Source organism: Salmo trutta, chromosome 21 (assembly GCF_901001165.1).
Source record: "Salmo trutta chromosome 21, fSalTru1.1, whole genome shotgun sequence".
Classification (NCBI taxonomy): Eukaryota; Metazoa; Chordata; class Actinopteri; order Salmoniformes; family Salmonidae; genus Salmo; species Salmo trutta.
In genome coordinates this window covers 35396095-35465979 of record NC_042977.1, presented here as the reverse complement: position 1 = coordinate 35465979, position 69885 = coordinate 35396095, and the positions used below count along the sequence as shown (strand labels likewise).

General features: G+C 43.4%; 6 protein-coding genes, 1 long non-coding RNA gene and 1 pseudogene across 8 annotated transcripts in view; 4 read left to right on the top strand and 4 right to left on the bottom strand.

The window, feature by feature from the left end:
- si:ch211-284o19.8 (protein lifeguard 1) overlaps window positions 1–5486 on the top strand; it is a 5646-nt gene extending 160 nt beyond the window's left edge. Inside the window, exons 1-7 of one of the 2 annotated variants that reach the window (XM_029705424.1) lie at window positions 1–18; window positions 2287–2549; window positions 2807–2874; window positions 3182–3382; window positions 4007–4135; window positions 4287–4430; window positions 4575–5486. The exon at window positions 1–18 is cut by the window's left edge and continues 160 nt beyond it. In XM_029705424.1, the coding sequence (XP_029561284.1) occupies window positions 2303–2549; window positions 2807–2874; window positions 3182–3382; window positions 4007–4135; window positions 4287–4430; window positions 4575–4724 (939 nt within the window). In that variant the 5' untranslated portion in view covers window positions 1–18; window positions 2287–2302 and the 3' untranslated portion in view covers window positions 4725–5486. Of the gene's footprint in view, window positions 19–2286; window positions 2550–2791; window positions 2875–3181; window positions 3383–4006; window positions 4136–4286; window positions 4431–4574 lie in introns of both variants that reach the window. The other variant, XM_029705423.1, reaches the window with a different exon arrangement.
- Window positions 5487–16653: 11167 nt separating this feature from the next.
- On the bottom strand, window positions 16654–22683 carry parp2 (poly (ADP-ribose) polymerase 2). Its single transcript, XM_029705420.1, has 17 exons — window positions 22440–22683; window positions 21899–22108; window positions 21652–21819; window positions 21334–21404; window positions 20647–20697; window positions 20466–20562; window positions 20307–20382; window positions 20020–20122; window positions 19524–19671; window positions 19297–19435; window positions 19142–19205; window positions 18855–18989; window positions 18575–18702; window positions 18336–18435; window positions 18140–18238; window positions 17703–17827; window positions 16654–17488 (listed from the first exon to the last, which is right to left on the bottom strand). The coding sequence occupies exons 1-17, from the start codon at window positions 22513–22515 to the stop codon at window positions 17329–17331; spliced, it is 1950 nt and encodes a 649-aa protein (XP_029561280.1). The 5' UTR covers window positions 22516–22683; the 3' UTR covers window positions 16654–17328.
- A 44-nt stretch (window positions 22684–22727) lies between these two features.
- On the top strand, window positions 22728–25962 carry mettl17 (methyltransferase like 17). Its single transcript, XM_029705421.1, has 14 exons — window positions 22728–22902; window positions 23102–23243; window positions 23381–23530; window positions 23712–23799; window positions 23891–23972; window positions 24089–24162; window positions 24249–24343; window positions 24433–24503; window positions 24591–24698; window positions 24799–24867; window positions 24964–25014; window positions 25107–25199; window positions 25339–25529; window positions 25614–25962. The coding sequence occupies exons 1-14, from the start codon at window positions 22834–22836 to the stop codon at window positions 25699–25701; spliced, it is 1371 nt and encodes a 456-aa protein (XP_029561281.1). The 5' UTR covers window positions 22728–22833; the 3' UTR covers window positions 25702–25962.
- Window positions 25963–26266: 304 nt separating this feature from the next.
- Window positions 26267–31485, bottom strand: sdr39u1 (short chain dehydrogenase/reductase family 39U, member 1). The gene is made up of 6 exons (XM_029705422.1): window positions 31113–31485; window positions 30258–30364; window positions 29889–29971; window positions 27232–27353; window positions 26961–27113; window positions 26267–26812 (listed from the first exon to the last, which is right to left on the bottom strand). Exons 1-6 carry the CDS (start codon window positions 31126–31128, stop codon window positions 26385–26387), a joined length of 909 nt encoding a protein of 302 aa, XP_029561282.1. The 5' UTR covers window positions 31129–31485; the 3' UTR covers window positions 26267–26384.
- A 707-nt stretch (window positions 31486–32192) lies between these two features.
- Window positions 32193–33434, top strand: LOC115157296 (uncharacterized). Its single transcript, XR_003868411.1, has 2 exons — window positions 32193–33032; window positions 33218–33434. It is a non-coding gene; the product is annotated as an uncharacterized LOC115157296 (long non-coding RNA).
- An 11422-nt stretch (window positions 33435–44856) lies between these two features.
- On the bottom strand, window positions 44857–50584 carry ltb4r2b (leukotriene B4 receptor 2b). The gene is made up of 5 exons (XM_029705418.1): window positions 50344–50584; window positions 46225–46847; window positions 45718–45918; window positions 45556–45599; window positions 44857–45427 (listed from the first exon to the last, which is right to left on the bottom strand). Exons 2-5 carry the CDS (start codon window positions 46828–46830, stop codon window positions 45172–45174), a joined length of 1107 nt encoding a protein of 368 aa, XP_029561278.1. The 5' UTR covers window positions 46831–46847; window positions 50344–50584; the 3' UTR covers window positions 44857–45171.
- A 4214-nt stretch (window positions 50585–54798) lies between these two features.
- nfatc4 (nuclear factor of activated T cells 4) lies at window positions 54799–62645 on the top strand. The gene is made up of 13 exons (XM_029705414.1): window positions 54799–55554; window positions 57446–57609; window positions 58576–59085; window positions 59177–59352; window positions 59472–59634; window positions 59746–59846; window positions 59955–60056; window positions 60239–60426; window positions 60736–60876; window positions 61060–61115; window positions 61203–61329; window positions 61486–62184; window positions 62343–62645. Exons 1-13 carry the CDS (start codon window positions 55374–55376, stop codon window positions 62411–62413), a joined length of 2679 nt encoding a protein of 892 aa, XP_029561274.1. The 5' UTR covers window positions 54799–55373; the 3' UTR covers window positions 62414–62645.
- An 89-nt stretch (window positions 62646–62734) lies between these two features.
- Window positions 62735–64288, bottom strand: LOC115156443 (tripartite motif-containing protein 16-like; annotated as a pseudogene).
- Window positions 64289–69885: the final 5597 nt, after the last annotated feature.

Below are 69885 nucleotides of genomic sequence, written 5' to 3'. Positions count from 1 at the left end.
AACCCAGGGGTAAAGGAGGTAAGTAATCTCCTGTTTTGTCTACTAAATTGAATTGGAACCAAATATGTGATTAGTTAAAAGACCAATTACTGGGGGGGGGGGGGTCAGATTTGGGCTGCCTTTGTAAACACAGCCAATTCATTGACTGAACCAGATGACAGAATTTTGGGGATGTGAAAGATCTCAGGATATTGTGAATGACATAGTATGTGCCAGTTTGGACAAAAAAATTAAATAAGATACAGTACCAGTCAAAAGTTTGGACACACCTACTCATTCCAGGGTTTTTATTTTTACTATTTTCTACATTTTAGAATAATAGTGAAGACATCAAAACTATGAAATACACATATGGAATCATGTTGAAACCCAAAAAAAGTTAAACAAATCAAAATGTATTTTAGATTTGAGATTCTTCAAAGAAGCAACCCTTTGCCTTGACAGCTTTGCACATTCTTGGCATTCTCTCAACCAGGTTCATGAGGTAGTCGCCTGGAATGCATTTTAATTAACAGGTGAGCCTTGTTAATTTGTGGAATTTCTTTCCTTAATGCATTTGAGCCAATCAGTTGTGTTGTGACAAGGTAGGGGTGGTATACATAAGATAGCCCTATTTGGTAAAATACCATATTATGGCAAGAACAGCTCAAATAAGCAAAAATAAATGAAAGTCCATCATTACTTTAAGACATGACGGTCAGTCAATGCGGACAATTTGAAGAACTTTGAAAGTTTCTTCAAGTGCAGTCGCAAATACCAAGCTCTATGATGAAACTGGCTCTCATGAGGACCGCCACAGGAAAGGAAGGCCCAGAGTTACCTCTTCTGCAGAGGATAAGTTCATTAGAGTTACCAGCCTCAGAAATTGGGAATTAACTGCACCTCAGATTGCACCTCACAGAGTTCAAGTAACAAACACATCTCAACATCAACTGTTCAGAAGAGACTGAATCAGGCCTTCATGGTCAAATTGCCGAAGAAACCACTACTAAAGGACACCAGTAATAAGAAGAGACTTGCTTGGGCCAAGAAACACGAGCAATGGACATTAGACCGGTGGAAGAGTCCAAATGTGAGATTTTTGGTTCCAACCGCCGTGTCTTTGTCAGACGCAGAGTAGGTAAACGGATGATCTCCGCATGTGTGGTTCCCACCATGAAGCATGGAGGAGATGGTGTGGGGGTGCTTTGCTGGTGACATTAACAGTGATTTATTTTGAATTCAAGGTATACTTAACTAGCATGGTTATCACAGCATTCTACAGTGATACACCATCCCATCTGGTTTGCGTTTAGTGGGACTATCATTTGTTTTTCAACAGGACAATGACCCAACACACCTCCAGACTGTGTAAGGGCTATTTGACCAAGATGGAGAGTGATGGAGTGCTGCATCAGATGACCTGGCCTCCATAAACTCCTGACCGCAACCAAATTGAGATGAGTTGGACCACAGAGTGAAGGGAAAGCAGCCAACAAGTGCTCAGCGTATGTGGGAACTCCTTCAAGACTGCTGGAAAAGCATTCCTCATGAAGCTGGTTGAGAGAATGCCAAGAGTGTGCAAAGCTGTCATCAAGGCAAAGGGTGGCTACTTTGAAGAGTCTAAAATATATTTTGATTTGTTTAACACTTTTTTTGGTTACTACATGATTCCATATGTGTTATTTCATAGTTTTGATGTCTTCACTATTATTCTACAATGTAGAAAATAGTAAAAATTAAGAAAAACCTTTGAATGAGTAGGTGTGTCCAAACTTTGACTGGTGCTGTATATCTGATGATGAATTGGACAACACAAACATTTTATTTAATTTTGTATAACTGATACAGTAAAAGTGATTGCTTTTTGGGCTTAGCTTTCCGGTTGTCATTTAGATGTGTTCACCGCTGAACTCTGTCACAGTGGTTTGACCTTCTTCTTATTCCTGTTACTAAGAACTGCATTCCCACACATAGACAAAACCACGTGTGTCAGTGTGTACACTAATACAAAAAATAATCTGGTAATAACATGCACAGTATGTTGGATTGGTCGTAAATGCAAGGATGTTATTGTTGCATGATTTTTCCGATACGTGGCTGTTATATTTCTTCTACTATATATGGTTTACTCTACCCAGGTTTCTCCTTATGTGGAAACCCCCCCAATGAGGCAATATCCCTGCAACACATTTTTACTTTCAAAATTAAGTTTTGCACGTCTATTTTCTTACTGACCTTTTGATATCAACATCCTCTATATTCTCCTTTCAACATCAGTCTCTTCTAACCACTCCTCCTTTTCAGACGACACTCTGCCAGAATGACAGATGCTCAGAACTACCCCATGCCCACAGAGTTTAAGGAGGTCCTGAACTCTAACCTGCCACCCCCTTACCCCCATGGGGAAACTCAAGTGGACTCCATGCCACCATACATGCCACCCCCCTACTCTGCAGCTCCAGCCATGTATCCTCCATCCCCCTACCCCCCAGTCCTGTACCCACCACAGGCAGGGGTAGACATGGGAACCCTCCCACCTGGAGAGTGTAACCCTTTGGGAGAGCCAGGTATGTATCTGTCCTGCTATAGCAAGGAAAAAGGGGAATCGATCATGCGGATGGATTATTCATGTCTTTCCTCATATTACTGCCAATTACTATAACATTGAACATTTCTGATTGAATAATTAATGTCCACTAAATTCACTTGTGTTACATAACCACTGAAAAGTCTGCAAAGTCTGGTCACTACAGTATTCCAGTGTTGTGTCCAATAATAACATGGGACTGTTGTTCTGTCACTCACAAAGGATCTTCTTCACCAGAGGCAGACGCCGCCCTATTGGTGTCATCTTTTGATGACAAGACCATAAGGAAGGCGTTTATCAGAAAGGTCTGTACTGATATGTCTCAGAGATTTGGGGCTTTATTCAATCCATATCGCCGAAGTTCAGAGCTATAGTGTGCTTGAAATGTAAAGGTAATTTCCAATTTAGTCTACATTTGCAGCGTTTAACACGAATGCAGTCTGCTACCGTGGGAACATTGTCTTTAAATGTAAATCGGGCTACAATGTGGAACTTCAGCGCTACGGATTGAATAGAGCCCTTAGTCTTTGACCCCCAAGTTTCATGGTGACCTCCCCAGTATACCTGGCAAGCAAAGTGGCTAATGGTAACCCTGTCTTTCTACCTGTGCAGGTGTTCAGTGTCGTGACCCTGCAGTTGCTGGTGACCTTCAGCATCGTGTGTGTGTTCACGTTCTCCAGTGTGGTGAGGGTGGCGGTGCAGAGCAACATCTGGATCTACCTCAGCTCATACATTCTGTTTGCTGTGGTGGCCATCTCCCTTAGCTACTCCAATTCCTTCAGCAGAAGCCATCCCTGGAACCTGGTGGGACTGGTAGGTCTCTCTCTCTCTCTCTCTCTCTCTCTCTCTCTCTCTCTCTCTCTCTCTCTCTCACACACACACTCACTCACTCACTCACTCACTCACTCACTCACTCACTCACTCACTCACACTCACACACACACACACACACACACACACACACACACACACACACACACACACACACACACACACACACACACACACACACACACACACACACACACACACACACACACACAAAACCCCTTTCACAGCTAGGTAGAGCAGCGACTGACATACTGGCTAGTGCAGTCAATGAGTTAATACTGAAGTGTGGGTTAGATTGAATTGAGCTCAAGGTTCATCTGTTGACTGATATACTGTATATAAACTATGTAATTGTTCTTTAGATGTTCACAAACATTATTGAAGAGGGAACCTACCTGTGATGGTTATAAATGCTTCTTCCTGTATTCACAGTTCCCTGTTAGTTAATGCCAAAGCCATTCTCCTAGAACCTAGTTGCATAACTAATGAGAACAACTGTCTTTGATCTTGCCTTAATTCCATCACCACTTAAACAGATAGACAAAGATACAGTGTGATTTGTGTTTGGGTGAGTGTTATTCTAACTGTGTAATGTACTACCTTTAGTCAGTGGTCACTCTCACCCTATCCTACTTGGTCGGCACTGTGGCCTCATTTCATGACACCACTGCTGTAGTCATTGCCATGGGAGCAACAGTGGCAATCTCCTTCACCATCATCATCTTCTCAGCCCAGGTCAGACTCAGTCTTTTCAAATAACAAAAAACATGATATTATGCTTAATTGGACTACTACTGTAGTACCTACCACGTGTGTTTAATGTGGTCAGGCTGATTAGTGACCAAGCCTATCTAGCCTTACTCACTCCCCTCTCTTTGGTCTGCAGACTCGAGTGGACTTCACAATTTGTAATGGCATCCTGCTGGTGCTGGCAGTGGACCTTCTCATGTTCAGTTTCTTCTGCTCTTTCTTCTACTCCAATGTGCTGCAGATAGTCTACGGATCTCTGGGAGCCCTGCTCTTCTCACTGGTACAGAACTCACTCAATGTTACTTCCCCTTTTAGGCCATTTCTGTTTATCCAGCCTTATAGCCAGAATGAATACCTCCATCCCTTGCACCCTAAACCCTTTCTTTCCTCCATTACCTTTTCCCTTTCTGTGTCTTTCCCTCAGTTCTTGGCGATTGACTGCCAGCTGGTGATGGGCAGGCAGAAGTACGCTCTGGATCCAGAAGAGTATGTGTTTGCTGCCCTGATCCTGTACCTGGACATCATTAACATCTTCCTCTATCTGCTCATCATAATGGGAGGCTCCAGCAAATAGTCAACACCTGGCAGAAACCTACTATGACACACATATGTAGCTGACATGGCTTATTGAATGACTGTCAGTAAACAGGTTTCCATCCAATATTTTTATGCGAGTAAAATACATGTCGGATAAAACATTTTATGACAGGCCTGATGGAAACAGCAAATTTGTTGGTAAACTTTCCAAATGTTGACAAAACTAAATACGCTAGACAAGGTGGGGTCTTTTTGTGTCGGTAAAATTAATAATGCGCGAAATGGCAGTGGAAACTCTTTTAAGCACAAATATTGATATAATAACCATCATATCGATGTAAATATGAAGTCACGCGAAGACATGTTGTGTTATTCTCCCACTACGACTTGGGAAACCATGCAGGTTATTAGGCTACAGGTGAAATAAGTTATGATGAACTTCACAGCGTGGTGAAAGTGCAAGGTGATGAGCTTGATGCTCCTTTCCAATAAATACAACGGTTCTTATTCTGGTGACATCATGACCGATGCTTAGCTGCCATTTGACAAATAAAATAATCTTGCTCTTTTGTCCATATTAATAACATCATGTAGGCTACACACGCATTGTATATACAGTGCATTCGGAAAGTATTCCGACCCCTTCACTTTTTCAACATTGTTATGTTACAGCCTTGTTCTAAAATTGATACATTTAATGTTTTCCCTCATCAATCTACACACAATACCCCATAATGACAAAGGCAAAACTGTATTTTGTTTGTGCAAATCTATAAAAATAAAAAAAACAGATACCTTATTTACGTAAGTATTCAGATCCTTTGCTATGAGACTTGAAATTGAGCTCAGGTGCATCCTGTGTCCATTGATCATCCTTGAGATGTTTCCACAACTTGGGAGTCCACCTGTGGTAAATTCAATTGATTGGACATGATTTGGAAAGGCACACACCTGTCGATATAAGGTCCCACAGTTGAAAGTGCATGTCAGAGCAAAAACCAAGCCATGAGGTGGAAGGAATTGTTGGTAGAGCTCCGAGACAGGATTGTGTCGAGGCACAGATCTGGGGAAGAGTACCCAAAAGTGTCTGCAGCATTGAAGGTCCCCAAGAACATAGTGGCCTCCATCATTCTTAAATGGAAGAAGTTTGGAACCAAACTGGGCAATTCGGGGAGAAGGGCCTTGGTCAGGGAGGTGACCAAGAACCTGATGGTCACTCTGACAGAGCTCTAGAGTTCCTCTGTGGAGATGGGAGAACCTTCCAAAAGGACAACCATCTGTGCAGCACTCCACCAATCAGGCCTTTATGGTAGAGTGGCCAGACGGAAACCACTCCTCAGTAAAAGGCACATGACAGCCTGCTTGGAGTTTGCCAAAAGGCACCTAAAGATTCTCTGGTCTGATGAAACCAAGATTGAACTCTTTGGCCTGAATGCCAAGCTTCATGTCTGGAGGAAACCTGGCACCATCCCTGCAATGAAGCATGGTGGTGGCAGCATCATGCTTTGGGGATGCTTTTCAGTGGTAGGGACTGGGAGACTAGTCAGGATCGAAGGAAAGATGAACGGCGCAAAGTACTTAGAGATCCTTGATGAAAACCTGCTCCAGAACACACAGGACCTCAGACTGGGGCGACAGTTCACCTTCCAACAGGACAACGACACCAAGCACACAGCCAAGACAACGCAGGAGTGGCTTCGGGACAAGTCTCTGAATGTCCTTGAGTGGCCCAGACTTGAACCCGATCAAACGTCTCTGGAGAGACCTGAAAATAGCTGTGCAGCGACGCTCCTCACCCAACCAGACAGAGCTTGAGAGGATCTGCAGAAAAGAATGTGAGTCACTCCCCAAATATAGGTGTCTCAAGCTTGTAGCGTCATACCCAGGAAGACTCAAGGCTATAATCACTGTCAAAGGTTCTTCAACAAAGTACTGAGTAAAGGGTATGAATACTTATGTAAATGTGATATCAGTTTTTTTATTTTTAATACGTTTGCAAACGTTTCTAAAAACCTGTTTTTGCTTTGTCATTATGGGGTATTGTATGTAGATTCAGATTTTTATTTTATTTAATCCATTTTAGAATAAGGCTGTAACATAACAAAATGTGGAAAAAATCAAGGGGTCTGAATACTTTCCAAAGGCACTGTATATACCTTGTTTGTATTTATTTGTATTTATTAGGGATCCCCATATTCCTGGAGTCCAAACACACCAAAGCACCCACATTTCATATAAAACAAAAGATAAAACAGTGAACTATGTTTGTACTGAATGAGCTAAAGATAAAACAGTGCATCATACAACATCCCTACACCACCACATATCCACAATACAACATTTTTCAATACCACCATACAACAATATCACAATGTGTGCATATGCATGTGTCTGTACCTTTGTGTGTGTCTCTTCACAGTCCGCGTTGTTCCATATGGTGTATGTTTATCTGCTTTTTAAATCTGATTCTATTGCTTGCATCAGTTACCTGATGTGGAATAGAGTTCCATGTAGTCATGGCTCTATGTAGTACTGTGCGCCTCCCATAGTCTGTTCTGGACTTGGGGACTGTGAAGAGACCTCTGGTGGCATGTCTTGTGGGGTATGCATGGGTGTCTGAGCTGTGTGCTAGTATTTTAAACAGACAGCTCGGTACGTTCAGCTTGTCAACACCTCTTAGAAAAACAAGTAATGATGAAGTCAATCTCCACTTTGAGCCATGAGAGATTGACATGCATGTCATTAATGTTAGCTCTCCATGTACTTTTAAGAGCCAGCCGTGCTGCCCTGTTTTGAGCCAACTTACAAATTGCCCCTTGTCCCTCTTTGGCACCTGACCACACTACTGAACAGTAGTCCAGGTGCGACAAAATTAGGGCCTGTAGGACCTGCCTTGTTGATAGTGTTGTTAAGAAGGAAGAGCAGCACTTTATTATGGACAGACTTCTCCCCATCTTAACTACTGTTGTATCAATATGTTTTGACCATGACAGTTTACAATCCAGGGTTACTCCAATATTATTAGCCTACCTCCTCTTTCTCTCTCTATTGTTGCTTCATTCCTTCCGTGCTTTCAACAGTTAAATTAAATCTGTTTCATTGTCCTTATTTTTATAATTCTAATGACATCCTTGAATAACATAGGATTGAATTAGATGCAGAAGGCTTTCACTTCTCCTTACGAAGATTGAATGGTTATGGGTCTGAATAAATAACTGCTATAGCATACCGCCATCGCGTGTTCGCGCTTCTTTCAAACTACCAATGAGTTCTATTGGCTGCTGTATTTAACATTCAGCAAAACATAACTTGGGTCCAGCAAGCTATTCTAGTCTAGATTTTCCTGCATGGGACTCTAAGAGCTAAGTAGATTTTTTTAAGGAGAGGCCAGCGGAGCACAGGTGCTTGCGTATTGAGCAAGAGACAGAGGCTATAAGTTAGAAGCTTATTATACATAACCCATCATTAATTAGCTAAATAAAAGGCTAATACTGCATTGAATGTATTGCCTGAAAGAGGTAGGCTAGGACATCGATATATAGGACTATATATAAATCTAGAACAAGATTATCATATTTGGATGGAATTTGAATGGAGTTGATCGAGAAAGACTGTGAGAGTGCTCACGCGTGCACTGATTTAAAGCAATGATATTCGAGTGATAGGCTGTTTTAAAACTCTGCAGCTTCAATAAAATAAACTCTTTACAATTAAAAAACAAGGTGACCCCCAAAAGCCAGATGGAGATGGGTAAATTAGACACGCATTCGGTCTTTATATTACCGTAGCATAGGCTATGCTGCAGCAAATGTAGGCCTACCTGTCACAAGAACAAAAATTACCATGAGATGATTCTGTAGGTCTACATGCATTGTGAACTGCGCTCCATACTGAGATGGGCTGTCTGTCCTCACCCTGAGCATTGATTCATCATGCAGAGGCTGTAGAGAAACCATATTTAGACATCACATATAATTTAACAGTTCCATTTCATGCCATGGTGTTCATATAAATTATTCATTATAATTTACCGGTTTCTCGCAGTTATTTATCCCGGGAAAAGGGAGTGGTTTTGGGTGGTAAATCGCAGTAACTGGGTTCCCGCCATTCAAACCTATCGCCAATCAGTAAATGGAACGTCTGAGTTCCATTGTCTCCGTTACCGCAGTGCTTTCAGAAAGTGTTCATACCGCTTGACCTATTTCACATTTTGTTGTGTTGCAGCCTGAATTTAAAATGGATGACATAATTTTTTTCTCTGCCATTTACACACAATATGCTATAATGACTAAGTGAAAACACGTTAAACATTTTTGCAAATTTATTGAAAATGAAATACAGAAATATCCCATTTACATATATATATTTTTGTACCTTTATTTAACTAGGCAAGTTTAAGAACGAATTCTTATTTACAATGACGGCCTACACCGGCCAAACCCGGACGATGCTGGGTCAATTGTGCGCCTCCCTATGGGACTCCCAACCACGGCCGGTTGTGATACAGCCTGGATTCAAACCAGGGTGTCTGTAGTAACGCCTCAAGATGCAGTGCCTTAGACCGCTGCGCCACTCAGGAGCCCAAATAATTATTCACACCCAAGTCAATCGTTTTTAGAAGTCTTTCTGGGTAAGTCTCTAAGAGCTTTTCATACCTGGATTGTGGAACATTTGCCGATTATTATTTTCAAAATTCTTCAAGGTCTTTCAAATTTGTTGTTGATCATTGCTAGACAACCATATTCAGGTCTTGCCATAGATTTTCAAGTAGATTTAAGTCAAAAGTGTAACTCGGCCACTCAGGAACATTCACTGTCTTCTTGGTAAGTAACTTTTGTTTTAGGTTATTGTCCTGATGAAAGGTGAATTCATCTCCCAGTTTCTGGTGGAAAGCAGACTGAACTAGGTTTTCCTCTAGGATTTTGCCTGCACTAAGCTCCATTGTTTATTTTAGCCATAAAAATTCCCCAGCCCTTAACGATTACAATACCCATAACATGATCCTGCCACTACTATGCTTGAAAATAGTACTTTAGTACTTTAGTTGTAAACGGGATGCATGTTGTGGAATATTTTTATCCTGTACCGGCTTCCTTCTTGTCACTCTGTCAATTAGGTTAATACTGTGAAGTAACTACAATGTTGTTGATCCATCCTCAGTTTTTGCCTATCACAGCCATTAAACTGTAAATGTTTTGTAGTCACCATTGGCCTCATCGTGAAATCCCTGAGCGGTTTCCTTCCTCTCTGGCAACGGAGTTAGGAAGGACACCTGTATCTTTGTAGTGACTGGGTGTATTGATACACCATCCAAAGTGTAATTAATAACTTCATTATGCTCAAAGGGATATTCAGTGTCTGCTTTTTTATTTACCATCTACCAATAGGTACCCTTCTCTGCGAGGCATTGGAAAACCTCCCTGGTCTTTGTGGTTGAATCTGTGTCTGAAATTCACTGCTCGACTGCGGGACCTGACAGATAAAATTATGTTTGAGATGAGGTAGTCATTCAAAAATCATGTTAACCTCTTAAATGTAATGGCAAAATGTAGATTTCTGCCTAAATAGACATACCCAAAAGTAACTCCTATTCATGTGTAATTACATGATTCTGACACCAATAATTTTGTAAAGACATGGGAGATGAGGAAATTATCAGAAGATAGGAGTTACATAGCTCAGAATACACAAGATCAAGCACACACACAAAATACGTTTTTTTTTATTTTGAAAGTCATCTTTCATTGACAAGCTATAAGTGAATTATTGATGCCCAGAGCTGGAAACACAGATGGCTTCCACAACATGTCAACAATATTAGGGGGGGGAAAATGGGATTGATAGACCTAACAACTAGAAATGGGCAGATGTTTTAGTAAGTTGTGTCAGGTGTGGTCACAGGACATTTCCAACTGTCCCTAAACCTCTCCAAAGTGGCATGTCTGTAAATTAGATAATTCCAGTGCTATTACATATTTGCAATCCCTAAATGCTATTTTTTTCAGTATAAAAACCATTTCTACCATATCAACTTCACTCAAACATTGTGGTGGTGTTATGGGGTATCCAGGGTACATTCACATGTCCTTTCAACCTCTCCAGAATGTGGCAATTGCACTGTTTTTGCACACTGGGTATGCAGAAAAGTAATAGTTCACTATAAAAACAAAATGTCTACAACACCAACCTCTCAAACATTGTGGTGGTGTCGGGGGACATACAGGGGATATCCAAGTGTTTTTTTCAACCTCTCCAAAGTGCCTGAACATTTAGCCTAGGCATTTCCAATGTATTGGTCCCACATACAAATTAACTGTTTACAAAAACAATATAAAAGCAACAGATACACATAAAATATATACATAACAAATATCTAAAAATGTCTTATCAAACACAAACTTGGTTACACACGTGTCCTTTGCAAAAATAGAAATAAGATGAACTATTTACAAATGGCATTCGTGTTCATTTTACATCCCAGGTGTAGATGATTAGATTTCACTTTCACCGTAGCTTGTGCATGTCATGATAGTCTTTGAAGCAGTCCCTGTCTGCCAGGAAACAAAAAGCAAACTGGCATTTCAGACAGAAGATCTGGCATTTCATCCTTTTTTCCCCCGTGTTATGTGCAATGCTTGCAGTTCTTCCTTTTGGCATGTGTGTTGGATAGTGGCGCTCATCTTGAGTGGGGGGTCTTGTGATGGTTGTGAGGTTGCTTTGGGCCCCCAATTCAGCCATTTCCAACACCAGCCACTCTAGGAAGGCCAACTGGGAAGGGTTTGACCTTTTGCTTTGGCCATCTGCTTGTGGAGAATGAAAGCATTTACTGTAGCAATGTCCACAAAGTGGTAAAAAAAAAAGTATTATACCACTTCCTGGTCTTGATACAGTTGAAGTCAAAAGTTTACATACACCTTAGCCAAATACATTTAAACTCAGTTTTTCACAATCCCTGACATTTAATCCTAGTAAATATTCCCTGTTTTAGGTCAGTTAGGATCACCACTTTATTTTAAGAATGTGAAATGTCAGAATAATAGTAGAGTGATTTATTTCAGATTTTATATTTTTTCATCACATTCCCAGTGGGTCAGAAGTTTACATACACTCAATTAGTATTTGGTAGCATTGCCTTTAAATTGTTTAACTTGGGTCAAATGTTACGGGTAGCCTTCCACAAGCTTCCTACAATAAGTTGGGTAAATTTTGGCCCATTCCTCCTAACAGAGCTGGTGTAACTGAGTCAGGTTTGTAGGCCTCCTTGCTCGCAAACACCTTTTCAGTTCTGCCCACAAAATGTCTTATTATAACTTGGCTCTGTCATATCCTCACATGGTCTCTCCTATCATTGCTATGCAGACGACACACAATTAATCTTCTCCTTTCCCCCTTCTAATAACCAGGCGGCGAATCGCATCTCTGCATGTCTGGCAGACATATCAGTGTGGATGACGGATCACCACCTCAAGCTGAACCTCGGCAAGACGGAGCTGCTCTTCCTCCCGGGGAAGGACTGCCCGTTCCATGATCTCGCCATCACGGTTGACAACTCCCTTGTGTCCTCCTCCCAGAGTGCTAAGAACCTTGGCGTGATCCTGGACAACACCCTGTCGTTCTCCACTAACATCAAGGCGGTGACCCGATCCTGTAGGTTCATGCTCTACAACATTCGCAGAGTACGACCCTGCCTCACACAGGAAGCGACGCAGGTCCTAATCCAGGCACTTGTCATCTCCCGTCTGGATTACTGCAACTCGCTGTTGGCTGGGCTCCCTGCCTGTGCCATTAAACCCCTACAACTCATCCAGAACGCCGCAGCCCGTCTGGTGTTCAACCTTCCCAAGTTCTCTCATGTCACCCCGCTCCTCCGCTCTCTCCACTGGCTTCCAGTTGAAGCTCGCATCCGCTACAAGACCATGGTGCTTGCCTACGGAGCTGTGAGGGGAACGGCACCTCCATACCTTCAGGCTCTGATCAGGCCCTACACCCAAACAAGGGCACTGCGTTCTTCCACCTCTGGCCTGCTGGCCCCCCTACCTCTGAGGAAGCACGGTTCCCGCTCAGCCCAGTCCAAACTGTTCGCTGCTCTGGCACCCCAATGGTGGAACAAGCTCCCTCACGACGCCAGGACAGCGGAGTCAATCACCACCTTCCGGAGACACCTGAAACCCCACCTCTTTAAGGAATACCTGGGATAGGATAAAGTAATCCTTCTAACCCCCCCCCCCCCTAAAAGATTTAGATGCACTATTGTAAAGTGGTTGTTCCACTGGATATCATAAGGTGAATGCACCAATTTGTAAGTCGCTCTGGATAAGAGCGTCTGCTAAATGACTTAAATGTAAATGTAATGTCTATAGGATTGAGGGCAGGGCTTTGTGATGGCCACTCCAATACCTTGACTTTGCTGTCCTTAAGCCATTTTGCCACAACTTTGAAAGTATGCTTGGGGTCATTGTCCATTTGTGACCATGCTTTAACTTCCTGACTGATGTCTTCGGCTTGCAAGCCTCCCCCTTTTCCCTCCAAACATAACGATGGTCATTATGGCCAAACAGTTATATTTTTGTTTCATCAGACCAGAGGACATGTCTCCAAAAAGTACGATCTTTGGCCCCATGTGCCGTTGCAAACGTAGTCTGGCTTTTTTATGGTGGTTTTGGAGCAATTGCATCTTCTTTGCTGAGTGGCCTTACAAGTTATGTCGATATAGGACTTGTTTTACTGTGGATATAGATACTTTTGTACCCGTTTCCTCCAGCATCCTCACAAGGTCCTTTGCTGCTGTTCTGGGATTGATTTGCACTTTTCGCACCAAAGTACGTTCATCTCTAGGAGACAAAATGCATCTCCTTCCTGAGCGGTATGACGGCTGCGTGGTCCCATGGTGTTTATACTCGCATACTATTGTTTGTACAGATGAACGTGGTACCTTAAGGCGTTTGGAAATTTCTCCCAAGGATGAACCAGACTTGTGGAGGTCTACAATTATTTTCTGAGGTCTTGGCTGATTTCTTTAGATTTTCCCATGATGTCAAGCAAAGAGACACTGAGTTTGAAGGTAGGCCTTGAAATACATCCACAAGTACACCTCCAATTGACTCAAATTATGTCAATTAGCCTGTCAGAAGCTTCTAAAGCCATGACATCATTTTCTGGAATTTTCCAAGGTGCTTAAAGGCATAGTCAACTTAGTGTATGTAAACTTCTGACCCACTGGAATTGTGATACAGTGAATTATAAGTGAAATAATCTGTCTGTAAACAATTGTTGGAAAAATGACTTGTGTCATGCACAAAGTAGATGTCCTAACCAACTTGCCAAAACTATAGTTTGTTAACAAGAAATTTGTGGAGTGGTTGAAAAATGAGTTTTAATGACTCCAACCTAAGTGTATGTAAACTTCTGACTTCAACTGTAGGTCAACACCCCCCATGCTGGCATTGTAGTCCTTCACAGAATCAGGAATGGGGACATTCTTCCTTTTTCACCCTCCTTGAGACATGATCGCTATTGAATGCCTTATGCTGTGTGGTGAGCATGGTTACTTCCCTAGTGTCCTTCCGTTTCACAAAAAGCAGCTTGTTAGTCCTTATACAACGTATGGTCCCCCTCTACGCTGTCTTTGTCATGTTGTTTACCTTGGTCCTGGGGAAACCGATTATGTTAGGACGAATGGTGCCACAAGCCCCTATTTTCATTTCAAGAGGTCTATGAAAAGTGGATGTAGAACCATCAGACGGGGTGATTGACATAGCAGTGGGGGGTGAAGACCTTGACCGGGGGGCGCTTGCTGGGGAGGGGTGGATCCCAAACGTCATCATCCAAATCCTCTGCGGTGAATAAAATAAAGGGATATATTGTTGTAAAACACACAGAATTACAGTTGACTAAACAGTACTGTAAAGTAAAAACACCAAGCCTTAACTTCATCTGTACAGTGACTCATACAGGTGTGAAACACACACAATGCAAACAGTAACACTTTGGAGACAAAGGCAGAGGTGAGAACCACAAATAAACAATGGCCATGAGAGTTTAGTGGCCTCCCCAAAGTTTCAAGGATGAAATTTAGGAATTATATAACATTGAAATTACTTGTTACATAGGCCTAGATAAACTAAATCCAAAGTTTTAAAAAAGCAGACAACTTATAAAAAACTAAATGCATAGTAATATTAGTTATATAAAAGTCATGAAAATAATTTACTTACAGATCTAAAAGTGGATCCATTCCTTCTAGAAAGCTATCGTCGTTGGCCGATTCGAAATCTCGTTGTCCAAATCGCTCCCCGATCTGAGTCCGACCAGTATTTTATTCAAAGCTTCTATGTCGGTATGCTTATTCGTAGCTGCCTCCTTTTTAGCTTCCTGTTTAATATTCTTAGTTTTTACCCCCCCCCCCCCCCCAGATAACACTGGCATTATGCTAGATTTGTTCCTACCAACCTAAGGTTTAATTTAATACCACCCATGTATCTTTAGCACAAACCAAATTGAAGCTTACCTTGTAAGATGACAAGCATTTCACTACACTCGCATTAACATCTGCTAACCATGTGTATGTGACCAATAAAATATGATTTGATGTTTACTGTTAGGTGAAAAAATAGTGTAAAATAAATATTTTGACTCTTGGGGCTGGTGGTCAATAACGGTAGGTCATAGCCAGACAAATAAAACATCCTCATGATCTGTTGAGTCCCGCTTTCGGTGTGTATCAACATATTCCGTGTTTATTTCCTTTATGCTTCATAACGCTAACCGGAATCTATGTAGCAGTCATCTTGATTTGGCGTCACCTCGGCCTCCCATTATATATTCGTATGCCCATATATGGTAGTAAGTCACACCAAAGATTTTAAGGCACAGATCAATAGCCAAGATACTCAGCTTTCCACAGACACCCTGCGTTTGCAGATAGGGGCTACTGTTCTCATACCAGACTGAATTGAATTTTAAAAAATTTAATAGGGTCCCCAAATACGGGGACTTTACATTTGTGGTTAAACACTATTATTGCACACAGAGTGCAACTTATTATATGACTTAAGCAAATTTTTACTCCTTAACTTATTTAGGCTTCCCATAACAAAGGGGCTGAATACTTATTGACTCAAGACATTTCAGCTTTCATTTAAAACATTTTTATAAAAAGTTTGAAAAACATTATTCCACTTCGACATTATGGTATTGCGTGTAGGCCAGTGACAAAAAAAGAAGTCAATTTAATCCATTTTAAATTCAGGCGGTAACACAACAAAATGTGGAAAAAGTAAAGGGGTGTGAATCATTTCTAAAGGCACTACATGTGAGCTGTTGGCCAGATCGCACATATTCTACATACATTTTTTGTGACAAAACCATCAGTAGAGTTGAAAATGCGATGGAAACCCATTTAACCAGTATTTTTGTAAAAAAAAATATTCGGTACATGGGAATTTAAAAGCAAAATATATTTTTACATGCACTACGTCATCACACACATCCTTTTATCCGCAACAAGTCAATTAGAATGTAACATCTCTGGTGGGAAAATGTGCATATTGTTTTTATGCATATTTTAGTATATTCACATGAAAATCTGTCACCAATTGGAAACCTAGCTATTGACTGACATAAGAGAAACACTGCCCCTCTGTATATAGCCATGTTATTGTTATTTTATTGTGTTACTTTAGTTTATTTAGTAAGTATTTTCTTAACTCTATTTCTTGAACTGCATTGTTGGTTAAGGGCTTGAAAGTAAGCATTTCATATTTTGAAATGGCACCCTGTGTATCGTACCATTTTAACTCTCAACAGTAAATTGAGACCACGACTGAGTTACCCCCCCATATAAAAAAACAAAGCCTAAGGCCTATGACTTGTTCATCTGGCCCTGGATAAGTGATCAGTATGGTTGGTGCCGATAACTTTCGGTTTATCGTCCCAGCTCTACTCCAAACACACATACAAAACCCCTGTTCACAATGAAAACAGTCTTTATTTCGTTTTACATGGAAACCCCTGGACATACATATTTGATGAGTGATATTTCTCTCGCTCTTACAGACTTACTTTTCATGTTTTTGTTATCAATAAAATCAGTTGTGTTTAACATGTGGTGATACAGTTATAGCAATAGCTTATATATATAAAACAACCTTCAATTCATGCATTTTATTATTTTGTTTTACATTAGAAAGACACACTCAGGGTGACATTTGACAACATAAAACAAAATCTGTGCTGATGTCTAAACAAGCTGTATCACTTCAAAACACTCACCACATCATCCACTGTACTTCAAAAAATGTGTGGAATGCAACAGATGTAGAAATTTAACCCATTTTAATTGTTGCTGCCCTCTTATGGACATCATACAATGCGAGGCTTTGAAATAAAGCTATTGGGAGTAATACAGCCTCAACACCACAGACATTAAGGGCGGCAGATAGCCTCGACGTTGAAGCGTTGGGTCAGTAATCGAAAGAATAACAAAAAAATCTGTTGCTGTGCCCTTAAGAAAGGCATTTCCATTACACACTTGTGTGTAACAGGACAAATAAGCACCCCCCCCAAATTATTATTATGCGACAGTTTAGTTAATGTGTTAATGTCTCTTTTTGCTACACACGTCTTTACAGTATATCCCTGTCTCACCACAGCGAGGAATAGTTAAACTGAACTCTTAGTAAATACCTCATGTGGGTCTGGGCAGGGTTATAGACAATGAACTCGTTGTAGAGGAGGGAGTAGCCGCCACCTGCTCCCACCCCAGTCTTCATTCCAGGCCCCATGGGGACTGTCACTCCATCCCTGAGAGAATCACAGAACAGAGAAAGAGAGAGAGCGAGGAGACAATAGTGAACAATGGAAGATTCAAGCGAGTCATATACAACATGTATGACGGAAATCTTGATTCAGGTTCAAGTAAAACTACTAGAAATGTCTCCGTTTTTTATAACTCATCTGTGTTAGAGTAAACCAATAAACCAAACATTTACAGTGAGTGAAAGGGAGAGAAACTCACAATGTGACAGCGTTCCTGGGGTCTGGGCTTGTCTGTCCAAGGCCCTTGGTGCTGTGTTTCCCTGCAGGTAGTTTGGCAGCCTCGTAGTCAGCTGCTAACAGCTCGTTACTGTCACCCAGGGCAACCTGTTACCAAGACAATGAATAAACAGACGACTTGTTACCAAGTAACGCACATCGAATTGCATCACACAGACATATTTATATATATTTTTTTACATGTATGTAAATTGTAATTTTTTTTCATTATGTGTTGGATCCCAGTAAGACTAGCTGTCGCCATCAGCTAATGGGGATCCTAATAAATCAAATGAAAAATAGCAGGTGTATGGAAACAAACACTTCATATGGATTAGATCATTTCCAGAAGGGTTATTCTCAAGTTGGAAACAATGCATTTGTGTAGAGAAAAAAAATATATAACTACAAATCTCACACCTCGCTCAGCAGTAGGAGTCCAGTTTTGTTGCGTTGATTGGCAAAGCAGTAGTTGGCACTTTTCGATGACATGTCAGCAAAGTAAATACCTTTCCCAAACTAGGAGAAAGAAACAGTTGTCATCTTCCTGTTATGCAGCAGGTGAACATGTGCCATTTCATTTCAGTCATATTCTCTCTCACACACACAATCTCACCATGTATCCAGTGACAGGAGCCTCTGGAGGGGCCACTCTGAGGCCCTGGCTGAGGATTCCAACCCAGTTAGACAGACGAGAGCCATGCCACAGCAGCATCCTGAGGGAGACACACACAATAACAATGCAGAACACACCCTGAAGGAGAACCATTCACCACGGGTACCATCTTTATTTTAAAAGCCCTTTTAAAGTGGCACCGGACAGCCTGTGTAAGCAGACAATAAAACATGAGGTACCTGTTGTGTAGTTGTGAGAGGAAGCCATTCTTCTCCCCCTCCCTGTCCACAGAGAAGATGTCTAGAACAGTCATGTTGAAGTCAGAGTGAGTGGGAGCATGGGTTGTCTGAAGATATCTCTCAATCACCTTCAGAGAGAGAACAACAATTGAGCAGTGGAAGGAAGAGACTCCCTACCTGATCAATTTATGCAGGCTTTTGTTCCAACCCAGCTGTAACAGACCTCTAAACTACACACGAACATACTTTGAGTAAACTCAACCAAAGCACAGGTGCTCACCTGATACTCTTGGCTACAAGAGGACAGTGGCTGTAGCTGGCACTGGAGGGCGTTGTACTGTCTGTCCAAAGGATGCTCATCACCGTAGGCACTGGACTGGACCATCTTCACTGCTATCTGGATGTCACTCAGTGCCTGGAGATAGACAACACACTGTCAAACAGACGGCAAACGACGTGATTCCATACCAAACCAACATCCAGCAATTTCAATTTGTAAGAAAATGTTATTGAATGGTAGGATCTGCAGGGAACAGAAAATACAGTACTCAAATAAGTCATGCTCACTTCTAATAAGGCAATTTTTTCCTTCAGCTCCTCTTCTGAGCGGATTATTGGGGGAGTTCGCAACCTGGGAAAAATATAATAAAATTGTTATTTACCATGAATGGACACATGCCAGTGGATAGAGCAGCTTGAAATACAGGACATTCATTACTGACCCAAAGTCATGGGGGATGCGTGTGTAGAACTGGTTGCATGCCTCCTGTAGCTCACGGCTGCTTCCCTTTCTCTTCACACACTCCTCAATCTTCTTCAGGGCTGAGTAACCTGCACGGATCTGCTCTGTTGTAAGCTTGCCTACAGAGGAAAAACAACCGCAATGAAAAGTTACAAAAACAATGTCACATTTACTTTGTCAGTTATTTGGACTGTTACACATACTCACCGAGAGGAGCTTTTCGGGTGTCAAACTTCATCTCCAGCACACATTCCTCCATGGCCTTGATGTCACAGATCAGTTCAAGAAGGGACTGGACCTTCACATCCAGCTTGGAGGGCTTTCTCTGGGACAGTGCTGCAAGCGGGGGCTCTTCCTGGAAAAGGAGGAACACTGGTTAGGCACAGATTCACCTGCCTGAAGCTGGAGAACAGTGGACCATTAAGGTCAGAGGGGTGGGAGAGAAGATATGGAATGGAGAATTAATGAATGCAGAACAGGGGGATATGTAGATGATTTCACACTTGTGTGTATAAGATAGTTGTTCAGAAATTGTTAGATTACTTGTTAGATATTACTGCACGGTCGGAACTAGAAGCACAAGCATTTCGCTACACTTGCATTAACATCTGCTAACCATGTGTATGTGACCAATAACATTCGATTTGATTGAGAGATAAAACACTGACGATATGAGGAAAGTCTGAGATTATTTATTCCTTGCCTTTCCATTGGTACTGTAGTCCATAAACACCATGTCATATTTTCCTGCCACCTTCTCAAAGTTTGCCCGGTGTGCCCACTCGTTCTTGGTCTTATCCAGAAACCTACATCAAAACACAAATTAATACATTATCCTCTTAGCAATATTCAGTTAGTTCAAAAGTGTATATTTTTCCCCCACTCATTCAAACACCCAATATCACTCAACTCCCATCATACACACACACACCCCCCACCCACCCACTCACTCACTCACTCACTCACTCACTCACTCACTCACTCACTCACTTATTCTTGAAGAGATCTTTGGCTTGAAGAAGATCTCCACCACAGGAAACTAGATTGTTCTGTCCAACCTTACCAACTAAAGAGAGATGGCACCATGTGTTAGAAAACACTACTTCCCAATATCACAAATCATTTGGGAAAACAAAGACATGAACCCACCTCGTCCCCATCTAAACCACACACTGTAGGCCTTGACACCGTCATCCTGAAGTAGCTGGATCAGGAAAAATTTGTTGTTGTTGAACTGAAGATTTGTCTGTGAAACAACAAACAAAACATCTCCCTTACAAAATAATTTAGCAAATACACTTATGTAGTTACTATGTCGTTATGTTTTTACCTGGTTTAACATTACATCATATACGTCATTTCCTTCACTGTAGACATGGGCCTGTGAGAAAAAGAGAGGGTTTAGAAATGGTGAGAAGGGAATAGTATGGAATACACAACAGAGACTAGGGACTGGTTTCAATTATGGACTGTTTTGGCATAGAGGAACTACGTCACTGCCTACATCACTACTTTATCCGCTTGAATAAAATACGAAATAGTAGCTAGCCCGATGGAGATCAATGGAGATTATTTTTAATGAGTGCATTTCGCAAGTGGCTAGTTTGCAACAACTACCTTCACTAAAACACTGCAATGGTTTTGCCTGCAAACTTTGGTTTTGAATCACGCCATTCTGACATGTCTGCCTCGTTACTTGTTGGGATAGTCGTCTGTCTGAGGAGGACCCACCCGGAACATATTTTCTTCCCTTATTGAAAGTTACAAATGGTGTCCCATCATTGAAACCAGACCCTAGTCCATTTTTCTAGATTTTGGGCATACTGCATACATGGTAGATTGTGTCAGAGGCATGTGACTAAAACACTTTCAAACAGAAACTCCACATTGAGAACTGTGACCAAAGCTTGTCTTAAAAAAGCTCACAGACGTCTAGGTGACAAAACCACGACGAGGGGTGAGCATCATAAGATTATGTTTCAGTTGCCAGTCTAAAAACAAAAACAGTGTACTGTACCTTGCCGGCTTTGGCTTTGCATTCTGAATCAACTGGAGCCTTTCCTTTCATGACCACAGTCTTCACAATCTCTGCACAACATAAACAGCACCGTTAATACACAACGGTGTCTGACATTAACCACAGTTATTAAGAGAACATGAACACATTACAAAGCGCCATCAGTATACAGTAATTGACACAACCCCTTACATTACTGTATCACACATGAACAAAAATAGATTCCATGTCCATGTCTTAAAATCATGGGTATTTATAACATTGAAAGCACTTTAGACAACACATTTAAATTATAAAAATGGAAGGAAATGCTGGAACCTTTGCTTTCTGTTTCATCCACGGGCATCACTTTACTTTTCTTCTGGCTCCTTCCCTCACCCCGCTTCTTCTTGGCAATTGGCTGCTCCTCCATTTCCTCCACTTTAATCTGGGCTGGACTCACATCTTGTTGGGTTAAATCCGCTGCATCTCCTCCATTTAAACTCTCTACAGGGGGATAGCATGTGTTGGTTTGTTGTAGGTAACACACATACATAGACATGTTATATCCACATTGCCAACTGACCTGGTTTCAGTGTGTGAGAGCGTATTTTCCTCTTGTACTTGGTTACTGTGTTGACCTGGACCATCTTCTTCAAGTCTACATCATATGCTGCCCCAGAACCAAACGTCAGTGAGACCGTGGTGTCTCCAGAGCTGAGGGCTGAGTCTAGCTGGGCACATGCTGATGGTGGGTATGGCTCCCACTGACCCTCATCCCCCTTCCACTGCCACACTGAGGAGAGAACAGTCACAGAGATTAATACAACGCAACAGATGATGTAGACTAGACATACACGTTTTTGCATAGCTTTGTTTCAGTCGAACAGAGAGCTATAAAGCTTTATAGCAAATCAATGTCACAACAGACTTTGAGTCAAGCTAACTTTTCAACTAGTTTTTATAAAAGCAGAATAGTTATCAGCTCCTGTCAGTACTTTGTTAGTGGCTAATTAACGTTAGGTAAGCAAAGTTACACGCAACCGAAGCGTAGCTAGCTAGCCAGCTAACATTACCTTGAGCCAGCTAACAACAAAGCTAACGTTAGCTTGCTAGCAAGCACTAACCTGTCTTTGACGGAGTCTCTCCATTTTCTGATGCTACATCTTGAGATGTGTTCCTGGAGCTTCTTGTGCGTCTCATGTTTTACAATGTTTGTGTCACTTGCCAAATAAGAAAGTTTTTTTGGATCGAAGAACACTTAAAGAATTTAGACAGATGCAGATTAGAAAGTGGTCAACGCGGGAAATCACCCAACCAGCTAGTGCCTCTGTTGAGATACACTGTGGATTAACTCGGCAATGAATGAATGAACTTCCGCCTTAGCGTTTTCCTAGGCGGAAGTATTTGGTAAACGCACACGTGATCGATTCGCTTGTTGTGTCAGCTAGGTAGCTAATAGCTAGCTATTTAGTATAGCTACTATTCCATGTAGACATTTGGGATTGTTAAAACGAAGATATGGCTTTTCGAGCTTATGGTGCGCGTGTCCTTTATCAAAGGGTGGTTGCTGTGAGGATAATGTACAGAGTATGTCTTGTTTTTGCTCTTCTCGCCCTGTCATTGAGCCATTCTCTCAAATGTGCCCTTTTCTTCTATGTTCCATCCTTAATTTTTTGTGACCTTAAAGTCTAATTGAAGACTGACCATCCTTATTCATAGGTTGGGAATAATAATATTGAGAATGTTAATGTCAGTTATGTCTCGAATAACTTGTCTTTACCCACAGGCATTAAGTGCAGAAGTGCATCCCCAATCCCACGCAGACTTCCTAAAAGGTGCTCCCCACAGGAAACACCCAGGGGTGACAAATTTGAAGACACTGCGCCTGCCAGATGAACTCCAGAAAGCAGCACAAGCTATCATTCATGGTAGAGGAGATTTGACGTCCATATCTCAATAGATTTACTTCTTGCCATGATATTTATTTTGAGTAATACAATATCACGAGACAGTGTTACCATTTAGTGACAGTGTTATTCTAGTCTTGAATCCCCCCAACTTGCAGGCACAGAAGTGAGTGGGTTGGTTGGCAAAGCACGCAGTCTCACCAACTTCCTGTGGAGCAGGAAGAGAGCACCTGAGGATGTAACACTGAGGGAAAGAGCCATGGCCCTGGAGAATAATCTGTGGGAGAAGACAAAAGAGAAGGGTGGAGGTGACAGATTTAATACAAATGGATGTTAAAAGAAAGAGAGGGGCAGAGATTGGCGATATGGAATGTTGGGAGTGAGGGAAAGGTGAACTGGATGAACGACTTCCAGGAAAGTGTCTTGTTCAAGAGGACACAAGATGGAGAACATGTGGTAGTGTGAAATTAACGTCTGTTTTTATTAAAGATGTAGATCTTCAACTGCTGGAGACCCAAATCACAAAGAAAGTGCTGTCTGATCTCAGGAAGACAACATACCACTGGTCCCCTATGAGGTAGCTCTGTGTGTTTTCCTCAACTATGTTCATCTCTGCATGGTAAGCTTAAAGTAGCATGTAACTTAATCTTTCTGTCTCTCTGTCCTAGGTATGATGAAGAGTTGGGTGTGGTGTACATGGTTGCTAAGCTGGCAGGTGGCTACGCTGCAGTGAAAAGAGTTCTAAATGAGGTAAAGTAATCAGTCTTACCTCATACAAACATGCTTTATATACAGTCTGATCCCCTCTTGCCAACAGTGGGACCATTGCATGACCCTCTCTCACTTTTTTTCATCACTCTTTCCAGATAAAGAAAAGAGATCCCTCCTTCTCCCCTCATTCTCTCCTGGACTTTGGTTCAGGATTAGGAACAGCTGTCTGGTGAGGATCAGAACAATAACATCATTTCAGTTGTCTGTCTGTGCAGTGAGACTTCACATTTAAGATTCTCCTTCCTTTTCTCCCAGGGCATCACACTCATTTTGGGGTGATACGTTGAAGGAGATGGTGTGTGTCGACAATTCTGGGGCAATGAACACTATAGCAGCTCGCCTTCTCAGAGGTACAGTATGCACCTCCAGTCATTCATGTCAATGTACAGGGAGTGAGACAGAGAATTACATAATCATTATACTGTTCTTTGTTGAGCAGGCAGCAGCGAAAAAGATGAGCCTGTCATCAAACAAGTATACTTCCGTCAGTTCCTTCCTGTCTCCCCTAAGGTTAGTCTAGTTACCTTCAATGTGTCTAGTTATGTGCAAGACTAACAATGTGATGGCATTAGTGATGATGCGGTGTTATACTTTCAGGTGCAATTTGATCTGGTGGTGGGGGCCTTTTCTCTGTCAGAATTGGCCAGTCAAAAGGAGAGGGAAGATGCCATACTCACTTTGTGGAGAAAGACCAGCTCTTATCTGGTTGGTGAAAATGTTCCCTCAAACCCCGTCCATTATACAATAAGTAGTATTACCTTGAATCACCCCAACCTCTTTTCTTTGAACTCTGCTCTTGTTGTAGGTGCTGGTAGAAAATGGGACCAAAGAGGGCCACCAGATACTTATGGATGCCAGAGACATACTACTTAAGGTCTCACTCTCACAAACATATACTACAGTCACCTGCTTTTAATATCTAAATACTTGAGTCATTGAAAGTATGATACCTTTATTACTCTAATCCCAGAAACAAGAAAGAGCAGCCCATGACCCTAGAAGACCATCAGTGTTCGCCCCAGTATGTTATTATACATGAACCACCTTATAATACATTGTCTCATTCGCCAGTTTATTTCACCCATGTGTTTTTTTTGTCTGCTTTGTTTTGAGTGTCCTCATGAATCACCTTGTCCCAAGCTGTTCCAACTGCCCTTAGTACCCTGCAACTTCTCTCAAGCCTACAGCCCACTCCCTTTACCTGGGGTAAGAGATCATTCTGAAAGATCTGACTATTTTCTGGTTGTTGGCCTACTTGACCATGTGTTCATGAGATACTTGGCACAACAATGAATGCAAGTTAATCTGGCCTGTCCTATTCTTAGTCCTGTTCTTTCTTTCACAGGCTCCAGACCGACTGACCGAGAGGTTCAGCTACCTGGTTCTGTCAAGAACAGACTGGGCAGGTGGAGAGGGGCTGGACTGGGCCAGGCTCACAGCACCAGTGCTGCGCAGGCCGAGACATGTTCACTGTCAGGTCTGCTGCTCTAGTGGAGAGATTAAACGGGTTGTGGTGACAGCCCATCGACATGGCAGGTACGTTGAATCCTCAACTAGCATCATTACACTTCCACTGTCCAAGTTAAACTGCATACATGACTGATTGTATCCTTTCCACAGAGACGTGTATCGCTGTGCCCGGAGTAGTGATTGGGGAGATCAACTGCCAATCATTCAGCCAGAGGATGACTCAAGTAATTTAGACTGACCAGTCAGTGCCATTATGAATGAACGAGAGAAACACCCTCCAAGGTCATCCTTCCTGGTGCTGTGAAATCAACTGTTCCCTTCATAGACTGATCAAAAACAGGTTGAAATCATCAGGCTGAGGATAACTGACATGAAACACCAAAATTGATTCAAGCGCAAGTCTCCTTCTAAAAGGGTCTGTGGTGGAGATTGTTAATGTGAACATTGTTCAGTATATGACTGTCAAGGACACGGCAATAAAAGCGTATGATTTGTTAAATCCTGTGTTTACTAAGTGAATAAGTGCCAATCACATTCATCATACTTTGATCAGAACCTCAGCTCACCCCAGTCCATAAATTGCATGTTGTTTCCTGTAATGGGGAATAACATATTTACATTGTAAATAAAAATGAATAAACCGTGAAGTTCAAGTGCTCAAATCATGTAACTCATACACTTATTTCCAGTGAGTTACATTCTGAGGTCACAGAAACCTCTAGGCTGAGAATGCACTATTGGCTAATGTGTAGAAGATTTTATATATATGTACATATTCCTTTCTTGCAGTGGACACTGGACACTTTCTTTGAAAGACAGGGTCCATCTCATATTTATTCAGGAAAAAAGCTCACATCAGTGAAGTTCTCTCACATTACAAAATCTAATCTCTTCAGTCTCTTGACATCTCCTGTTTCACATCTAGCTCCCAACAATCTCCTTCAGGGCAGAGCTCAGGTCTGGGTACTGGTACTGAAAGCCTGACTCCAGAGTCCTCTTGGGTTCTACTTTCTGACCCTGGGTTAGCACTATGGCTCTCTCTGAACCCATTAGGGCATCAATGACAAATCCAGGCACAGGGAAGACAGTGGGTCTCCTCAGAACCCGGCCCAGCTCTTTGGTGAACTCGTAATTGGTGTTCAGTGCTGGGGCGACACCGTTAAACACTTGAGGGACAGCAGAGGGGGTGTCGGGAGAGGGCTCCATGGCATGAGCGATGATTCCAGCCAGGTCAGAGACATGGATCCAGGGGAATGGTTGTCTGCCAGACCCCAACGTGCCTCCAAGGCCTAGCCAGAAAGGAGTCATCATCTGCTTCATGGCACCACCATCACGACCCAGTACTACCCCTGTTGGAGGAAGGCAGTAGAGCAGGGGTATCAGTGGTGAAATCACAAAAGACTGCCATCTCATTCAAAGGACCGTATTCATATTAACATTGTCCAGTTGTATCTAACACACATACACACACTCTGATAGTAAATGTATAGTACTCACCTGGTCTGATTACTACTTGTCTGGTATTCTGTGCAATGTTTTCAGGAAGACGCCCCGCCCACTCCCATTCCTTCACCAGTCTTGACAGGAGGTCAAATGGCGTCCACTCACTGTCTTCTGTGTACTGAGCTGTTAGACTGGGTTTATAGCATGCTGTGGGGAAGAGACAAAAACAAACCAACAATTATGGTAAAAATATGGTAATATTTTTTGTGACTAAGGATGCTTTAAGTGTCATTGAAACTTTATGCAAGGAACCTAGGATACTTACCTACACCTGTGACAAGGACCCAAGCATGAGGGGGACTGGGAGACCCAGCAATGGCTTGAGCCAGAATTGTGGTTGTGTCAACCCGACTGGAGAACAGATCCTTCCTATAACCCTCATTCCACCTGTACCAACATGGAGGAGGGAGAACCAGTGGGGTTGAGAGGGACAAACATAAAAAGAAAAGAGAGAGAGGGAGGCAAAGAGTGGTATGGAAAGAGTCCAGTCCATGATGGATATTAACCTGTATTTAAAGCGTTTTCATCAAACTGTCCCCTTTTCTTTTTATGTCAGATAGGGCCTCGGATCCTCAAGTTCTACAGCTGCACCAGAGAGCATATTGACTCGCTACATCACCACTTTTTATGGCAAAGGCACCGCCCTCGACCGCAAATCGCTACAGAGGGTGGTGCAGACGGCCCAGTACATCACTGGGGCCGAGCTCCCTGAAATCCAGGACCTCTCTATCAGGTGGTGTCAGAGGAAGGCCCGAAAAATTGCCAAAGACTTCAGGCACCCAAGCCAAAGACGGTTCACTCTGCTACCGCCCGGCAAATGGTTCCGGAGCATCGGCTCTCGAACCAACAGGCTCCGAGACAGCTTCTACCCCCAAGCCACAAGACAGCTAAATAGCCACAAGACTGCTAAATAGTTAATTAAATGGTTACAAGGACTATACGTTGGCCCAATCTTGCAATGACTATGCACACGCACAAGACTATATATACGCACTCACACACCGACACAACACACTCACACACTCATCATATGCAGCTGCTACGCTGTTCTTTATTCTTACTGTTATTATTATCTACAGTGAGGGGGGAAAGTATTTGATCCCCCGCTGATTTTGTACGTTTGCCCACTGACAAAGAAATGATCAGTCTATAATTTTAATGGTAGATTTATTTGAACAGTGAGAGACAAACAACAAAAAAATCCAGAAAAACACATGTAAAAAAAAATTATAAAATGATTTGCCTTTTAATGAGGGAAATAAGTATTTGACCCCTCTGCAAAACATGACTTAGTACTTGGTGGCAAAACCCTTGTTGGCCACCAGGTTTGCACACATCTCAGGAGGGATTTTGACCCACTCCTCTTTGCAGATCTTCTCCAAGTGACGTTTGGCAACTCGAACCTTCAGCTCCCTCCACAGATTTTCTATGGGATTAAGGTCTGGAGACTGGCTAGGCCACTCCAGGACCTTAATGTGCTTCTTCTTGAGCCACTCCTTTGTTGCCTTGGCCGTGTGTTTTGGGTCATTGTCATGCTGGAAAACCCATCCACGACCCATTTTCAATGCCCTGGCTGAGGGAAGGAGGTTCTCACCCAAGATTTGACGGTACATGGCCCCGTCCATCGTCCCTTTGATGCGGTGAAGTTGTCCTGTCCCCTTAGCAGAAAAACACCCCCAAAGCATAATGTTTCCACCTCCATGTTTGACGGTGGGGATGGTGTTCGTGGGGTCATAGGCAGCATTCCTCCTCCTCCAAACACAGCGAGTTGAGTTGATGCCAAAGAGCTCTTTTTTGGTCTCATCTGACCACAACACTTTCACCCAGTTGTCCTCTGAATCATTCAGATGTTCATTGGCAAACTTTAGACGGGCATGTATATGTGCTTTCTTGAGCAGGGGGACCTTGCGGGCGCTGCAGGATTTCAGTCCTTCACGGCGTAGTGTGTTACCAATTGTTTTCTTGGTGACTATGGTCCCAGCTGCCTTGAGATCATTGACAAGATCCTCCCGTTTAGTTCTGGGCTGATTCCTCACCGTTCTCATGATCATTGCAACTCCACGAGGTGAGATTTTGCATGGAGCCCCAGGCCGAGGGAGATTGACAGTTCTTTTGTGTTTCTTCCATTTGCAAATAATCGCACCAACTGTTGTCACCTTCTCACCAAGCTGCTTGGCGATGGTCTTGTAGCCCATTCCAGCCTTGTGTAGGTCTACAATCTTGTCCCTGACATCCTTGGAGAGCTCTTTGGTCTTGGCCATGGTGGAGAGTTTGGAATCTGATTGATTGATTGCTTCTGTGGACAGGTGTCTTTTATACAGGTAACAAGCTGAGATAAGAGCACTCCCTTTAAGAGTGTGCTCCTAATCTCAGCTCGTTACCTGTATAAAAGACACCTGGGAGCCAGAAATCTTTCTGATTGAGAGGGGGTCAAATACTTATTTCCCTCATTAAAATGCAAATCAATTTATAACATTTTTGACATGCGTTTTTCAGGATTTTTTTGTTGTTATTCTGTCTCTCACTGTTCAAATACCATTAAAATTATAGGCTGATAATTTCTTTGTCAGTGGGCAAACGTACAAAATCAGCAGGGGATCAAATACTTTTTTCCCCCTCACTGTATCCTGATACCTAATCACTTTACCCTGACTTTATTTACATATCTACCTCAAATCCCTCTTACCCCTGCACATTGATCTAGTATTTGTACTCTCTGTATATGTCTTAATGCTTGTGTATTTTATTCCTCATGTATTTTACTCTGTATAGTTGGGAAGGGCTCGTAAGCAAGCATTTCACGTCAGTCTACAACCGTTGCATTTGCCACATGTGACAAATAAAATCTGATGGTCCAGCACCATCCTCAGACAATTGCTTTCATTTTTGGAAAAGGCTTAAAATGAGGGCTCCATTGCTCACCATCGCAGTGGGTTCATAAGATTCTCCCCAGACAGATTGACAGCAGCCTCACATGGTGGGAGGCCACCAGACTCCAATTCACCCTGCAAACAGGGCATGAGATAGCTTTTTAATTATTGTTTATTAGGTGACACCATGTGTTATGTTTGGGTGTCAACATTAAAGATTCCAATAGATAACTTCAATAATAAATGCCATTTAGCAGATGCTTTTATCCAAAGTGACTTATAGTCATTCGCGCATACAAAGATCATGGTTAGGGTTGTGAATATGAAGAATGGTTACTCTGTAGGAGTGAGGAATACTTTTATTATAATACTAAAGGAAAATGAATTACAATTATGCTATAAAATAAGGTCATAATCATACCCATGTGATCTTTCCCAGACCTGGCTGTCGAGAAATTATTGTGACTTCATGACCTTTGTTCTTGAGTAAACGAGTCAGCTCTCTTCCCACAAACCCAGATCCTCCTCCTGATGAAAATAAAAGGCAGAGAGAATATTACAAGCCAGGATAAGTACAAGCTCACATGATTGATTATATCAGTGGTTCTCAAACATCTCTTTGGGGACCTCTCGATGTTTCACAATTTTGTTGTAGCCCTGAAGTAGCTCACCTAATTCACCTAGTCAAGGGCTTGATAATTAGTTGACAAGTTCAATCAGGTATGCTAACTCTGGAATAGATCAAATACATGGAACAGGTTTGACAACCACAAGATTAGATTAGGGAAACTGCTGTTACTAATTGTGCATTTTATTTTTCACAGTCCAAAACATAGACTATGCTAGAAATTTGGATGAGAATGTGTATAAAACTCTGAACCTGTATAAACAACCAGCAATTACTCTAGGCATAAGAATCTTAGCTCACCAAACAACACATAACTGTTAAAAGAAACGTCATATTCACGCGCATGCGCACTTTGCTCAGTTACAAAACAAGGTAGTTGGCTACATTTACAAGGGTTTTTAAATGTGAACGAAATGTCCTTAGCAAAACTGACGTGGTTACCGCACACATGACATGGAACTGGAACCACAGAATGCATGTTTGATAACGATTTCTATAACTAGCTAACAGTATACGTCCAATGTAGCAAACACTCAGTTACAAGTAGCCAAGTAACGTTACGCTATTGAAGATCAGTGGTAACGTTAGGCCGTCATTGTAACTGACTTGCCTAGTTAAATAAAATAAAAATGTCTGATTTATACATACCTATTAACACTCTCATAACACACAATTTCCAGTTCCAGGGTTGGAATTCTGCTTTCACGTGTTGAAGATGCACAGTACACTAACTCAAATTGGCAAGGGGCGGCGGGTAGCCTAGTGGTTAGAGCGTTGGACTAGTAACCGAAAGGTTGCTGACAAGGTTCAAATCTGTCGTTCTGCCCCTGAACAAGGCAGTTGGTTAACTGCCCTAACCCTGTCCCTATGCCGTCATTGAAAGTAAGAATTTGTTCTTAGCTGACTTGCCTAGTTAAATGAAGGTCAAATATAAAAAACAGTATACGCAGAAGAACTTGTAGAACGGTTTCCCGTAGACATGTCACATGCCAAACTGGGCAGAGCCTTCCTCCATTTTTGTGAGGTAAGGAAAATAACTTACTGTCCTTTCGATCCAATTATACAATCACTATCTTGTATTATGCTTACAAGCGGAGTTTTTTTAAAACGCTATGTGTTTCCAGCAACACTTAAAACTAAATGGCAATAATGTTAGACATAAAATGCATGTTTAGAAAATATGGATATACCAGATCAGTTATTAGCCAGTTATTGGTTTGTGAGTCAATTGGCCTTTATAAATCAATATCAGATTAATGGAACAAATATTTATTACGATAACAACATTTTGTTTGTATTATAACAACATAATAGTTTGATCCCAAATTATTGATTTGGACTGAACTAGGTGCCGGTACTCATTTTGGGTGCCGGTATTGTTTACATTAAGGTTCAGGAGCTCCATAATACTTTGGAGCTAATGCTCTTAAAGAGGCACATGAGCTCAAGCATCCGGTGAGCTCCTACCCAAGTCAATCATTTCCTCTGAGAAAGTGTTGTATTCTCAGATATCCAGATTGAAGGGGGAAATTATAGCGAACCATGACCATTTCTATATTACATCTTGTCAAACTCGGGATTGATCTTTCGCGGCTTAAAGTGTTCAGCGTTGATTCGTTCCACGCGGAACTAAAATAAAGACATGTCTTGGGGGGAGATACCACACCCGGAAGCAACATGCGTGTTTCCCACAACAACACGTGGTGTGGTAAAACAGATAAATGCGCCCCCAGTCCCCTCAATCAGTCTTTCTCACCTACTGTGGTTCGAGGAATATTATTTAAGACAAGAGGACATCAGCACATGTGGTTGATTTCGCCATAAGCTACCAATTTTTTTAATTTGATATTAAGTTAGTTATTTAATAGCTATTTTTGTTAGACAATGTTATTTGATTCTAACTCCGTTTTGGGTTATTTGCTAGCAGTTGGCTGGTAAGTCATTTTGGTGGCTAGCTTGCTAGACTAGCGTTAGGCCAGCCTAAAATATCTTGATACATTTTAGTTGTATCCGTTTTTTAATTTTTATTAAAGTTGGTTCAATAAACCGACCATTCAAAGGCCTTGGCTACGGTAAGCATCTCATAAGTGTTTTCTTAACTGTTTGTGTCTGAGGATTGGGCCTAACTATCTAAAGTGATTTTTAACCACGAGTTCGAGTGCCTTAGGCCCTTAAATAGACAGTAAGCAGGTGTTGGGCACGAACTCTACAGCCGCTAGTCTGATGTTTAGTATTCCATTTGAACCATGATGGCAGCATCTCTAAACGTCGTTATTTTTTAAAGGAATTTGGCTCAGAGGACTAGCCATTTGGCTTGCTACCTGGGTAATTACTATTACATCGTTAACGTTACTTACCTGTGACACTTGTTGTCAAACCCAAAATGATGATTTGCATGTGAGTCCGTGTTTCAGCTGAACCTCGTGATTATAAATTCACTGCACTGACTGGGTTGCCTGAATGTCAACGTTTAACACTTGTGAAAATGTGACTATAGGTAACTGACTCGTGTTTGTATGTCACTTTAGAGAATCAAAGATCAAAATCCTTGCTCTGCTGGAAAATCAGGTAACTATCAAATTATATGCTCCTGAAACCAGCATTTCAGTAACCTTACTATGATGAGTTTGTTTCATGATCCGTGTTTCACCTGAATCCTAGTGATTATACACATGCGCTGAGTAAATTAAGGAGTAGTTGAAGAATCTCTTTATTCTGTGTTGTACTGACTGTTTCCATCTGTCCACCACTAGGTAATGGGAACTGCCATTGTAGGAATGATCACCGCTTCCATTCAACCCCAGGATGATCTGTAATCTAGTTTGAGGTCAAATGTATGTATCTATTGACTAAGTATGTACTCAACAGTCGCTAACCAGAAGCGTTTTGTCTGAGGCACTGTCGAATTGGTTCAAAATTGTACAAAATGTTACTTGGTTGAAAGTGTTCAATAAATGCAGTGAATGTTAACTCTTGTTGTTTAATTTATGTAATGTCATTGGCAGTTGTGGTTAGTACTATTACATCCTTTACTTCAGCTGTTACCTGTAAACAAAGGCTAGGTATGTTTTTCTTTTCTGGGGGGGAATGGGATACCTTGTCAGTTGTGCAACAATGTTCAACTGAAATATGGCTTCTGCATTTAACCCAATCCCTCTGAATCAGATGTAATGGTCTAGGCAACAGGTGGAATAATGCCTTTTTAAAGTCACTCAACTGTATGCCTACTTTCAACTAGCAGACATGGACAAGTGGTGTAGAAATGGTAAACTACGTGGTCCAAGGAAATTTCATATTTAACTACGCAAGTCGGTTAAGAACATTCTAAATTTACAATGACGGCTTAACCCGGACGACGCTGGGCCAATTGGGACTCGATCACGGCTTGTGATAAAGTAGTGGTGACTCCAGCGATGCAGTGCCTTAGACTGCTGCGGCACACGGGAGCGACTGACTGCATTAGAAGTATGCTTGCTTTATATTCTCTAGTCATGTAATATATGCGATATTATTAGTGGTGAATAATTTGCTATGTAACTGGAAGACTTGAGTTGTGTTGGCCTTGTGCTTCGAACACACCAACCGCATTGCATTTTGGTACACAATAATTTAATTTACAATGAAACGCTGCGTTTGACTTGCAGTGCGTTCAATAATTCAAACTATGCTTTGACGGCTTGACATAAATGGTAGAAGGTGAATTTTGACCTTCCACGCAAATCCAGTTGCGTAGTATGTGCGACGTAGCTGTGATCAATGATTCATTGTTTGAACACTTTTAAATTCACTGAAGGGTGAATTTAAAATAAAACGCGCCATTACGTTAGTGACCAATCAAAGCTCACTAAAGCGTCCAACCATTACTGGATTGGGTGACTAGCTGTCGGTTTCTAGCAACCACATGAAGGCAAGGATAGCGTGGCTAGGCCAGTGCTGCTTGTATAGAGAATGTTCTAATGGCCCCCAATTTCCACTAGCCACGGTAGTTTCGCCCTCGTGGGTGCTAGTGTAGAGGACGTCACGCTGCTTGTTTAGGGCGTACCACTTCCAATTCGGCGTGACCTCTGCATTGCCAGCACACGTGACCGACCTGAAGCCTCTTACCAGTTGGCGCCACGCGAAAAGTATTGGCTAGTGCAAGTGGGGACAGATCAGGCAGTAAGTTTCTCACATGTGCTACACTAGCTAGCAGGCTAGGTATCAATAGTCCATCCAATAGGGGCTGGAAGCTATAACGCTTTCTGTTGGTCAATAGTGCTGCGAAGTCACGGAATATTAGCATAAACTGAAGAGTTCCCAAATTTTGGTCCCGCCCTCTTTTGCGTCTCAAGTCCCCCGTCACGTCACTTCCTTTGAAAATGAGTGTGCTCCGTCCGTTTCATCGCCCCAAATGTGTTATGTGGAAATGCCCTGTAGCTGTAATATTGGTCATATACCACAAACCCCTGAGGTTTCTTATTGCTTTTATAGACCAGTTACCAACATTTTTGCGTCGTACCCGTGGTATTTTGTAATTGCGGCACCCCGTCCTATTGTCGATAAATCATTGGATTTGATTCAATGCCACTGCAACCGTAATATAATTTATTTATGCCTTTTTTAATAAACCATTAACTTCCCATCTATGGTTATTTTTGCACACTCGTCCTATGTTTAAGTTGTTTGCAAATGCAACTGGAGCAATGTAAACTAAATAATTGTTAGGGTACTCATTTTGAGTCCACTGGTGACAGTAGCCCAATCGGCCGTTAGATGGCACTATTCTTTTTAACGACGTAAAAGTTTAAATGGAATAGTAGTTCATAGTAGTCTACAGATTCAAAATTGGCCGACAAAACGCTTACAACATTTGCATTATGACATCTGACTTTCCCATAGTAACCGTGCCATTCCAGGCACAAACGGGAAATAAGAAAAAAATACAGAACACAGCAGAATATCTAAACGGCCGGTGGCACGCTTCTTTTGATCCTAAAAATAAGAAAAAATTCACAACATTGTAGGAGTGGACCCTCAGCTGAGGCTTACGGCATTATAGATTTACCTTTTATAATGGTTGGCTCTTGGAAAATATCCTATAAATGTTATTTTAAATTAATAGCCTATCTATATTATAAGCTAAATGTTCTGATATTCTGCTTCTACAATCCTGTGCCGATTTTCTTCATTTTAGGCTCAAAAGAAGCACGTAGTCCTCTTACATCGGGTAGGCCACTTTACAGGCCTCCGTGTTTTGTATTTATTTTTGTGTTCGGAATAGCAATGTTACTATAGGCTGCTATGTTGTCACTGAAAACAGGAGTTTTCTAAATTTAAACTGTCATCAATAGCCTAATTACGGCATAATTTATCGCTGCTATGGCGTTACCAGACCCCCTAAAGCCATATAAAAGGGACCCCGGCCCATCTAAAAGTCATTCATAGTCTTATCTATCAATCACGATGCCCAGAAGACGCAGAGCATACACCAGCTGCCCTGTCCTCAGACACCCGCCGCTGCTCTAGTGCTCTACCTGACCTAACCGCCCCCTCCCTGTTCTCCCCCGACCCCTGGTAGAGCAGAGATGTTAAAGTCTGTTTACCAAGACGACATTTAATGTTCCTGAGTGGCCTAGTTACAGTTTTGACTTAAATCGGATTTAAAATCTATTGCAGGACTTAAATGGCTGTCCAGTGATGATCAACAACCAACTTGACAGATCTTGAACAATTATAATGTGCATATATTGTACAATCGGTGTGCAAATCTCTTAGATTTACCCAGAAAGACTCAACTAAGCCATGGAGTGCTTCTCCAGACCACTCCTCTCTGCAATGTGTTAATTCTACAGCCACTATGTATACTGTGCCTTCAGAAAGTATTCACACCCTTTTACCTTATCCACATTTTGTTGTGTTACAAAGTAGGGTTAAAATGGATTTAATTATTTTTTTTGTCAATGATCTATACACAAAATACTTTCATGTGGAAGACATTTACATTTGTAAAAAAGTAATTAAAAATTAAACACTATTCAACCCCGAGTCAATCAATACATGTTAGAATCATCTTTGGCAGCAATTACAGCTGGTTGTCTAAGAGCTTTCCACACCTGGATTGTGAAACATATGCCCATTCTTTGAAAAATTCTTCAAGCTCTGTCAACTTAGTTGTTAATTATTGCTAGACAACCATTTTCAGGTCAAAATTGTAACTTGGCCACTCAGGAACATTCACTGTCTTCTTGGTAAGCAACTCCAGTGTAGATTTGGCCTTGTTTTAGGTTATAGTATTGCTGAAAGGTGAATTCATCTCCCAATGTCTGGTGGAAAGTAGACTGAACCAGGTTTTCCTCAAGGATTCTGCCTCTCCGTTCTGCTTCTTTTTTATCCTGAAAAACTCCCTAGTCCTTAACGAATACAGTGCATTTAGGGAAAGTATTCAGACCCATTGACATTTTCCACATTTTATCTTATTCTAAAATTGATGAAATATTTTTTTTCCCTCATCAATCTACATGCAATACCCCATAATGACACAGTGAAAACAGATGTATTAAAAGTAAAAAATACGGTCTCTGAGGTACCGTGTCTCTGAGGTACCGTGTCAAGCACAATGTAGCAGCCAAGTAGCCTACTATCTATGGAGGTGAAATGGACAGCACTCTCCAAGGTGCTAATTAATTCAAAGCATTTTAGACGTCACTGCAGTATGCCACATACTTGAGTATAGTGCGGGGCTTACACAAGTCAGAATTTCTTAGAGCCTAATTTTATAGACAATGTACAGCAACATTTTTATACAACACTGCAGAACACCCGCCATATGCCACATACTCGGCTGTGGGGCTTACAAGATCTGAATTTCATATTTCAAGACAAATGTAGCAGTATAACAAATATCACAATATTGGAATATAACATAAAACTCCCACAATGACTCTACCCATGTCAAGTCCGTTTAACTCTCGAGTCAACTTCTTGCTCAAAAAATACTAGCTAGTAGAGGTGCCGGAGGTGATGCTGAGCTGGCAGGATAATGTTTTTACTTTATTTATTTAACCTTTATTTAACTAGGCAAGTCAGTTAAGAATAAATTATTTACAATGACACCTACCAAAAGTCAAAAGGCCTCCTGTGGGGACAGGGGCTGTGATTAACAAAATAAATAAAAATATAGGACAAAATACACATGACAAGAGACAACACAACATGGCATGGCAGCAACACATGACAACACAACATGGCAGCAGTACAACATGGTGCAAACATTATTGGGCACAGACAACAGCACAAAGGATAAGGTACAGACAACAATACATCACGCAAAACAGCCACAACTCAGTAAGAGTGTCCATGCTTGAGTCTTTGAATGAAGAAATTGAGATTCAACTGTCCAGTTTGAGTGTTTGTTGCAGCTCGTTCCAGTCGCTAGCTGCAGCTAACTGAAGAGAGACAAGCGAGGCATGTGTGCGCTTTGGGGACCTTTAACAGAATGTGACTGGCAGAATATCTCAGATAGGAGGGAGTGAGGCCTTAGAGGGTTTTATAAATAAGCATCAACCAGTGCGTCTTGCAACAGGTACAGTAGCAAGAAAAAGTATGTGAACCCTTTGGAATTATCTGGACAACCTACACTGTGAATGTTTAAATTATATAGTCAATATAGACAATAAAAATACAATAATTAGTCTGTTATTAGTTTAAGCACACTATATTTGTCTATTGTTGTGAAGATCAGATCAAATTTGATGACCATTTTATGCAGAAATCCAGGTATTTCCAAAGGGTTCACATACTTTTTCTTGCCACTGTATATTAGCATCGCTGTCAGGAACAGTTTGCCCCTCACTCCTCCCACAGTTCTCTGGCTCGTTCTGGGTTCCAATTCACCATCTTTCTCTGGATTTTTGGACTTGAAAAATTTCAAACTCGATTGCCTTTTTTTATCCATTTTTTATTTGCCTTTCCCATGATTCAAATTCAGTAGGGAGATGACTAGACTAGGCTACGTGACGTGACTACGTAGGGACCTACGTAGGGACTATCTGACCACCACCACCAGGACCTATGTCAAGATCAGTTACTTACCCCACTGTCCCTCCCCATAACCTTAATGTAGAATTAAGAGAGCAGGTCTGGAATCAGTGTGGCAGGATAGGATGATTACATAGAAGAATCACCACGCTTTTACATGATGGTCTGGGGGGCAGGAGAAATAACGAGGAGACAACTTGATTTAATGCTGATTGCTTTTATTAGAATGTCTACAGTGCGAACAGTGAAATTATGAATAAATCATGCTGCGAGAGGTACCGGATCTGGGCAAATAGGTGCTGGAACAAACAAAGTCAAATTTGAGAGGTGCAGGATCCTGTTCCGGCAGGATCTGGCTCAAGTTAAGCACTGCACACCTGTTTAAAGAAGGTCCCACAGTTGATAGAGCAAAAACCAAGTCTTGAAATCAAAAGAATTGTCCATAGAGCTCAGAGACAGGTTTGTGTTGAGGCACAGATCTGGGGAAGGTTCCCAAAAACACAGTGGCCCCCAAGGTGACAGTTGGGTTATGGTATGGGCAGGTATAAGCTACAGACAACGAATACAATTGCATTTTAACAATGGCAATTTTAATGCACAGAGATACCGTTACGAGATCCTGAGGCCCATTGTCGTGCCATTCATCCGCCGCCATCACCTTATGTTTCAGCATGATAATGCACGGCCCCATGTCGCAAGGATCTGTACACAATTCCTGGAAGCTGAAAATGTGCAAGTTCTTCCATGGCCTGCATACTCACCAGATATGTCACCTATTGAGCACATTTGGGATGCTTATGGATCGACGTGTATAACAGCATGTTCGAGTTCCTGCCAATATTGAGCATCTTTGCACAGCCATTGAATCCACAGGCCACAATCAACAGCCTGATCAACTCTATGCGAAGGAGATGTGTCGTGCACCATGAGGCAAATGGTGGTCACACCAGATACTGACTGGTTTTCTGACCCACTCCCTACTTTTTTTAAAGGTATCTGTGACCAACAGGTGCATATCAGCATTCCCAGTCATGTGAAATCCATAGATTAGGGCCTAATGAATTTATTTAAATTGACTGATTTACAAATATGAACTGTAACTCAGTAAAATCTTAGACATTTTTGCATGTTGCGTATATATTTTTGTTCTGTGTAAATACCTTTAATGCTGATGAGTGAGATGGGAAGCGATGTGAATTATGAGTTTACTAGATTAATTAAAAGTGACGATCCATTCAGACCAGCCTTACTGATTTAACTTTCATACCTACATTTCTTCTGGAAGATATTCAGTCTCCGACAGCTCATCACAGATATACGACAATGCTGTGAATCTGTTTACAAAGGTTATGGTCAATCAAGTCATGGACAACTTCTCTCAGTTTTCTGATTCAGTAATGCAGAAAGAGTACATTGGGCACTAAGGAACATCTGAAGATGGGGCCAGCGTCCATGACAGAGAGGTGGACATCTCAACTCTCCCCACTGAGTCTGAGGTTGAGAAACAGAGTAATACCTGTCTTCCTCAGGCTAAGGCTGTCTGGAAAGGCAAAGGGAAGTTCAGCTTCCTGTCAAAGATCAACTTCAAAATCATCTCTAAGGTAGACAAAAGATCAAAGTTAAAGTTGAAATATCACTATTACATAGAGTTGAAGTCGGAAGTTGACATACACTTAGGTTGGAGTCATTAAAACTCGTTTTTCAACCACTCCACAAATCTCTTGTTAACAAACTATAGTTTTGGCAAGTCGGTTAGGACATCTACTTTGTGCATGACACAAGTCATTTTTCCAACAATTGTTTACAGACAGATTATTTCCCTTATAATTCACTGTATCACAATTCCAGTTGGTCAGAAGTTTACATACACTAAGTTGACTGTGCCTTTAAACAGCTTGGAAAATTCCAGAAAATTATGTCATGGCTTTAGAAGCTTCTGATAGGCTAATTGACATCATTTGAGTCAATTGGAGGTGTACCTGTTGATGTATTCCAACACCAACCTTCAAACTCAGTGCCTCTTTGCTTGACATCATGGGAAAATCAAAAGAAATCAGCCAAGACCTCAGAAAAAAAATTGTAGACCTCACCAGTCTGGTTCATCCTTGGGAGAAATTTCCAAATGCCTGAAGGTACCACGTACATCTGTACAAACAATAGTACGCAAGTATAAACACCATGGGACCACGCAGCCATCATACCGCTCAGGAAGGAGATGCATTCTGTCTCCTAGAGGTTAATGTACTTTGGTGCGAAAAGTGCAAATCAATCCCAGAACAACAGCAAAGGGCCTTGTGAAGATGCTGGAGGAAACAGGTACAAAAGTATCTATATCCACAATAAAAACGAGTCCTATATCGACATAACCTGAAAGGCCGCTCAGCAAGGAAGAAGCCACTGCTCCAAAACTGCCATAAAAAGCCAGACTATGTTTGCAACTGCACATGGGGACAAAGATCGTACTTTTTGGAGAAATGTCCTCTGGTCTGATGAAACAAAAATAGAACTGTTTGGCCATAATGACCATCATTATGTTTGGAGGAAAAAGGGTGAGGCTTGCAAGCTGAAGAATACCATCCCAACCGTGAAGCACAGGGGTGGCAGCATCATGTTGTGGGGTTGCTTTGCTGCAGGAGGGACTGGTGCACTTCAAAGAATAAATGGCATCCTGAGGAAGGACATTTTTTTTGGACATATTGAATGAACATCTCAAGACATCAGTCAGGAAGTTAAAGCTTGGTCGCAAATGGGGTTTCCAAATGGACAATGACCCCAAGCATACTCCAAAGTTGTGGCAAAATGGCTTAAGGACAACAAAGTCAAGGTATTGGAGTGGCCATCACAAAGCCCTGACCTCAATCCTATAGAAAATGTGTGGGCAGAACTGAAAAAGCGTGTGCGAGCAAGGAGTCCTTCAAACCTGACTCAGTTACACCAGCTTTGTCAGGAGGAATGGGCCAAAATTCACCCAACTTATTGTGGGAAGTGTGGCGTACAGCAGGTCAGCCACCAGGGGGAGACTCGTCGAGGCCTGGTGACAGACGGAGTCTTCATCACAAGGTGATGGTTCCCTCTTCTGGACGTGCCAGGTCTCGACGGGCTTTCCGGCCAGGACTAATTGGGGCTGATTGTGGTTTGTGAGTAATCAAGGGCTGATTGAACACCAGCTGGACAAGTCCCATAAAGCTGCCAGAAGGGCAGCACATGGGAGAAGGGACTGGGGGAAGAAAGGTTGCTCCTGTGTAATTGGGGACAGTTCCAGAGATAAAAGGAGGGAGCTCAGTTTTGTTCCCCACAGGATACAGCAAGACCCGGAGCCCAGAAGACAGTATCCCGGAGAGGGTCTCATGGGGGAGACCTATTCTTTTCTTTTGGTTTGTTATTCAAATAAACACCCTTGAAACCGAGCAAATCCTACTCTGTCTGTGTCTGATCTGTATAAACGTTTTGACCAAACCCACTTGTCTGCCACAGAAGCTTATGGAAGGCTACCTGAAACGTTTGACCCAAGTTAAACAATTTAAAGACAATGCCTCCAAATACTAATTGAGTGTTTGTAAACATCTGACCCACTGGGAATGTGATGAAAGAAATAAAAGCTGAAATAAATCATTCTCTCTACTATTATTCTGACATTTCACATTCTTAAAATAAAGTGGTGATCCTAACTGACCTAAGACAGGGAATTCTTACTTGGATTAAATGTCAGGAATTGTGAAAAACTGAGTTTAAATGTATTTGGCTAAGGTGTATGTAAACTTACGACTTCAACTGTATATAATTTAACTGTTTGTCATGTATCTGTATATGCTGTTCTTCTGCCAGTTACCACACAATATCCTATTCAAACAATGACAATATATCTCAGTTTTCAGTGAGAAACCATGTGAAGTGTTATAGAAGTAGTTGAAGAAATGCACTAACAATGTCTGTTAACAGTATCTGTCTTTGTGTGGTGCTCCAATTAGCGCTCCAAGAAGAGCAACCAGAACAGCAAGGCCTCAGAGTTAAAACAAGACCAGGCTAGGATTCCCCATGAGGATGACTATTGCATACGTAAGTCCATACATAACCTTCTGCTATGGGCTATGTTCAACTATCTAAATAGAATGAAAAATGTTTAGAGTATATTAATCTTCCAATCAACAATGTTGTTGGGATTTTATCGTATTTCCAGTGCCACAACATTAGATAGTCATTACAGTAAATAGAATAGTTGGAGGAGAATATGTTTGATTAACACAAAATCATGTTCATGTCTTTTGTCCCTACCACCCCACAATGTGCCACAAGCTTCCATGTCTTCACCAGAGGAGGATCTCCACTGGAGAAACAATGCAAATGCTCCATCTTAGTGAGGATGTGTTCAGCCATTAACAAAGGCTGTGTAACACCTTCAAACAGTTCTCCAACAGGACACCGTAAAGGACTAAAGACTCACTTTAGTCTATTTATCATAAAATACAGTTGCATTTATTTCATTGTATTTTGGGTATTTTCTGAATCTATCTGATCTTACATTTTAAACAGTGTGAATGTAACTTGTGCTATAGTTACCTCACCAGTAGATGGTAAGATTTCTTCAATACCGTAAAATGTCTCCAACAGCAAGATGCACTGTGGTACAGTATTGTTACAGAAGGAGACACCTTTTAGAAATGATTGGGCACAATTGTTATTTTTGGTGTGTTTATGGGCATATTCAATCTCTCCCTATCCCAGTCTGCTGTCCCCACATGCTCTAAGATGGCCACCATTGTTCCTGTACCCAAGAAGGCAAAGGTAACTGAACTTAATGACTATCGCCATGTAGCACTCACCTCTGTCATCATGAAGTGCTTTGAGAGACTAGTTACAGATCATATCACCTCTACCTTACCTGCCACCCTAGACCCACTTCAATTTGCTTACCGCCCCAATAGATCCACAGACAATGCAATCACCATCACTCTGCACACTGCCCTATCCCATCTGGACAAGAAGAATACCTATGTAAGAATGCTGTTTATTGACTATAGGTCAGCATTCAACACCATAGTACCCTGCAAGCTCATCATTAAGCTCGAGACCCTGGGTCTGAACCCCACCCCGTGCAACTGGATCCTGGACTTCCTGACAGCCCTCCCCCGGGTGGTGAAGGTAGGAAACATCACCTCCACTCCGCTGATCCCCAACACTGGGGCCCCACAAGGGTGCATGCTCAGTCCCCTCCTGTACTCCCTGTTCACCCATGACTGCGTGATGAGACAGCCTACAGGGAGGAAGTGAGGGCTCTTTGAATGTGGTGCCTGGAAAACAACCTCTCACTCAACATCAACAAAACAATGGAGATGATCGTGGGTGCACCCCCCAAGCTACATTGACGGGACTGCAGTGGAGAAGGTGGAAAGCTTCAAGTTCCTTGGCGTACACATCCCAGACAAACTGAAATGGACCACCCACACAGACAGTGTGGTGAAGAAGGCGCAACAGAGCCTCTTCAACCTCAGGAGGCTAAAGAAATTTGCACAATTGAAAGCATCCTGTCGGGCTGTATCACAGCCTGGTACGGCAACTGCACCGCCCGCAACCGCAAGGCTCTCCAGAGGGTGGTGCGGTCTGCCAAACGCATTACTGGGGGCAAACTACCTGCCCTCCAGGACACCTACTGTACAGCACCCGATGTCACAGGAAGGCCAAAAATATCATCAAGGACATCAACCACCCGAGCCACTGCCTGTTCACCCCGCTATCATCCAGAAGGCGAGGTCAGTACAGGTGCATCAAAGCTGGAACCGAGAGACTGAAAAACAGCTTCTATCTCATGGCCACTGGCACATTAGAGGCTGCTGCCTATAGGCATAGACTATAAATCTCTGGCCACTTTAAGGAATGGAACACTAGTCACTTTAATAATGTTTACATATCTGGCATTATTCATCTGATACTGTTTTCTATACTTCTACGGTATCTTGGTTACTTAATACAGTTTACATATTAGTCACGGTATCTTAGTCACTTAATGTTTACATATCTTTCTCATATCTTTCTCAGCATTTCTCATCTCATATGAACCTCTCCCTATACTGTATTCTATACTATATCTTAGTCCTTTCCGCTCTGACATCGCTCGTCTATATATGTATAGAGTCTAAATTCATTCCTACTTAGATTTGTGTGTATTGGGTATATGTTGTGTAATTTGTTAGATATTACTTGTTAGATATTACTGCACTGACGAAGCTAGAAGCACAAGCATTTCGCTACACCCACAATAAAATCTGCTAATCACGTGTATGTGACCATTAAAATTTGATTTGTTTGGTTAGGTAATTATAACCTGAAGTTGAGTTTACATATTCAAAACTCAAATTATGAATTATTTTCCACAATTCTGAACCTTTAACATCTTTTAATCACAATATTCCCCAGTATTATAAGTGGTATTTACAACATGGGATTCAACAAACATTCAAGCAGTACAAGCAGTGTATTAAAAGTATTTTTAAAAATTGGGGCACATTTACAAAACGCATTTACAAAAATTAGTGGCAGTGAATTTGGGTCTAGTGAGAAACTTGTCTAACACGAGGTGCACTGAATATTGTATGGATTCTTTCAGGTGGTCCCATATGGACAGGTAAAGGTTTTGAAACAGTCTGTGTGCAGCAGTGCATCGTCATGATGAGTGGATAGCATGTGCAGTGCAACTCTACACAACTGTGTGTTTTTCGTTCTTCACAGCATTGCCCCCAGTGCTGCTGAAAGACAACGCATCTTTTAGTCCAATTCCCTTCTTTATCCCAGTGTCCAGAGATGTCCCCTCAAAGAGCCGAGCCATGAAGGCAATGCCGTCCTCTCTGATGTAGGATTTTCCAGCGAAGGTGTAGAGAATAGGGTTAGCACAGCTGCTGATGAAGGCCAGAGCGGAGGTCACAGGACGACTGGGCTGCCATACCATATCTAGTCTGCAGAGAGAGGGATAGAGTTCATGTTGCCGTTCCAGTCCTTTGACTTATTGTATGGGTGTTGGTGCTTATGTTAAATTTAACTTTAGCTAAATGGAGGGGAAGATGTTGGGTTGGTTGGCACATACCTCTTTTTCGTTGTTGAGTTGTCTTCAAACTGTTCAGCCACCACCTAGGAGAGAAAAAAACGTACAATCATTCCTTCACTGTAAAATAGTATAACTTTCTATGCTACACTCCACACTCTGAGTGAAATTGCATGATAAACAATATCATATGATCACACACACCTGTATTATGTTAATGAGGTGATATGGCAACCAGAAGATACCAAACATCACAACGATGGCCAGGATGAGTTTCTCACTGCGGACCTTGCGACGGAACTTGGTCTGTCTGAGGCGTCTCAGGATGCAGATGTAGCTGCACACTATAACCCCGTACGGAACCAGGAATCCCACTACTGTCTCAAAGGTGTACTGGTACACCACCTGAACATGAGCAATTATGTCATGATAAACTGCACACATGTAATGACATGGTGCAATACCAGGCTTATTTAAACATGAATTGGTCTGTCATACCAAGATCTCAAGCTAAAATGTAAGATTAGTTAGGATTTATGATGTCAGGAAGAAAGGGAGGCTCCTGTGAATATTAGTAGTCATAATGACTGTACCTGTATCAACATGTACACCTCTTCCTAATCCTGAATAACTATATACTTAAACCAGAAAAAATATATAATGTATCTAACTTCATTATTAACTTAATATTCACTTATCTCTTGAACTTACATATTGAGACCGGGAGTGATTTGAGGCACACACCAGGCGGGTGTTGTTCTGTTCATCATGATCATACCTCACCTGCCTGAACACCAGAGCAGGGATAGAAATTGAGAACACTAGGGCCCAGAGCCCAGCTATTGCCCGCACTACTATCTTCTTGCTGGCCAGGGCCGCCACTCGATGGGGCCACACCACCGCAACTAGCCTATGCAGGCTCATCAGCGTGATGAGGAAGATGGAGGCGTACATGTTAGTGTTGCACAGGTAAAACAGCCCCTTGCACATGAGGTCACCAAAGTCCCAGTTCTGCCTGGCCAGATAAATTATGAAGAAGATGATTAGGCATATGAGAAAGCCGTCGGCACACGCAAGGTTGAGGATGAGGAGGGTGGTAACGGAGCGTCGGCGGGCACGGGCCAGGATGCTCCAAATGATGAAGAGGTTTCCTGGGACGCCGAGGAGGAAGACCAGGCCCAAGATGAGGGCTCCTATGGCTGTGGTGGCGTCGTTACTCACGATGCTGGAATCCTCAACAGTGCCTTTGGTGAAGAGGATAGAGGTGGAAGTGGACTTGTTGAGATAATGGAGGAGGGAACTGCCATTCTTAGCCATAGTGAGGGTGATCGGCTCTGAAGGAGAGAGGGAGAAAGACATAGAGTTATCCATGGACTCTGATGGCTACAGTGTGTTATCAACCTTCAATTTGAAAAGTTGAAAAGTAGCACTGAGCTTGGGTCATTGACCAAGAGTATGACCTACATAAAACACAGATATCAGTAGACATTTTACTTATTGAAGCTAAGCTAAGAACTTATGATTTTGATGTAAAGGTTTTAGTTGAGGGCTCAAGGTGCTATCTGTCATCTTCAATCTCTGTGTGATTAAAGAAGTTAAGGAAGGAGATGGACGAGTCAGAAAAAAGGAGGAAATCAATGTCATTGGCCATTGGTACGGTTATTAGCTCTGAGGTAAAGGACGAAACAAGAGCCCCGTTTATACCTGTTGCTAACATGTTCTACATTCTGATTGTGCCCTGGCTACATTTTTAGACAGGTGTAGACAATTAAAAGACACAATGTGATCTGATTGTGATCAGGCACGCATTGTGTCTGGATATCAATCGAGTGTGAGCAGACCTGGATGGTGAAACCATTTAAATCATCATTATAATCATCACTCTAAAATCATTGACACGGGTAGCACCATTGATTTATGGTATTATTGTCTTAAATAAACTCTGATTATTTTGAAAGAATATCTGTCAAATAATTTCCATAAAGGGAGACACCAACTTAGTGCTGACACAGTGGAAGGATAAGAGACACATTTTAATACAACGTGTAGACGCGACAAACCTTGATCAGATAGTGATCGGATCATATTGATCAGATCTCACAAAACTCACATTAGCACAAGGTGTAAACGAGGGTAGAGAGAAAGAGACATATGTTTGGGAAGTACACTATATATACAAAACTATGTGGACACCCCTTCAAATTCAGACACACCCATTGCACACCCTTCAGACACACCCATTGCTGACAGGTGTACAAAATTGAGCACACAGCCATGCAATCGCCATAGACAAACATTGGCAGTAGAATGAAAGTCACTGAGCTCTTCAGTAAGGCCAATGTGGCACCGTAATAGGATGCCACCTTTCCAACAAGTCAGTTTGTTACATTTCTGCCCTGCTAGAGCTGCCCCGATCAACTGTAAGTGCTGTTATTGTGAAGTGCAAACATTTAGGAGCAACAATGCCTCAGTCGCGAAGTGGTGGGCCACACAAGCTCACAGAACAGGACCACCGAGTGCTGAAGCGCGTAACGCATAAAAATCATCTGTCCTTGGTTGCAACACTTACTACCGAGTTCCAAACTGCCTCTGGAAGCAACGTCAGCACAATAACTGTTCATCGGGAGCTTCATGAAATGGATTTCTACGGCCGAGCAGCCGCACACAAGCCTAAGATCACCATGTGCAACAGGAAAGGGCCTTTTGCGGGCCTCCCGAGTGGCGCAGTGGTCTAAGGCACTGCATCGCAGTGCTGAGGTGCCACTACAGCCTTGGGTTCTATCCCAGGCTGTGTCACAGCCGGCCATGACCGGGAGCCCCATGGGGCAGTGCACAATTGGCCCAGCATTGTCCGGGTTAGAAGAGGGGTTGGCCGGCTGGATTTCCTTGGCTCATCGTGCTCTAATGAGTCCTTGTGGCGGCCAGGGGTGCCTGCAAGTTGACTCGGTTGTCAGTTGGACCGTGTTTTCTCTGACACATTGGTGTGGCTGGCAACCATTTAGGGAACGGTTGCCAGCTTTACTGTTTCAACATGACAATGTCCCCATGCACAAAGCAAGGGGCATGCAGAAATGGTTTATTGAGATCGGTGTGGAATAACTTGACTGGCCAGCACAGATCCCTGACCTTAACCCTATCAAACACCTTTGGGATGAATTGGAACGCAGACTCCGAGCCAAGTCTAATCGCCCAACATCAGTGTCCGACCTCAATAATGCTCATGGCTGAATTGAAGCGTGTCCCCGCAGCAATGTTCCAACATCTAGTGGAAAGCCTTCCCAGAAGAGTGGAGGCTGTTATAGCAGCAAAGGGGGACCAACTCCATATTAATGCCCATGATTTTGCAATGAGATGTTCGACGAGCAGGTGTCCACAAACTTTTGGTCATGCATGTAGCGTATCACTGAACTGTCACCAACTCAAAATTAGGTGGATTGTTTTGCATATGGTTTACACTAGCTTCGCGAGTCCATCCTTCCAAATCTCACCTCATTGACGTGAGTGAAGCGTGGCCATCCAAGGCCATGTTTACACTGATAGAATTATATCCCAAAGCTATTTCTATTTCAGGTTGGGGCTACATGTCTCTCAACCCTCACTCACTGTTGTATCTTTGCGGTAGACAATGTGTTTGCAGCACACATAAAACATTTTGCCACTGACGCAGGCAAGCAAATATTCACCTTAGCCTTCCTGGCCAACAGTATATGGTATACTGTCACAACACAGAGATGGCATGCTAAAACATGCCAAATATTAACGCTGCTCCTTTAAAAGACTCCACTTCGATAGTCATAGACTTCTCTTGATTTCCTCCCTCCTGCTCTCTCTCTGTATCTCTCTCTGTACTCCACATTGCCACAATAATTTCCTTTTATCATCACAGGCTCTATGCTTGTCTTCCTCCGTACTGTAATTTCTATTTCTACCCATCTGTAAAGCTATGAAGAGGGAAATAATGGTTCACAGAAGTGGACATTTTGTCAATCAGGCTATGAACAGGGCAACAAGTCTCCACTTGTGCAGTTATTTTGACAAATAAAAAAAGTGAACAGCAGTGGAAAGTGCATTGTATTATACACTGAGTGTAGAAAACATCTGGAACACCTAATATTTTGTCTTGCCCATTCACCCTCTAAACGGCACACATACACAATCCTTGTCTCAATTGTCTCAAGAATTAAAAATCCTTCTTTAGTCTGTATCCTCCCCTTCATCTACACTGATTGAAGTGGATTTAACAAGTGACATCAATAAGGGATCATAGCTTCCACCTGGATTCACCTGGTCAGTCTATGTCATGGAAAGAGCAGGTGTACATAATGTCAATGGAATTGTATTTATACTGGTTGAATTCCTAGAAAGAACACAGCCCTTCTTTGGCAGTGTGAAAACATAAGATAAACCCTACATTACAGACTGACATTACAGCAGGTTTTGTATATTTCAAAAGCGGACCTTAGATCAGTGTATAGATGTGTCAACATAAGAATCAAGGTAGAGTTACGTCAACAGCAAGGAACGCACAGAACCAGGATTCACTCATCAACACATGGAGACGAGAGGGAAAGAAGATAGAGAGAGGGAAGAGGATGGAATTGGAAAATAGGAGGAAAATAGGAAAGAAATTCAGAGTTTTGGAAAGGAATGGAAAAAAATGGGAAATTAATTAGGAATGATTATTAGATTGGGAGAGAGAGAGCGAGAGAGCGAGAAAAAGAGAGAGAGAGAACGAAAGAGAAAGAGAGAGAAAGACAGAGAGAGAGAGAGACTGAAAATGAGAATAGAGTATGTCCCAGGGAAAAGTTCAGGATATTTGCATCCACTCACCTTACTACACAATCAAGACTTCAGAGGATGATGAAGAGGGTGACGAAGAGCAATGGATCTGAGTAGGGTGGGAATCGTTTTGTGTTTATCTATACTCTCTCTTTTCTGACAGCTTGTATCCAACTCCCTCTCTCATTCTATTTATTTCTTTACAACTGCTTGTTTCCCCTGTCTTTCCCTGCTACTGTGTCTAATAAATGTGCTGCCCCACAAGCTGTAACACGCTCTGAGGGGCGAGAGAGGTGTGTCCTTCCTTTAGTCTCCAACCGCTCACTCTCTTTCACACACACACCCTCCACAGTGGTGTTTCTACCTGGTGCTAACCTTCCCCCCCTTGTCCTGATCTTGCCAATATACATTGTTAGACAGGTGTAGAAGATTAAAATACACATTGTGATCTGATTGTGATCTTCCTGATCACCTTTAGAGGTAGTCAGGCACACATTGTGTCTGCCAACTGGGCACAGACATCAGTTCAATGTCTAGATTTGATTTACATTTGGTTGAGTTGTCAACTAACGTGAAATCAACAAGAAATGTCACCATGTCATTGGACTTAGGTTAAAAATACGAAATGCCCTTAAGTTGATTACTTTTGCAAATCCAATCAGTTTTCCACATTGATTCAACATCCTCACTCATGACATACCCCCTTCGAAGGCACTTATATTTTTTGTCTTGCCCATTCACCCTCTAAATGGCACACTATGTCTCAATTGTCTCAAGGATTAAAAACCCTTCTTTAGCCTGTCTCCTCCCTTTCATCTACACTGATTGATGTGGATTTAAGAGACATCAGTAAGGGATCATAGCTTTCACCAGGATTCACCTGGTCAGTCTATGTAAGGGAAAGAGCATGTGTTCTTAATGTTTTGTATACTCAGTATACGAAACACACACACACACACATATATATATATATATATATATATATATATATATATATATATATATATATATATATTGTGGCTTACAGTGGGTCAGCCACCAGGGGGAGACTCATTGAGGCCTGGTGACAGACGGAGTATACATCACGCGGCGATGGCTTCATCTGCTGGACGTGCCAGGTCTCGACGGGCTCTCCGGCCAGGACTAATTGGGGCTGATTGGGAGTTGGTGAGTATCAAGGGCTGATTGCTCACCAGCTGTACAAGTCCCATAAAGCTGCCAGGAGGGCAGCACACAAGGGAGAGGGTGGGGGAAGAAAGGACTCCTGTATAGTTGGGGATGGTTGCAGAGGTAACAGGAGGGAGTTCAGTTTTTGATCCCCACAGGATACAGCAAGACCCGGAGCCCAGAACCCAGAGAGGGTCTCATGGGGAGACCTATTCTTTTCTTTTGAACTATTTTAATAAACACCTTTGAAACTGAGCTAATCCTACTCTGTCCGTGTCTGATCTGTGTAAACGTTTTGACCCAACTCCCTGGTCTGCCACTATATATATATATATATATATATATATATATATATATATATATATACACACACTACCGTTCAAAAGTTTGGGGTCACTTAGAAATGTCCTTGTTTTTTAAAGAAAAGCACTTTTTTTTTTGTCCATTAAAATAACATCAAATTCATCAGAATACAGTGTAGACGTTGTAAATGACTATTGTAGTTGGAAACGGCTGATTTTGAATGGAATATGTACATAGGCGTACAGAGGCCCATTATCAGCAACCATCACTCCCGTGTTCCAATGGCACGTTGTGTTAGCTCATCCAAGCTTATCATTTTAAAAGGCTAATTGATCATTAGAAAACCTTTTTGCGATTATGTTAGCACAACTGAAAACTGTTGTCTGATTAAAGAAGCAATAAAACTGGCTGCCTTTAGACTAGTTGTGAATCTGGAGCATCAGCATTTATGTGTTTGATTACAGGCTCAAAATGGCCAGAAACAAAGAACCTTCTTCTGAAACTGTCTTTTCTTGTTCTGAGAAATGAAGGCTATTCCATGCGAGAAATTGCCAAGAAACTGAAGATCTCGTACCACGCTATGTACTACTCCCTTCACAGAACAGAGCAAACTGGCTCTAACCAGAATAGAAAGAGGAGTGGGAGGCCCCGGTGCACAACTGAGTAAGAGGACAAGTACATTAGAGTGTCTAGTTTGAGAAACAGATTCCTCACAAGTCCTCAACTGGCAGCTTCATTAAATAGTACCCGCAAAACACCAGTCTCAACGTCAACAGAAGAGGCGACTCCGGGATGCTGGCCTTCTAGGCAGAGTTGCAAAGAAAAAGCCATATCTCAGACTGGCCAATAAAAATAAAAGATTAAGATGGACAAAAGAATACAGACACTGGACAGAGGAACTCTGCCTAGAAGGCCAGCATCCTGGTGTCGCCTCTTCACTGTAGACGTTGAGACTGGTGTTGGAGTGATGAGACAGGAGTGATGGTTGCTGATAATGGGCCTCTGTACGCCTATGTAGATATTCCATTCAAAATCTGGCGTTTCCAGCTACAATAGTCATTTACAACATTAACAATGTATACACTGTATTTCTGATCAATTTGATGTTATTTTAACTGACAAAAAATGTGCTTCTCATTCAAAAACAAGGAACTTTCTAAGTGACCCCAAACTTTTGAACTGTGTATATGTATATATATATATTCCGGCATTGTGTGTAAAAAAACATTTATAAAAAAAGGGATTATGTGTGTATTGTTTTGCTAGATATTACTGCAAATCTGTGTACAAGACCGATAAACTTTGATTTGCACACACTCGCTCATGGAGCTCTGATACTCACGCAGGAATGTTGATTATTTCCTAGGTTTGGGGTACGAGGTAAAAACAGGACGCAGAGAGGGTAAGAAGTGAGTGAAAATTGATACTCCCTTGTCCAGGCGTATAGAAGCATTGTCCTTAGCATCATACACATGTGATATCTTTATTCAGTTCCTGTCTAACACATACACCCAGCCACCAAAACATCCATCCAGTTCTTATCTTCCTCTGGTTTTAGTTCAGTCCTTTCATCTCTGTCGTTATCATATGAGTTGTTCTGTATCATATGTATGCGTATTTCCTCTGTAAGTTGAAATATAAAAATATTATCATAAATGCTTCCCACTGGTGTTTGGAGATACTGAACATATGATGAGAGTTATTTTGTCTGAAATGTTCACTGCGTTCAAAATGTTCCTTCAGATAATATAGTAATATGTTGGAAACTGAGGCATTTACACCATCATCTCCTATACTGTGGAAAGACTGTTCCACCTTTCTACCACCTGGTGGCAAGATATCCACATTATTATATCCTCCTTCTGTCAGTGAATTTGACATTCAACCGTTGACATCCAACAGCAACTGAAACCCAGCCTGAGGATTTCACCCACATTAGCATCCTTTTCATTTGTAACACTCATATGCCTCCCAAATAAAACCCTACTGATTATATAAACTCAAAAAAACTATTTTTATCTCTTGCCAAGACCTTATGAATGCGAGATAATTCTACAATCCTATAGAATAAATCCCAATCCCCCACAATATAAACTATATTTTACCCTAAATAATGAGCAGTCTTTAGTCAATCTTGATTGCGCATAAACATTTACCAAATATAATCATCTTCATTTGGATAGAAGATACCCACATCTCCAAGATTATGAAAGAGAAAAAGTGAGAGAGAAAAAGCATCCAGCTCCAGTATAGCATGATGATTGTGAGAACTGGAGGAGGGGGTGAGAGGGGGGGGGGGGGGGGGGGCTAGGGAAAGAGAGGGATTGGGGGAAGGAGAGAGCATGTTTATTTAAGTTTTTCGTCTCCCATCTCAGACAGAGTACAGACTACAGAGAATAATGAGAAACAGATCTTGCAAGGGAGGGAGAGAGAGGGAGGGAGAGAGAGAGGGAGGGAGAGAGGGGGGGGTGAGAGGGAGGGAGAGAGGGAGGGGGGGTGAGCCTGGGAGAGCAAGGGGAGGAACATGGAGGAGGGAAAAGAAAAAGGCTGAGATGGTAATGGGAGTAGGAAAGGAGGATGACAAGACAGAGGGGAGAAATCATGTAAACACCACAGGAAACAGCCTGGCCTCCTTATGCTCTCAATGACAGCGAAGCATCATGGTCCTTCTTATGACAGAGAGCGCAGGGACATACAGTGAGGCCACAGCAAGGAGGAACAGCCCACCAGCCAAACATCTGGCTCAAGAGGGTCACTTCATTACTTTTATTACACTCGAGTTGATACCTTTCAAAAGTTTGGTGATTGAGGGACGGAGCGAAAACAGAAAACTTCTGGAAATACAAGGATGTACTGTCAAACTGTCCGAGGAAATGTAGCCAATAATCTATAGGCTATGGCCTACTTAACATATTAGTTATGTTAATAAGAACTTGGTAACAGTTAAAAAAAAAAAAACTAAGCACAGTATGTGAAAAGAAACATCCCTGCTCATGGACATAGGCAGGGGGAAAAGAGGAGAGGGGAGGGTGAGAGGGTCTCATTGACTGACAAACGAAATGCCCAATTGAGATCGAGTAACGGTCCAAACTGGGCTGGGCAACCCACCCAAAAGCAATTAAGGGTAAAGGACGACAAAATATTTGATACACTTTTTTTTCTGGTCGGATAGAAGAAAGGATGGCGGCAGAGCATTAGAATTAAAGACTGATAGATAGCCTGTGATGGAATAGATAGATACCGGTCCTATGGCTAACAGACTTCAAAGAACTCAACGATATATTTATTTAAATCTGTCTTCTCCAAAACTTCGAATGAAATAGATTTATAGCGGTGGTAGTGGGTTTCTGATCCGTCCAAAGTAACTTATAAACGGAAGACATTGTAAAAAGTTACAGAAGGAGCATAGCGACCACAATCCGGATGACAAGAACAATTTGGGCAAATGTGACTCCTACCCTTGCAGATAACCTCCTACATACATTTTGGGAAATCGTCGATGTTTTCCCAAAAAGGACCAAGGAAATTATCATTATCAGATAACACAGCAGATCTGTTCAACTGGGAGTTCTCTTCATCAGTTTCGCAGACTTTTTTCGCTTGCTGTGGGGATGGGGGCTGCGCCGGGTTCTGGTTGGGAGGAGGGGGAGTTCGAGTTCAAGTTGGTTTTTGAGGAGGACCCGACGCGCCAACTCCGGGGCCCATCCCCGCAGTGTAACGCGGACCAGGAGCACACTATCGTGGGGGAGAGGACAGAGAGCGCCCTGTCGCTCCTAGAGTCGAGCAATACTGGTTAGAACCATTTTTTGAATAGTGTTTGTGAATGTGGGAGAGATTGACCGAAAGAGAGATTGATAGATAAGGAAAGGAAGATTGAAGGCCGTTCAATGGTCCCCAATGTAGACAACTCATCCACAACGTAGAGACATTCCTCTGTGTGTGGTGTATGTAATGTGAATTATTTATTTGACTTGTTCTGAGTACTTTATCATTTATTTGTACAATTATTAGGCCTAATGTTCTCTCTCTCTCTACCGGGGTATAGATGAGTTATGTGTCTGATCAGGGCTCTCCAAACCTGTTCTTTGAGAGCTACCCTCCTGTAGGTTTTCACTCCAACCCCAGTTGTAACTAACCTGATTTGGTTGATCAACCAGCTAATTATTAGAATCAGGCACGCTAGATTGTGGTTGGATTGAAAAACTACAGGACAGTTGTTCTCCAGGGACAGGGTTGGAGAGCCCCGGTCTGGATGTACTGTATGTGCACACGTGCTTATCTGTGTCTGGGGCATGTGTGTTCATGTGCATGGAGTTCGTGTGTTTTGTAGCCTACTATGTGTGCTGTGTATTGCATGCTTGTGTGTGTGTGTGTGTGTGTGTGTGTGTGTGTGTGTGTGTGTGTGTAAGATCAGAACTCAATGTGGTTTTAATCAGCTGTGCGTGTGAGTGGAGTTAACAGCTGCCATCTGGATGGAACCGCAATCTCTGTTTACTGAGCATGCACCACATACACACCTCCCTCCGTTCTCCCTCTCCTCTCCCTCCGTTCTCCCTCCATTCTCCCTCTCCTCTCCCTCCGTTCTCCCTCCGTTCTCCCTCTCCTCTCCCTCCGTTCTCCCTCCATTCTCCCTCTACTCTCCCTCCGTTCTCCCTCCGTTCTCCCTCTCCTCTCCCTCCGTTCTCCCTCCATTCTCCCTCTCCTCTCCCTCCGTTCTCCCTCCGTTCTCCCTCTCCTCTCCCTCCGTTCTCCCTCCATTCTCCCTCTCCTCTCCCTCCGTTCTCCCTCCGTTCTCCCTCTCCTCTCCCTCCGTTCTCCCTCCATTCTCCCTCCTCTCCCTCCGTTCTCCCTCCGTTCCCCCTCTCCTCTCCCTCCGTTCTTCCTCCATTCTCCCTCTCCTCTCCCTCCGTTCTCCCTCCGTTCTCCCTCTCCTCTCCCTCCGTTCTCCCTCCATTCTCCCTCTCCTCTCCCTCCGTTCACCCTCCGTTCTCCCTCTACTCTCCCTCCGTTCTCCCTCCGTTCTCCCTCTCCTCTCCCTCTCCTCTCCCTCCGTTCTCCCTCCATTCTCCCTCTCCTCTCCCTCCGTTCTCCCTCTACTCTCCCTCCGTTCTCCCTCTCCCTCTCCTCTCCCTCTACTCTCCCTCTGCTCTCCATCTACTATCTCTCTCCTCTCCCCCTCTCTCCTTTCCCCTTTCAGCTTTTGATATACACCCCTCTCACCCACTAAAGCATTTATTTCCTGCCCACACTGGCATACACGTATACCACACCCCAACCTAGGGATGTTACCACGGTGTACACTGTACCTTGTAACTGATGCACTAGGCTGACCAATGATCCATACTGGACAGTGATGGACACAGTGCTCTACAGTGAACCTAACTGTCCCGTACTGTCTATTGCACCACAGCAGGGAAATGTTTGATGTAAAAACACAAATAAGGAACATTTACTTACCTATTTGATAATCAACCTTAAGCCCCCTCTACATTATTTCTGAAGCAATAGAGTTAGGGTGTGTTTTTTATAGTTGTAGTGGACATAACTGGTTACTCTGAAACTTTAATGTATTCTAGATCTGTACCATCTCTTTACAGTGAACTCAGTAGGCTAAAGCTTACCATGTCAACCTGTAACTGGGAGACTACTAACAACCCTCTCCAACATTTTTGTTTGGTCACAGACAGCCACCTGGATACCACTCACGTAGGCCAGCCAATCGGCATCCCTACCCCACCGTATTCTTCAGCCAGTCAAAGGGCTGGGATGCATTCCCCGCCCCCCAGACGTGCCTTGGTGAGGGAGTTCAGTGGGACCTATGAGAGCCTTCCAGCGAGATCTGTACAGGTGAGCGGATCGGAGATGTCCAGTTACTCTCCTGGTCAGTGAGAGTGGGACAGTGACTCATAAATTTATGTCATAAATGATGCTAAAAGCCATACAGTTCCCTACGGTATGGTTGCCTGACGACTCCAACAATTATTCCGCTGCTCTATGTTCGCAACATACTTCAGTCTGAGACTGTCATCAGCGATTGGATCATCAGTAACCAATCAGAGTATAAAAGCCAATTACGAATGTTTATTTATTTGAATGATATTTGAATGATTTCGTGATATCCAATTATGATCTTGTCTTATCGCTGCAACTCCCCAACGGGCTCGGGAGAGGCGAAGGTTGAGTCATGCGTCCTCTGAAACATGACCTGCCAATCCGCTCTTCTTAACACCTGCCCGCTCAACCCGGAAGCCAGCTGCACCAATGTGTCGGAGGAAACACTGTTCACCTGACGAGCGAATTCAGCCTGCAGGCGCCTGGCCTGCCACAAGGAGTCGCTAGAGCGCAATGAGCCAAGTAAAACCCCCCCGGCCAAATCCTCCCCTAACCCGGACGACGCTGGGCCAATTGTGCGCCGCCCTATGGGACTCCTGGTCACGGCCGTTGTGACACAGCTTGGGATCGAACTCGGGTCTGTAGTGACGCCTCAAGCACTGCGATGCAGTGCCATTGACCGCTGCGCCCCTGACAAATTTTCTAAATGCCGCTTTATCCATGTGTGTTCTGGCTCTGGCCCAACCCATCAGTTTATGACCAATCAGAATGGTTAGAATGTGTTTGCATTCTAGAAATTGTTGGGGAGGTACTCAGATCCTGACTCATTGCAGAGAAGACACTAACGACCGTGGGGGTGGCGTAGCGTTTGACCGGAGCAAGGAGTTTGGTTAGCCAGGCAAACACTATGGTCTCTGCATTTCTCTATTGTTAATGTTCTAACTTATCTGTCTCTCTCTCTCTCTCCCATCTCTCTCCCAGGTGTCAGAGTCCCGTGTGTTGGAGTGCCCTAGCATCCAGATCACTACTATCTCCCCAGAGGATGACACTGCCCCAGCAGGAAGTAACTTCTGGGACACAGGGGGTGGATGGGACAGGGAGCGCCTCTACCTTCCCCTAATGGACCCATTCTGCTACCGCGAAGGCAGCACCGGCGCTGGGTCCCTGAGCCCAAGCCCTGCCTCCAGCCCCTCCTCTCGCGGCTGGCTCAGTCCTGCGTCCAGCTGTGATTCGCTGCTGGTGGAGGAGGAGGAGCTCAATGAGGTCACCTCCCATTTCTGCCTGTCACCCTCCTCCCGGCCCACCTCACCGGGGGGTAAGAAGCGCAGGAACTCCCCTCTGGCCTCCCCCTGCACGTCCCGCAGGAGCAGCTACTCAGAGGACCACTCCTGTACCCTGGAGGGAGAAGACTCCACCTCTCAGTCACAGGCTCACAACAGCAGCTTTGAGCTGAGCATTCCACAGAAAACTAGGAAGACTTCACTGGAGCAGGTAAGGTGGCTGGCTGGTGGTTCTTAGATCTTAGGTTCCATAGAGGTTTGTCTTGTTTCTCAACCAGAAATCCCTGGTTTGTGTCCTCCAGGTCTCCCCCAGGGATGTGGAGCAGGAGCAGGGTCCAGCCCATAGCTCCCACTGCCCACTGCCAGAGCCACTGCAGCAAAGGAGAGAGGTTGCATCCATGGGCATGGACTACCTGTCTGTGCCCCCTGCTCTGGGCTGGGGGAGGACCAGAGCCAGTGCCCACAGCCCTCTGTTCAGGTTACACACTATGTTTATACAGTATCCCTCAATACTGTGTTGACTTGCCATTATTATTGTTTGGATGGCCAGGAAAACCCGCTCCGCCCACACATCTGACAAGTCCATTGTTCTTACAGATCCAATGCTCTGCCGCCACTTGATTGGCCACTGCCAACTCAGTTTGACCAATATGAGTTGCGTATCGAGGTGCAGCCCCGCCCACACCACCGAGCCCACTACGAGACAGAAGGAAGCAGAGGAGCCGTCAAGGCATCACCAGGGGGACATCCGGTTGTTACGGTATAATACATTGATTAAATTAAAGAAAGTTTGATTTGTTTATGGCTTCAATCCCAGACTAACATATACAGTATTTATCTAAACAATAGCTCTCTTTTCTGTCTCTCCCAGCTGACTGGGTACACAGAGAGACAGCCCCTCTCTTTGCAGGTGTTTGTGGGAACAGCTGATGACAGGTCCATCCGGCCTCATCCTTTCTATCAGATACACAGGTAGGTTACCGTGCAACAATACACCAATCAATCTATGATAGTATGTGCTACATCAGTGTTTTGATGTGTTTTTGTTTTTATTGTTAAGATGCTTCTTTTGATCCTCAGGGTAACAGGTAAGATGGTGGGTACTGCCAGTCAGGAGAGTGTACAGGCTGGCACCAAAATACTGGACATCCCCCTCAACCCAGAGACCAACATGACTGCCCTGTGAGTATCTAACAGAGAGATAAAGCTCATAGGTATCAACGGCTTTGTATGGGGTAACCAAGTAGGCAGAAAGAATAGCTTTCCTGTATGTGTGTATGTACTATGATGCACTTTTACGTGGTATTTTGCACTGTGTGAGTGTCTGTCTGTGTGCTGAGTATAACAGCCTATCTCTGTTTCAGCATTGACTGCGCTGGCATTCTGAAGCTGAGGAACTCGGACATCGAGCTGAGGAAAGGAGAGACAGATGTAGGGAGGAAAAACACGCGTGTGCGCCTAGTGTTCCGTACCCACCTCCCCCTTGGACCTCCCGTGGGCCCGCCTGGACGGATGCTGGTCCTGCAGGTTACCTCCGTGCCTATTGAGTGCTGTGAGTATGGCAGGTAGCCTAGCGGTTAGAGCGTTGGGCCAGTAACTGAAGGGTTGCTGGTTTGAATACCTGAGTCAACAAGGTGAAAAATCAGGTGATGTCCCTTTGAACAAGGCACCTAATCCTAATTTGCTCTAGGGGTGCTGTACTACTATGGCTGACCCTGTAAAACAACACATTGTGACAATGTAAAACATGTTTTTTCCCCCTCCCTGTCCAGTCTCTTACTTTGAGCTTGTATTTTGATAAGGTTTCTGAATATCCTAGTGAATCATCTGTATTCTGTCCTCTCTCCCTGTGTCTCCTCAGCCCAGCGCTCTGCTCAGGAGCTGCCAGCGGTGGAGTCAGTCAGTGTCACATCGTGCTCTGTGGAAGGAGGGGAGGAGCTACTGTTGGGTGGATCTAACTTCCTGCCCATGTCCAGAGTGCTTTTTATGGAAAGAGGGACAGGTAAGGGGTTCGGGATAGGGGAAGTTAGAAGTTAGGGAAAATAGGATTCTTAATGGAAATTAATCTTAGGTCCCCACAAAGATAGGATAACATAACATTTGTGTGCGTGCATGTTTGTGTTCTTCTTTTCTTCAATGTGCACCATCCATGAAATTCGGTATAATTAATATCCGTATTTACCAGATGGAAAGCTACAGTGGGAAGAGGAGGCACATGTTGACCGTGACAACAGTAGTGAGGTAAATAGTATGTTTCTGGGTGTATTTGTGTTTGAGTGCACATGTATTTAAACTGTAATGTACATTGTTCATATTGTCATCCCACAGTGCTTGCTGTGTGTGCAAATTCCAGCCTATGGTGACCTGTCTGTGAACTGCCCAGTATCTGTGTGCCTTTACGTCTCCAACGGGAAGAGGAAAAGGAGCAGCACTCACTGTTTCAAGTACCTGCCGGGTGAGTCTCCTTCACTTCATCTGTCAGTCTCTCAGCTGAGACTGGAACTAGCTTTGTTGTTTTTGGTTCATTTTGAACAATTTATCCTGATGGTATTTATCTACGAGGTTAGGGGCTTATTACCACTTATTTTCTCTCTCTCTCTCTCGCCCTCAGTCATGTTTAAAGAGGACGACCCTCTGCTGTCGCGTCCCTCTGTCTTGCCCCTGGAGGGGGTGACACTCTGCTCCATGGGGGGGCCCAGCAGGGTGGACAGGGGTCTGCACCTGAGGAATGATCCCACGCCCAAGGAGAGAGGGCTGGCTTTGCACCTGCCCCCCTACCCTTCAGCCTACTCTCCCCCCTACCAAGGCCATGGCTACCAGGAGGAGTACTGCCACAAGCCTGAAGCTGTGGGTGACAGCATAGGTTCTCTGTCAGAAAGACGCCCCAGCTTTGAGAACTTGGAGCTGGGCTTCACCGAGTTACTGCCTCCCCTGTACCCCAGAATCTCCCAGCCTCCCTCTCCCTCCCCATGGCTGGACTCCCCATACCTGTCCTCCTCCCCCTCTCCCTCCCACTCCTCCTCTCTGAGTCCCTTCCCTGCAAGCAGCCCCATCTCCTCCTCCTCTCTTCCCCCCATGACTACCTCACCCTACCCCCACTACCCCTACCCTCAGGAGGCCTGCCCCTCGCCTCCTTCCAACCCCAGCCCGTATCAGGACTTCTACCCACCACCGTACTCCCACGACGAGGTATGGGACCACCAGGGCAGGGGACCTGGGGAAAGGGAAGCTCAGACTGGGTCTAAAATGCAGACGACCCCCCTGGAATTTGCCAGCTCATCATCTATTCACCACATTACATTAGAGGAAGGTGAGAAGTTTGCATGTACAGTACGAAGTTCTAATTGGTATTGATCTCCATTGTTACAAGAATAGCAATGCATATAATATAACATTTCTGATTGATTGATATACAGCATAAATTAATGTATAAACTTCTGACTGGCTGCTGTGTCTTTTTGACTACAGTGAATGAGTTCATAGGAGAAGACATCAGATCGTTCCAGTTGGGCTCACAGATGGACAGCCAACCAGGATGACAAGCTCAGTACTGTTCTGTCTTGTTCAGTTGTTATAGTATGAAGCGCATTATTGCTACCATATCACACCTTTTCCTATGCACTTGGTTTATGATGTATTGCTCAAATATGACAATACTGAATGGGGATTAAATGGCAAGGGCACAGTTGTAAGTATGATTACAGATACATTTTACAGTTTATATAAGGGAGACTAATGTTTTTAACCAGTTTTCAACATAAATTATACAAGTAAATGTGTGTTATTGGTCTGTTTGTGGATCTAGTTTTGTGTGTGCTTGAATAGCCGATCTCTCTCCTCCTGAGAGTAACATCTATTATCACTGAAGCTAAATAAGTTTCATTAGGCCCATGTGTGCATACAGCCTAAAGCTAGGCTAGAGAGGCTGAGTGAATGCAGTCTGGACTCTATGGAGGAGGGTCATTGTGTCAGAGATGCTGTAGAAGGACAGATCTCCTGCCCTGTGATCCAGGTACTCTCTTATCCTAGAGGACTCAGGGGCAGATAGAGACTAAACTATGTTGTTATGTAGGAAACTACAGGCTTATTTGACGCAGAGTAAATTCCAGGACTTCTCATTATGAGGCCAAACTGGCTTCTGGACCAAAGCTCGTCCTCCTGATGTCCTTGTATAAGACTGGTATGTAGGGCCTCTGCCCTCTGCACTCTACCTCCCAGTAACAGCAGCCTCTCTACACAGCACCTGGATACTGTGAAACCTCTCTGTGTGGTTGAGGCACGGTTTGGGCTCCTTCATTGTCACTTCCTGGTCTCTTTCAGTCAGGTGGAGATTGTAGAATGCTGTGTTTGGATCCAATGTGAGCTGACAGAAATCTATGGCGAGAGGAGAGGGAGGAAACAGAACAGAGGTACTTACAACATGTGATTAGTGTAGAATAGACCTTACATTGTGTGTAATAACATACTTTTATACTTTCATTTTTGCAGGGTTTTTTTTAGCAACAGTGTCTCCTGATGACAGTGAAGAAAGACATGGATGCACAATTGAATGAAATATGTTATTGATTTTAGATACATTTGTGAAGTATTTCTCTGAGAAGACAGATACTCACATTGTAAGAATTCCTCTTGTCTGGGGCTCTGGGGTGTACACAATCTCCATTGTATTGACTGCAGATTGGGAAAATGTTCAATTAATAACATCACAGGGCTAAATCTGATTGGGTGGACCTGGCAGGGCCAGGCTCCCCAGTAGCCGGGCCTGTGTCAACCCAGGCCCACCCATGCCCACACCTCTGATAAACAAAGGGCTATCAACAATTATGCACCAATCCATTTTAGAAAAACGATTGAAGAGCAATACCATTTTTTTTCTCCAGTTTTATGAAATAGGTTATGTACCACTGCCAACTTCTATTTATGTAGTGGTGTGGAATATCAGACATATCAGTGTCACACCTGCTCTTAAAATCTGAAGCCAATTCTCTTTCAGGATATCTTCATGTCTCTCTGTTAGTTCAGACCGATAGGTCTGACCCACAGGGACACTGGATTGGTCTGGAGTTTCAGGAGGGGCGTATAGAGACGGCCGTATCTAGAGGGAACAGTGAGAGAAGGATACAAAATGATACAAGTTAGAAATCCATCAACATGCAATCATTGTGTTTTAAAAAAAAAAAAATTACATGTAATACTTGATAATACCTGGTGGAATGTGATCCTCTGTGTGTGAAAGGTGCTCCAGCTCAGTCTTTCTTCCTCAGCTCAGCCACCTCCTGCTCCAGTCTCAGTATGAGCCCTTCAGTCTGACTCACTGCAGTCTTCTCCTGGGCTCTGATCAGCTCTCGCATCTCACAGCACCTTATCTCTATGGAGTGGATCAGCTCAGTAAAGATCCTCTCACTGTCCTCCATTGTTGCCTGTGCAGAGTGCTGGTGGGAGACGCAGAGAGTAACCTGCAGTAACCTGGAGACTGTGTACTCGTGCGCAACCACGGCAGCCAAAGGCTCAAACCCAGAGGAAACTGTGGTAACCAGGATAAATGCGCAACCTGTGTGCTGCCTAATACCCACTCCTGGACCCAGCCATGAGAACCATGTGAGCCACACTGGGATCAGTTACATCCAAGCGATAAAACCTCAAAGTTATGTCGGGAAACCCAACTTACTGCAGCACAGATATCACCAATCATCATGCACCTGAACAATGCCCAAGCAGCCACCACACCCCTAGTGGAGTGTACACCAACCCTTGTCCTTTGCTGTCATATGCCATTGAGATATCCTCCGCAATCTAATGAGAAAGACACTGCTTAGAAAATCGCCCTACCCTGAGCTGGATTAGCGAAACAGACAAAAAGCTCGTCACAAACCGGGATATCCTTGGTCCTATCCATATACAGTACCTTCGGAAAGTATTCAGACCCCTTTACTTTTTTCACATTTGTTACATTACAGCCTTATTCTAAAATGGATTAAAAGAAACAAATTCCTCAGCAATCTACACAGAATACCCCATAATGACAAAGTGAAAACAGGTTATTACGTAAGTATTCAGACCCTTTGCTATGAGACTTGAAATTCAGCTCAGGTGCATCCTGTTTCCATTGATCATCCTTAAGATGTTTCTACAACTTGATTGGAGACCACCTGTGGTAAATTCAATTGATTGGACATGATGTGGAAAGGAAAACACCTGTCTATATAAGGTCCACAGATGACAGTGCATGTCAGAGCAAAAACTAAGTCATGAGGTCAAAGGAATTGTCCGTAGAGCTCCGAGACAGGCACCGATCTGGGGAAGGGTACCAAAAAATGTCTGCAGCATTGAAATTCCTCTGAGATGGGAAAATCTTCCAGAAGGACAACCCATCTCTGCAACACTACACCGATCAGGCCTTTATGGTAGAGTGGCCAGATGGAAGCCAATCCTCAGTAAAAGGCACATGACAGCCTGCTTGGAGTTTGCCAAAAGGCACCAAAAGACTCAGACCATGAGAAACCAGATTCTCTGGTCTGATGAAACCAAGATTGAACTCTTTGGCCTGAAGGCCAAGTGTCACGTCGGGAGGAAACCAGACACCATCCCTACGGTGAAGCATGGTGGTGGCAGCATCATGCTGTGGGGATGTTTTTCAGCAGCAGGGTCTGGGAGACTAGTCAGGATCGAGGCAAAGATGAACGGAGCAAAGTACAGAGAGATCCTTGATGAAAACCTGCTCCAGAGCGCTCAGGACCTCAGACTGGGGCGAAGGTTCACCTTCCAACAGGACAACGACCCTAAGCACACAGCCAAGACAATGCAGGAGTGGCTTCGGGACAAGTCTCTGAATGTCTTTGAGTGGCCCAGCCAGATCCTGGACTTGAACCCGATCGAACATCTCTGAAGAGACCTTAAAATAGCTGTGCAGCAACGCTCCCCATCCAACCTGACAGAGCTTGAGAGAATCTGCAGAGAAGAATGGAAGAAACTTCCCAAATACAGATGTGCCAAGCTTGTAGCGTCATACCCAAGAAGACTCAATGCTGTAATCGCTACAAAAGGTGCTTCAACAAAGTACTGAGTAAAGGGTCTGAATACTTATGTAAATGTGATATTTCATTTTTTTATTTTGATAAATTAGCAAAATGTCTAAAGCTGTTTTTGCTTTGTCATTGTGGGGTATTGTGTGTAGATTGATGAGAGAAAAAAAACAATTTCATAAATTTTTGAATAAGGCTGTAACATCACAAAATGTGGAAAAAGTCAAGGGGTCTGAATACTTTCCGAAGGCACTGTATGTGCGTAAAGCATGCACCGGACACAGGCTATGCAACCTCCATTGTTGACTGGAAGCAAATGGAGGAGGTGAGAAAGTGAACAGCTTGAAAGCCAGGGACCTGTAAGACGAAGGCATAACCTTGGGAGAAAAAGCTGCATTAGGATGTAACATCACTTTGGAGTCGCCAGGCGCAAGCTCCAAACAGGAAGAGAAAGACCTAGTTAGTTGTACAACGGAATGCATTCAACTGAAATGTGTCTTCCACATTTAACCCAACCCCTCTGAATCAGAGAGGTGCGGGGTGCTGCCATAATCGACATCCACGTCATTGGCACCGGTGGAACAGTGGTTTAACTGCCATGCTCAGGGGCAAAATAACAGATTTTTACCTTGGGGATTCGATCCAGCAACCTTTCGGTTACTGGCCCAACACTCCAGTCCGCCAGGCTACCTGCCCCGTGTACTGAGAGCGCATGGAGATCCCCAACGGACTTGGCCGACACCAAGGCCATGAGCAGGGCAGTCTTGTAGGAAAAGACCTTCAGGTCCACAGACTCCAATGGTTCAAATAGAGGCTTTGATCCCTCCATGGAAGGTCCCAAAGGCTTAGAAACTGGTCTGAGCCGGCGCACGCCTTTCAGGAACCGCACCACCAGAGGACGAGACCCCGGGGTAGGGCTGTCTATCCTAAACTTGCGGACCTTGAGGTACTTGTTTAAAACATGCAAGTCCAGGATGGGACGCAACGTTCCATCGCTCTTGGGAACTAAGAAGTACCGGCTGCACCAACCGCTCTATACTTCTGACACTGGAACCACCCGAATAGCCTGCTTTTGAAGACGACAGGTGCTAGGACTGCCACGAATGGAGGAGGACGCACAGCAAACGGCAGGTGGTACCCCTTAGTCACTGTCCACATCACCCGTGGTTAAACTGCTTATGCCCGCCACTGGACGGAACATGCTCCCAGTCTCCCATACATTATGTCCTTAAGGGGCAGAGCGCCACCCTGAGGACTGGGATATTCTTTTTTGTTGTCATTTTTTTAGTCTCCACCACCCTTGACAGCATGTGTCTGAATGTGGGGAAGGATCTGTGTTTATTATGTCCACACCTGGACGATACCTCACTCTCGATACCCCTGAACACTAAGGAACCTTGGGTAGAAACAATGTGCTTACATGGTACAGCCATTCTGATACCCGGACCACACCGGATTCGGGGACTTCGGAAACCAGTAAGTTGCCCCCATTGACCGAGCCACTTGGGAGCACTGTTGCCACAGTAGATGCTTGGTGAGGTGGGCCCCGAGAACATAACTCCTCCCCCGGCCTGCAGCTAGGGTCATGTGATATGCTCTTTTCCCCGTGCTGTGGAAGAACCAGCTTTAACTTCCTCGAAACGGGCCTGTAAGGATTCCAGCAAAACAACCTTGTTAACGAAACAGACTCATCCAAATACATCTGCCTGTCCCTCTCAGGAACTACAACCAGCTGATCTGCTGAGAACCGGCACTGTTTATTCAGAAGCACCGTGCTAGGAATAGCCCCATTGTTAGACTCTGGAACTAAGTAACTCGCTAGCTTTACATCCATCGGCGATGTGCAAACGATCCTCGCCTCCTCCGTACCCTCTACATTCATGAACTCCCCATAACCTGGTAGCACCAGCCTGGCTGAATGAGGGGAATCTGAGGTGCCTTTAACTCATGAGAGAAATCTTTAAACAAGGGTAAGCAATGCTTCACCGCTGCATGGACAGGAAGTAAATACCTTCCCCCAACCTGGGGGAGAAGACGTCCAATCCACCCCCAGGTGATTTCCGCGCTACGACACAGCTCCATCAAAGGCGCATTAACAACCAATGGTCACTTTCCTCCACTGAATCCAAAGCCGGACTTTAGGCTGCCCCGGACTGATGTAATCCGATTCACACCGGATGGAGCCTCACTTGCCTGGGATGACACCCCTATCAACTCCGACCACCGCTGCTGCTCTCTCCTGACCTCCGACAACCCCATTCTTGAGGTTGCTTCACCTGAAGACCCTTCACCAGCAGCCCCAATCTTTTCCACAAAGTCAGCCCCGACACCCAATGGAAGTTGAGCCCAGCTGGAAACAATGGTCACACAAACTGGTCTAAGCCAAAGCCTCCTGTGCATGCTTCCACCCCAGACAGCACTCATGAGTATCTTTACCACATGCTCTAGGGCCCTCAAACTCAACTCTGGACCTCGAAGCCAGTTCAACTGCATTTTTTCATTGTTCCCCTCTAATCAGGGACTGATATAGACATGGGACACCAGGTGTGTTAAATTAATTATCAGGTAGAACAGAAAACCAGCAGGCTCTGGGCCTCGTAGGGTAAGAGTTGAGTACCCTTGTCCTTGAGCATAGTCGGAGGTTCAAAATCGGCTGGTTGGCCTGTTTGAACTTACTCTTACCACTGGCCGTCTTACTCAAGCTGGTTACACAAGCAGAGCAAAAAGTAGTTCAATTTTAGCAAACACAAAAACCGATACCAAGACCCAAAACATCTAGGGGGACAAGTACCCTCTCCCCTCTAACAGACACCTAAGTCGGAGAACAAATGTTGAAAAGTTAGCAAATTGCGTGACATGTTCTTCCTTCAGGCGAGCTGAAGAGCAAAGAATTTAGGGAATTATTGCGAGCCCCAGTATTATACCCAGGAAGTGGGGCTTCGAGGGCATCCATTTTCCCGTTGGGTGTGATTTCAGTTTTCTTCAGGTGAATATGATTGGTTGTTGATTCCCCATAGTATGTTATACCGAGTGACCGACTGAAAGGGAACTAGACATTTCATGTCAGCTTTCCAGGCATTGTTTGAAAATATACATTTCCACATATTTATTGAAAATAACCCACCTGATTTGATTGTTGTCTTGTGAATTTCCCAAAAACATTGCAGTAATTTGTCTCCCTCTATTGATAGCTTTAGTGTTACAGACAGGCATAAATGTGTATGTTTGATGCATTATTCTCCAGTCTCCAAATTAAGACTATGCATTTGTGGACAATATTTCCTTTTGCACACATAAAGAACACACCCTTTACATACTTGCGTAAAAATACAGCACTTCCCTGTCTCCCTGTCATATACTATGGGGTGTGTGAATGCTATGACAAGCCCCACCTGTCTGTCTGTCTGTCTGACTGTCTTCTCTGCTGCAGCTGAGACGGTAGCATGGCTCCTGTGTTCATCCATCACACACAGCATACAGACACACTGCTGATCAGTACGACAGTAGAAGATAGCAGATATTATCCTGTAGTTGCCTGGTGGCGTCAACCAGTGAATGCTTCTTTAGAGAGGGTGATTCCAAATGGCGCTGAAGGTGAGTCTCACAAAATACAGCCAGACACACCAAACTAGACTTCAGGCCCAGCATAGCAGCAGCATCTTCAGGCCCAGCATAGCAGCAGCATCTTCAGGCCCAGCATAGCAGCAGCATCTTCAGGCCCAGCATAGCAGCAGCATCTTCAGGCCCAGCATAGCAGCAGCATCTTCAGGCCCAGCATAGCAGCAGCATCTTCAGACCCAGCATAGCAGCAGCATCTTCAGACCCAGCATAGCAGCAGCATCTTCAGGCCCAGCATAGCAGCAGCATCTTCAGACCCAGCATAGCAGCAGCATCTTCAGGCCCAGCATAGCAGCAGCATCTTCAGACCCAGCATAGCATCTTCAGACCCAGCATAGCAGCAGCATCTTCAGACCCAGCATAGCAGCAGC

Bases quoted from the DNA above. Each gene is read 5' to 3' on its own strand.
- parp2 (XM_029705420.1), bottom strand. From the start codon at position 22,515: ATGAGACGCACAAGAAGCTCCAGGAACACATCTCAAGATGTAGCATCA. The intron at 22,109-22,439 runs GTTAGTGCTTGC...TTCTCTCCTCAG, and splicing joins AGAGACTCCGTCAAAGACAG to TGTGGCAGTGGAAGGGGGAT. The intron at 20,698-21,333 runs GTACAGTACACT...TTTTTCTCACAG, and splicing joins GCAAAGCCAAAGCCGGCAAG to GCCCATGTCTACAGTGAAGG.
- mettl17 (XM_029705421.1), top strand. From the start codon at position 22,834: ATGGCTTTTCGAGCTTATGGTGCGCGTGTCCTTTATCAAAGGGTGGTT. The intron at 23,973-24,088 runs GTAAAGTAATCA...CACTCTTTCCAG, and splicing joins TGAAAAGAGTTCTAAATGAG to ATAAAGAAAAGAGATCCCTC. The intron at 24,344-24,432 runs GTACAGTATGCA...TTTGTTGAGCAG, and splicing joins AGCAGCTCGCCTTCTCAGAG to GCAGCAGCGAAAAAGATGAG.
- sdr39u1 (XM_029705422.1), bottom strand. The intron at 27,354-29,888 runs GTGAGCAATGGA...ATGTTGGTACAG, and splicing joins CTTATGAACCCACTGCGATG to GTGGAATGAGGGTTATAGGA. The intron at 26,813-26,960 runs GTGAGTACTATA...TTCCTCCAACAG, and splicing joins ACAAGTAGTAATCAGACCAG to GGGTAGTACTGGGTCGTGAT.
- ltb4r2b (XM_029705418.1), bottom strand. From the start codon at position 46,830: ATGGCTAAGAATGGCAGTTCCCTCCTCCATTATCTCAACAAGTCCACT. The intron at 45,919-46,224 runs GTAAGTTCAAGA...GCTCATGTTCAG, and splicing joins ATCACTCCCGGTCTCAATAT to GTGGTGTACCAGTACACCTT. The intron at 45,428-45,555 runs GTATGTGCCAAC...CTCTCTCTGCAG, and splicing joins AACTCAACAACGAAAAAGAG to ACTAGATATGGTATGGCAGC.
- nfatc4 (XM_029705414.1), top strand. From the start codon at position 55,374: ATGGGGGCTGCGCCGGGTTCTGGTTGGGAGGAGGGGGAGTTCGAGTTC. The intron at 55,555-57,445 runs GTTAGAACCATT...GTTTGGTCACAG, and splicing joins CCTAGAGTCGAGCAATACTG to ACAGCCACCTGGATACCACT. The intron at 59,847-59,954 runs GTAGGTTACCGT...TTTGATCCTCAG, and splicing joins CCTTTCTATCAGATACACAG to GGTAACAGGTAAGATGGTGG.